Genomic DNA, 72,089 nt, shown 5'->3' with positions numbered 1-72,089 from the left:
CCCCTGCTAAGAATATCATAGATATTTTCTAGTCATTACAAATGAGGGAAATCATGAAACCTATATTTCCTTGGGCTATATTACCCTAGTATTAATAATATAACCATGTTATATTCATTTTTACATATATATGTATATGCTATATGTATATGTTTATTAAGATTAGTAATGTAACATGTCAACTTAGTTCACACCAGTATAACTTCTCTATTTTGAACTTTACCATAGGAATTTTGGCTTACTTCAGCATGACTCAAGGTCCTTTCCACTGGTTTTTTTTTCCAATAGAAAAGCACTTCCTATTCTCACAAATGGTTTCAAGACTCCCACTTTAGCAGTACACAAAGCCTTTTCTCATGGAACCTCCAAAGATTTAGATAATTCCTAGGCAAGATTAAAAATTAAGGTCCTTGAATTTTTTTTCTTTATTTGCCAGGGGGTAGAAGAGAGGTATCTTTCTTTTTCATAAGCAAACACCAGAGATAAGTTTTGCAAGTCCTCTCCCACCCCCAAATATACTACAATGGAAAGAATGATGGAAAGGGTAACATTGACCAAGATGAATTGTATTTATAAAGTGATTCATTGGGGCTGGGAAGGTGGCTCAGTGGTAGAGCGCTTGCCTTGCATGCCTGAGGCCCTGGGTTCGATTCCTCAGCACCACATAAACAAGAAGAAAAAAGCCGGAAGTGGCGCTGTGGCTCAAGTGGTAGAGCACTAGCCTTGAGCTGAAGAGCTGAGGGACAGCGCCCAGGCCCAGAGCTCAGGCCCCACGACCGGACCAAAAAAAAACATAAAGTGATTCATTGGATTGAAATCCCTTTGTATGATTACCTAAAGAAATAATAAAACAATATTATATTGTATTAAGATTCTACTTTAGTAGAGAAATAAAAGATAGGCAAGTTTTATATATATATATATACAATATAACATATATATAAAATATATATGTATCCTATATATGTATATATATATCCATATGTATATGTACATATATGTATGTAGATAGATAGATAGATAGATAGATAGATAGATAGATAGATAGATGGATAACTGGGCACTGGTGGCTCAATTGTCACTTGTAAAAATGCCAAATCTCAAGCTGGGCGCTGGTGACTCATGCCTGTAATACTGGCTACTCAGAGATTTGAGGATTGCAGTTCAAAGCCAGCCTGAGAAAGAAAGTCTGTGAAACTTTTGTCTGCAATTAATCACCAAAAAAACAGAAGTAGAGCTATGGCTCAAAGTGGTAGAGCACTAAGCTTGACCAAGAAAGTTTGGGGACAGTGCCTAGGCACTAAGTTCAAGCCTTAGGACTAGCATAAAAAAGGATATTATTACACTTTTATCAACTTGCCAAATAGGTTTTTCTTTAGATCTAAGTCAACAATTAAACAATAGGATATTTAATATGTGGTAGAAACATCTTGTGTATACTCCTTTCTGATTAAAAAGTGTTTCCTTTCCCACTGGGAGTTAAGAATAAACTGTGTGTCTGAAAATAGTCCTAACTTCAAATCACTCAACACATAGAAAACTAAATATATATGCTCTTGTTTCACTTAAGCTTTTTTTGTCTTTCTTAAGATTATTACGATTTACCCATTGCTTCTTATTAGACGGATTTTTAAGGGAATGTAAAATTATACATTTCTAGAAAAATTTTATATAAGAATAAATTTTGATACAGAATTTCTATGAATATACAATCTCCCATTCATAAAACTTGATTAAGTATATTTTGTAATATTTCTTGAACACTAAATGTAATTGTAACCAATGGCTTTGTTCTCAGCCAAGAAGTGATCCCTTGCTGACCTTATCTATTTTGATATCAACTCTTTTTTTGCAGGGTAGGGGTCTAGTCGTGGGGCCTGAACTCTGGGCCTGGGCACTGTCCCTCAGCTCTTCAGCTCAAGGCTAGCGCTCTACCACTTGAGCCACAGCACCACTTCCGGCTTTATTCTTTTTTGCTCATGTGGTGCTGAGGAATCAAACCCAGGGCCTCATGCATGCAAGGCAAGTGCTCTACCACTGAGCCACCTTCCCAGCCCAACATCAGCTCTTTAATTTTAAATTCTTCACTGAAGTTTCCAAAGACTTATTTACGTGTTTGTTTCTTGAAAGACATTCCAAATGTGAAAAGTCAATCTTTTTCCTATTGATGCAGTTGGACTCCCAGGCAAAAGAGGAGTTCAGGATGAAAAAAGAAAAACCTTAAGGAGATAATACGAAAATATTCACAGATTGGAGAAACGTAAGCTGATGGATCCAGTAACCCCAATGCATCACAAAAATCAGACATACCTCCCCCCCATGCATCATAATAAAATTCTGGAAAGTCATGATGTAAACAAAATCTTAAAATTTCCACTCGTGGACATTATCTTCAAGATAACTGAGACATGGAAGCCATTTTGCTTTAAGAGGAAAGTGCTGACACTGGGCTGGTGGGAGGATACAATTGCTTGTTCTTAAGGATACTAAGAGAGCCCCAAAGTTTAGGCAACTGTGGAAAGCACTGTGAATCCCATTACTGGAAACCAGATAGAAAATCTGCTTCCAAGGACCAATGCCACAGTCCATACTAAAAGTAAGAGTAATTTAATATTGTGTGATCCAAGACATAAGAATTCCAAAAAAAATCCCAACCAAAGATACAAGTGGGGAATTAATCATATTGACTTAGGTTTCATTTAAATGTCTTCTAATGTCTTTTGAATTACTAAATCACAGGGAAAGGAAAAGTAAACTTGAATAGTTGGAATTAATATGACTAGTCTGAGAAATTCCTTTAGAATAAGAGCACATTTTTAGGTTGAGTTGCTAGTTCCTAACACACTGCCTAGTGTAATATATATCTCCATTGAATGAGAATATAGTAATAGTAGTCTAGATTCAGGGCTGATCAGAAGATCAAAGGATTGAAGCATTAGGTAATAGACTCAGTGCCACTTTCCAAGGCACTTTCCTGCTGAGCTGTGCTTTTACTGAAGTGCATAATGGATAGCATTGTATCTCCGAGGATCCTTACCAAATTAAGCTGTACTCCAGACAGTGAATATCAGAAAGCAGGAACCAATTTCCTGTCTAGGAATTTTTTTTAACATCTCTCCCAAAATCACCGGCAAGTGAGCAAACTGCCCCTGATACAAAATTATGACAAAGTCTTACTAAATGAACCAAAAAGTAAGCTCACCATTTGAACAAGAGATTGGTGAGGGTGATTTGTCTTAAAATCAAGCTAGCATTCCAGATACTAGTTTTAACAATAAAATTAATCCAAGATTTAATTTATTTCTGAATGTAGGGTTCTTGCACATTTAGGCAAGATTAGCTCAGGAGTGAGTGACAAAGCACAAACTCTAGATTGGAGTTCTACAAACCTTGCATAGAATAGTAGAGTCTAAGATTTTGGTAGAACAGAACTAGAAAGGATAGAGATTGTCACAATCTGTGATAGCCAGTAAACTCTCTCTCTATTTATGTGTGTGTGTTTCATATCTCACCTAAAGTTCGTATCATTTGTGAATGGGAGAGAATACTACTGCAATTTGAACTTAGGGTCTTCTACTTGGCGAGGCATATCCCATTTGACTCATTCATCCCTTCTGTCCTTTATTGCTTTAGGTATGTTTCAGAAATGAGATCTAAGGATCATGATTCAAAGCCAGCCTGGGCAGGAAAGCCCATGAGACTCTTTAATGAACCACCATAAAATGGGAAGTGGTATTGTGGCTCAATTGGCGTTTGCCTTGAGCTGAAGAGCTCATGTACAGTGCCCAGGCCCAGAGTTCAAGCTCCAAGGCCAACAAAAGAAATAAAGAAAGAAAGAAAGAAAGAAAGAAAGAAAGAAAGAAAGAAAGAAGGAAGGAAGGAAGGAAAGAAAGAAAAAAGAAAGAAATAAAAGGGTTCATATATTTTAGCCTGGGGAAATTGCTTCAGAAAGAAATTCTCTAGGTACAGTCTCCTGTTTTTGTCCATAGATAGCTTCAAACCATAGTCCTCTTACTTGAATAGCTAAAATAATAGATTCATACCACTCAATTTGTTGGTTGGGACATGGTCACATTAGCTTTTTGCCCAGGCGGTCCTTAAACCATGATCTTCCTGATCCCTGCCTCCGGAATAGCTGAGGTTATATATATTTTTATTGCAAATTTTATTATGAAGACAAACGCAAATCTCTGAATAATGGGCAAAGTTGAATCTGTAACTTCTCTGGGAAGAAAATTCAGTAAGAAAACTCAGTTTTCTGTTTATATTTTCTTTTCAAAATTTTTTCAAATTATTTTTTAAATTTTATTTTAATGTAAAGATGCTATACAGAGGGGTTACAGTTACATGAGTGAGGTAATGAGTACATTTCTTGTTGAACATTGTTACTTCTCCTTTGTTTTTCTCCTGCTATCACCTCCCTCCCCCACCTCCCCCACTCCTCTCCCCATACAAGTTGTAAAGTTCATTTCCAACATAGTGTCTCATAAGTGAAGTAAGCCAGACCCAAAGAAATATAGGTCCCATGGTTTCCATTATTTACAATGATTAGTATATGTCTTGGATAATCTTATCAGATGAGCAGAAAACCTCAAAATCTATGTACATATGAACATATAAGATGATGCGAAGTGAAATGAACCCCAAGATATGGACATGAGAGGTTTTTCTTTTTTGGGGGGGGTCTGGACATGGGGCCTGAACTCTGGGCCTGGGCTGTCCCTCAGCTCTTCAGCTCAAGGCTAGCGCTCTACCACTTGAGCCACAGCGCCACTTCCGGCTTTTCTCTGCTTATGTGGTGCTGAGGAATCTAACCCAGGGCCTCATGCATGCAAGGCAAGCACTCTACCACTGAACCACCTTCCCAGCCCCAAGAGAGAGAGAGAGAGGTTCTTCTTTGTCATTGTTGTTTTTAATGTACTATGTGATTTTGTTTGTTTCTTTGTATGTTCTTCCCCCTATGGTACATCCCCTGTTGTTACTGTATTTGATTTTGGTACCCTGCAACTTGTATCTAATTTGGGGAAGGGAAAAGGTAACAAAATGCTGAAACAAGGACACAGGATGACCCATTGCAACAATGATACTCATAAAACACTCTGTTGAGATTTTTCTTTTCAGTCGTGGGGCCTGAACTCTGGGCCTGGGCACTGTCTTTCAGCTCTTCAGCTCAAAGCTAGTGCTCTACCACTTGACCCACAGCACCACTTCCGGCTTTTTCTGCCTATGTGGTGCTGAGGAATCGAACCCAGGGTCTCATGCATGCAAGGCACGCATTCTATCACTAAGCCACCTTCCCAGGCCCTGAGATTATATTTTTATAAAACATGATCTGCAGCAAATTTTTTCATTAATTGCTCTTATGAAATCATGGACTGTGCATTGGATTTCTGTTCAACACAAAAGGATTCCTTATAATCTCTCCCTAACCAGCTTTCCCTTCCCTCTTTGAAATTATGACACATTTGACTTCTGACTGTTCTTGAATAAATAATTTATCTTTTGATAATTGCTTTAAATGATTCAAGCTATCAAACTTTTCTGGTTAGCCTCAATAGACAAAGCTTATTTTCCCCAATATGCAAATAACTAGAGTGTTATTTCAATCTTTGAAAGTCTCATAAGCTCAGAGGATATATTTTTTCTGAGATATGTATATGTATAATCACCATAGCATACTTTCTTTCTTTTCTTGTATAGGATATTCATATCATGTTATGATTTTTATAATTTTGTATATCAGAAACTACATCCATTCAGCTTCCTCTCAGCACAGTCTGTTCTAATGCATTTTAAATTGTAACCAAGTATAATGGATTATAAATTATACCATGCACAATTAATCCCATGGTCTTCCTCTTTTTTTGCAAAAAGGTTTTATAGCTTTAATAGATTTTCTTGTTAGGAAATCTCTTTCCTTCTTTATTACCATGCTAAATGAAGTAGAAGGGCTTTTTTTGTCTGTTTGTATATATTTAGTGATAAGTACAGAAGAGAGAGAAATGAAGTACAGCCCTAGATGCAGATATTGTTTAAATTACAAAGTCTATTTTTGCCATAAGAGTAAATTTATGCAATTTTAAATTTTCGTGCACCTTGCCAACAACTGTGTGTGGTTTTTTTACTATAGAGGAAAATACCCATGGTGATGAGATTTAGTCATCTTGAAGTTTTATGAGATACATAACTGTCTTACCTTTTTGCGGGTATATTAAAGTGATTCAGTACAATCTCAATCTATGTATTATTCCAACTCAGCTTTTTCTGGCATTTCAGAATGATAGTTGAGAATTATTTGTCCCACTGAGCTCAGTTCTCAAGAGATATTTTAATTTCAATATGAGAATTCAATGTGAATAGGAGACATAATGTTTAACATTCTGTACATGTGTTTGCATTAGCTTATGAATTTATAAGCTCCCTTTTGAAACTCAAAATTGTCTATGCAGGCAACCAGATATTCTCTTATCTTCATACATTTTAAATACAATGACAGTAAAATTAGTAGTAGTATAAATAAATAATTATAAATGGATTATTTATAATACTCCCTTTTCAAGATCAAAGCACATCTTATGAGGTATTCTTATAATCTATGAAGTGGTATTTTGATGACCATTGCTAGTTTTTAAGTAAACAGTACTTGAAGTAATTTTTTCAGTTCATACAATTAATTAATTCTTATTTTACTATTCCAGACAAAATTTTGAGATTCTGATCCTGAATTCCATAAAAGATCGTTTTGTAATATACTAAGAAGATTCAACATGAGTTTTGCTTTTTTTTAATTTAAATTTTATTGTAAAGATGATGTACAGAGGTGTTACAGTTATATAAGTCAGTAATGAGTAAATTTCTTTTTTAAAAATACATTTTATTGTAAAAATGTAAATTTCTTTTTGAAGAGTTTCACCTCCTCCTTCATTTTCTCCCAGTTTCCCCCCACCCAAACATGTTGTGTAGTTCATTGCCAACATAGTGTCTTGTGAGTATCACTACTGAATTGGTTCACCCTTTATCCCCTTCCCCTCCCCAAATCAGATAAACTTATATACAAGACAACGGGTACAGAAATCAAAACCAGTGACAAAAGGGAATAAACTGAAGGAAATAAAAATAACTGCAAACAGTATAATAAAAAAAACATCTTGTTTCTATTCTTGAAGTTCATTTTGGTAAGCATCATTTTATATGATCATATGTACATAGCTAGTTCTGGGGTTAGAACTCAGGGCCTGGGCACTGTCCCTGACCGCTTTGAACCACTACTCCATTTTCAGCTTTTAGGTAGTTAATTGTAGATAAGAGTCTCGGAGACTTCCCTGCCCATTTTGTCTTTGTACCACAAGCCTTAGATCTCAGGATTACAGGCATGAGTTACTGGGACTGAGTGAGATTTGTTTTCTTAATAATTTTTATGTGTACAGTATTGTCTACTATAGAACTGATACTATGCCTAGATCTCTAGAACTTTTTCATCTTGGATAATTAAAACTGTATACATATTGAATATCAATCTCTCATTTCCTCCCCTCCCCAGATGCTAGTGGCTGTCAGTATTATATACTTTGCTTTTGGATATTAGGCTATTTTATATGTCCAAAAATGTATTATTGGATTATTTCACTCAGTATAATATTCTCTAGGTTCATCTAAATTGCTTCATATGGTGGTCCTACTTTTAATTTTTGTGAGTTGAATCCTTTTCTGACACATAATATTTGTACATATTTATGAGGTTCAGGGTGGTAGTTTGGTTGAGTAGAGATCAGCAGCAGGATAATTACTATATCTGGCTCTATAAACTTTTTTCATTTCTTCATGGCAAGTTCACTGATATTTTTTACTTCTAACTATATTGAGAAACATAATGGGCTGTTAATTATATTCACTTTTATTTCTGATAAAAAAAACACTAGAACTTAATTCTGTTGCTTGACTTTTCTCCTGTCCTCTCCTTTCTCTGGTAACTACTATTCTACTTTAACTGCTATGACATAAATGTTGATAGAGTCTACTTATGAGTAAGATGGTGCAGTATTTGTCTTTCTGGGCCTGATTTGTCTCACTTAACATTGTATTCACCAGATTCACCTATGTTGTTGCAAATGATAGGATCTTGTGCTTTATATAGCCAAATATTATGCTGCTAAAAAAGACTATTGCTTTCCAATTGTGGGTTCTTGCTTGCCTTGGTGAAAGTTAGGTTGATATATAGTTTGATGCATAGTTCTGTTTCTAGACTTTTCCTTCTGGTGTATTGGTCTCTATACCAGAACCTTAGTAATTTAATTACTGTAGCTTTGTAATATATATATATAGATAGATAGAGATACCTATCTATCTATCTGTATATATATATAGGGAGAGAGAGAGAGAGAGAGAGAGTCAAGGAGTGTGACATAGTCAGCTTTATTCTTCTTTCTCAAGATGTTTTGGCTATTAAACTTCCTTTCTTTAGTATATTCATTATTATTATTTTATAAATCTGAAGAATATAAGCATAATGGAGATATGAACAATATTTTAACATTAAAATTTAACTTAATCATACTAATTAAAATAGGCAACATTTACATCAGCTACTTAACAAAGGTTCTTTGTACCTTGGTAATTGCCAAGTGAATTATATAAAATATTGTTTATGAAGAAATTCAGCCTAAAATTTGATTTATTTATAATTAATAAATTTTTAAAGATTATTTAAAACACCACTATTTCAAAACTACTTCAACCTAAATAGCAATTTGGAAATAATTGTGAATAAACTACTCTGGTTTTCACACTAAAATATAAACCCAGAAAAAGAATTGTTTCCTTTTCCAACCTCATGATAACAATAATAAAAAAGTCTTAGTTTTGGATAAATGTCAATCTGCAATAATAAGTTGCAATTATTACAAAGAAGTATTGAGAATTATGTGAATTGTATCTCTAATTGTAATTCTCAGCCACAGAGTTAATGATATGGATGTGGAAATCTTGGAGTAATAGGACACAATGTTTTAGATTTGGGAAGAGCAAAGAAGGATGAATCTGAGCATATTTAGATACAATTATACTTCAAGAACACTTCAAATTTTCAGAAAATATATTGCCACTACTGGATCTTGCAGCATAAAAATGTCTAAAGATGAATTGAAATGTGGCTTCAGGTACTGAGCATGACTCACCTTTTAGCTTTCAGTTTGCAATCAGTTGAGTATAATGTCAAAGCTACAAATTAACAACAACAACAACATTCCAGTCTCTGATGGCTCATGCCTGTAACCCTGGCTACTCAAGAGGTTGAGTGTGAAGCCAAACTAGGTAGGAATGTCCATGAAATTCTTATTTCCAATTAACCACCAAAAAGGCAGAAATAGAGCTGTGGTTTAAGTTCTAGAGTGAGCAAAAAATGCTAAGGGAAAATATCCCTAAATGTGAGCAGCAGGATTGGCACACACACACACACACACACACACACACACACACACACACACACACACATGAAAAAATTCCAAAAAAACCCCATCTAACACAGGATAAGGCTACCTTAGAACTTGAAAATCTTCATCACAAAAATAAAGGTTTTAAAAATTAGAGTATGGAAATTAAAATTTTTTATCTTTTTTTTGTTGGTCATGGGGTCTGAACTCTGGGCCTGGGTACTGTCCCTTAGCTCTTCAGCTCAAGGCTAGCGCTCTACCACTTGAGCCACAGCGCCACTTTTGGCTTTTTCTGCTTATGTGGTGCTGAGGAATCGAAACCAGGGCCTCATGCATGCAAGGCAAGCACTGTAGCACTGAGCCACCCTCCCAGCCGCTCTTTTGTCATTTGTTGTAATAAATGGTAAAAATATTTATTGCTCAGTATTAGATTAAGGGTGACTCAACTACATTTCCTTAGTGCCTATTATCTCAATACACATGAAGCTCAACTATCTGTGTAGAAAAAAACCAATGATTTAACTTAATATGTTCAGCCAAGCAACTATCTGTGTAGAAAGAACTAATGATTTAACTTAATATGTTCAGCCTGGAGTCAATGTGATAAAAAGCCAGTTAGTTGCCAGCACAGCTGCACAGTTTGAGGAGCCTAGGGTAAGGGTGTTGTTTATAGAGGAGAAAAGTTGCTTTAGGGCAGGCATCTAAGCCAGTAGCAAAGCAAAGATGGCAAAACTGGCATGTCTCCCCTCTCAGCCTCCCTTGGCTCTGCTACTGTCTTATTATGGCACTCCATTTCTTGCTTTCTCATGAAGGATGATCTTGCCTCCTTTATTTTTTAAGTGCAGGTACATTGTGTGAGAAAATGGTTCTGCAATGCCAGTGAGAATACTTGCCAATTGCTGTGACTGGAAGCAGAATCCATTTTCCAATTTTCAATGTTAGTGTTAAGAGTTAGGACACCTATTGCAAACTTAGAAATAAGCCATTTTGTAAAGGAATGAAAGAAATAAGCAGCAAGATCTTGGGTCTTTAATCATCCAGTACCTTTAGTTGGCTTGTGGTTTTGAATGTATAATTTCCCATTGTTCAGAATGATGTATTGTAGTTGCATGAACCAAAACAGAGGAGGGAAATATACACGAAATGGGGAAGCACAAAAAGGTAGTGAGTGAATCTGTGATGTGTTGTGGTTCCCCTAAAAGTAATTTCCTTGTTTTATGAGCTATAAAAGCATTAAATACTTCATTTTTTCACAAATTGCTCTTTAGATTTAAGTGTAAGCTCGTAACAATGAAATATTTAACAACAAGATGTCTTTTAATGGATCAACTCACTGAGGGGGTCTGAATGCTGTGCATACCTAATCAGAGGCTGGTACAAGAGAAAGGATGCACAGAGCAGAGGGCAGTCTGTTTGGGAACCTCTGCTGGTTCTCATCCAAAGGCAGTGAATTTCTTTTCAAGCTTCTCAAAGTTTAGCATGCTGAATGCTGAGTAGATAAGAAAAAAGAATTACTCTGTTTCCTAAACTGCTGTGTCAGTGTGGGGACAATTTTTATGGTATGTATTGGTTTAAATTGCTTTCTAATGTATTTCATGAGGAAAAAAACCTCCAATATTACAAAATAACTAAAATATTAAAGCATTGACCTTGATGCACTTTTATGCCACAGGTTTACACCCTAGTTAGCATAAGAAATATGGTGTAGGAAGTGGTGCTGTGGCTCAAGCAGTAGAGCGCTCACCTTGAGCTGAAGAGGGCAGGGAAAGCGCCCAGGCCCAGAGTTCAAGCCCCACGACTGACAAAAAAGAAAAAGAAAAAAAAAAAGAAATATGGTGTAGTGTACAAAACTTAAGGTTAAAAGACTAGATCTTAAGTATAGTTCTTAATGCTCAATTACATGTTTAAGAGGAGGTAAGTTACTCAATCTATTCATGACCTTTAAACAAGTGAAATTATAATTTGATTGACCTCTTCTATAGAAAAATAAATTCACAAAGTAAATAAAAAGTAATCAGTTAACTCTTACAACTTATATGCGTAAAATTCCTTGCAATTTATTAGCCAATTGACTTAATATTTTGCCCTTTTTTACAACCTGTATTTTTCCCTCAATTTCTCCCTGCATGTTTAAAAAACTGTTACCAATATCAAAATTTATAACTAATTTTGATTATTTAGAATAAATGTTAAAGAAAGTGATAATTAAATACTTGGAAAAGTCAACCTCAGAAGCAATGGAGGTCTCGTGTTTAATTTGTGGAAACAAGTTTTTCTCTCACTTCAAATTCATTATCAAGTTCTCCACTAATAATGAATTTGCTTCCTTAAATTCAACAAATTTCTAAAATTTATCATTAACAAGCAATGTTTCAAATATTTAATATAGAACTCACAAGTGTATTTTCTCATAATCTTTAAGATACATGTAATTTATATTTCTATTATTTTTTATTTTTCTATTTTATTCATTCTTTTTGTTCTTTTCTGTTCTTTTCTCTCCTCCCCTCCCCTCCCCTCTGAGAACTCCTCCCCTCCCCAACCCTCCCCTTCACTCCCTTTCCCTTCTCTCTCCTCTTCACTAACCCTCCCCTCCCCTCTGATCTCCCAGAATTCGAACTCATGCCTTGGTGCTTGCTAAACAAACACTTTCCCACTTGAATTACATTTTCAGCTCTTTTTTACATTAGCTATTTTTCAGGTAGGGATTCATGCTTTTGTCCAGGACCATAGTCAGACCTGTGTCCTCCATGTAGCTAGGATTATGGGTCCATACCACCATACCTGCCTTGTTGATTGAGATAGAGTAGTCTCACTAATTTTATCCAGATTGGTCTCAAACCATAATTCTCTGGATTGCCACCCCCTGAGTAGCCAGTACTCTTTATTAATCACTTAGTTCTAGTATTTGAAAGATAAGTATGCTATTGTTTCTTAATTTCTGTTGGATGGACAGAACATTAATATTTAGTTTGTCTTTTTGCTAACATGGTCATTTAAGGTTGTATCTAAAAACTATTTTATAATCATAAAATTCTGATCTGTATTATTAAATTTCATTTCTGGGTGGGCACTGGTGGTTCATGCCTGTAAACTTAACTACACAGGAAGCTAAAATCTGAGGATCCCAGTTTGAAGCTAGCCAACCTAGGCAGGAAAGCCCTTCAGACTCTTTAAAAAAAATTATCGTAAAGGTGATATACAGAGGGGTTGCACAAGTCAGGTAATGATTATATTTCTTTATAAACAGTGTCACCCCCTCCCTCATTTTCTCCCCCTGCAAGTTGTACAGTTAATTTCCAACATATTGTCTAGTGAGTATCACTGCTCAATTGGTTCACCCTTGAGACTCTTATTCCAATTAACCACCCAAAATCCAGAAATAAAGCTGTGGCTCAAGTGGTAGAACATGGTCCTTCAGGAAAAAACAAACAAACAAAAACACCTCAAGGACAGTGCCCAGTCCTTGAGTTCAAGTTCCAAGGGTAGCTATTTCCTCATACTTTTATTGTTTTTATTTGATCCATAGATTGTTTCCAAGTATAATTTAATTTTTCAATATTTATATATTTTATTTTATTAACATTATTTCATTTATACTTGTAAATTTATTAATAGAATTTTCATCAAGATTTGATATATGTATTCATAATAATGGATTGAGGCTAAGTAATACAATTTGCATTATGCAATTTCTTAAAATTTATTGAAACATGGTTTCATCACCTAGCGCATAATTAGTTTCCTTAAATATTCAATGTATTCTTGAAAACATTTTTATTAGAATACATTTTTATTATATTGCCCTATGTATGTCCAATTTGTAGACTGAGATTGTAATACACCTACATTCTTATTTTTACGATCAAAACCTATCATTTACTGAGAAAAGTGTAATTGTCAGTGTCCTCTGTAATGTCTGTAAATTTCTGTTAGCATTGTCTTGAAACCATGTGTTATATATACAAATGTCCAGAATTTGTAGTGTTCTTGGTAAACTGAAACCTCTATCATTATAACTTCTTTGTCACTGATTCTATTTTGTTATTAGTTACTGAAGTTACTTTTGGCTCGCAGTTGACTATAATGTGTGATTCTACCCTTTAATTTTCAAGCTTCTCTATCTTATTGTTTCAAGGACCCATTCATACACACATACACAACATATAACTAGATATGGTTAATTCAGTACTGAAGATCTTTTACTTCTAATTGAAAAAAATGACCATATATTTGTTATACTTATTGACTCATTTTAAATTCATTTCTACTCTTTCTTGTATTTAGATTTAAAAAAAACTTTTTATTGTCAAGGTGATTTACAGAGAGGTTACAGTTATATACATAAGGTAGTGAATACATTTCTTGTCGAACTTGTTACCCCTTCCCTTATTTTTCTCCCCCTTTACTTCCCTCCTGTTGTACAGATCATTTCCAACATATTATCTTGTTTATTTTACTGGTTCCCCCTTTGTCCTTTGTCTCACCATTTTGTTGTTCCCCTTCCCTTCCCTAATTCAGATAAAGGTATAGACAGTACCCAGGGTACCCAAATCGGATACAATGACAACAGGGGATACACCATAGTGGGGAAAACACAAAAGAAACAAGAAATCACATAGTACATTAAAAACAGCAACAACAAACATGTGTCCATGTCTTGGAGTTCATTTCACTTAGCATCATCTTATATGGTCATATGTATATAGCTACTGAGCTACTCTGCTCATCTGGTAGGATTATCCTAGACAGATACTAATTATTACAAATGAGGAAAACCATGGGACCTATGTTTCTTTGGGTCTGCCTTACTTCACTTAATATGTTTTTTCCAAGTCTTCCCATTTCCTTACAAATGGGGTGGTATCATCTTTTCTGATGGAAGCATAGAATTCATATATATATATATAATATTAATATATTAAATATTATATTACTATGCTATATTATATTAGGTATATTTATATAATATATACTATATAATAACAGAAATTATATAGTATATATTATATGTAATAAATATATAGCCCACATTTTCTTGATTCAATCATCTACTGAGGGGCATCTGGGTTGGTTCCAAATCTTAGCTATGGCAAATAATGCTTCGGTGTGGTTTTACTCCCCTGCTTAACAAAAAACCTTTTCCTGGGCTGAGAAGTTGGCTCAGTGGTAGAGTGATTGCTTTGCATGCATGAGGCCCTGGGTTCAATTCCTCAGCACCACAGAAGCAGAAAAAAGCTGGAAGTGGCGCTGTGGCTCACCTGGTAGGGTGCTAGCCTTGAGCTGAAGGGCTGAAGGACAGCGCCCAGTCCCAGGTGCCCAGGCCCATGCCCCAAGACCGACAAAAAAAAAGAAAAAAATATTTTTCTTTCTACCCTGTTTGTATTTTTTTTATTGTGAAAATACAGTACAGAGGGGTTACAATTACATGGGCAAGGTAATGAGTACATTTCTTATCAAGCATTGTGGCCTCCTCCTTTGTTTCCCCTTCCCATCCCTTCCATCTCCCCCCACCCCGCGCCAAAGTTGTAAAGTTCGTTTTTCGACATAACGATTTGTACATCTCATTGTATTTGATGTTGGTATAATTTGTGGAGGGGAAGGGCAAAAACAAATCGTTTAAATAGGGATACAGGTGGACCCATTGTGACCCTGTTTGTATTGATTCAGGAATTTTCCAATTGATTGCTTATTTCCTTTTACTAAATTCCAGGTTCTGTTCTTTGTATATATGTTATTGTTTATCATATGTTTTAAGCATCAAAGTCAAGCTCTTTATCCTCTTGTGTGCTACAAACGTATTGCTTATTTAACATTGTATTGAAGATGTATGTAGCCTTCTCATTAGATATTCTTTCTTGGACATGGCTTTTTCTCCTGTCTCCTAAACCTGATAATTCAACAGAAATAAAGCTCATCTTCCAATTTTACCACTTTCACTTTGTTTAGAAGTTGCACTCTTTTTTTTAATCTTGCTAGTTCAAGAATGTATTCAATGATCATGTATTTTCTTTAGATACTCTTGTTGTTCTCAATTGTTCATGGTATCTAGTCTATTATACCACTAGAAATGGAAATTCCTCTAAATATTTTTTTCTTAATGTTGTGTTTGTAAGAATGGGATTGACAGATTTAAAATTTCAGTCATAATCTCTACAATAGATCTCTAATTCTCTTTTTTTCTACTTTGAAGTGCTAACATTTACAAACTAAAATTATTTAAAATAATTACAACTATGAGATTAGAATTATTTAAATAATTACAAGATTAAAATTATTTAAGATAATTTTAGTTTATAAATGTTGGTTCAGGCATAAGTAAGGTAATGTAGTTTTTAATTCTTCAGGAAATAGAATCTTCTGTTCAAGAGTTTATCTGCAAATCATCTTTCTCATTCCAGGGTGAGTCAGAAAAGTTAAATGCATATTAATGAAAGTTACAACACAGAAAGTAGAAGTTGATAATGTAAGAAATAGCAGCATTGGGGGCATTGCGAAGTGGGCTTAGTGGTAGAGTGCCTGCCTCGCATGCATGAGGCCCTGGGTTCAATTCCTCAGTACCACATAAACAGAAGAAAAAAGCTAGAAGTGGTACTGTGGCTCAAGTGGTAGAGCACTAGCCTTGAGCTGAAGTGCTGAGGGACAGCTCCCAGACTCAGAGTTCAGGCCCCATGAACAACAACAAAAAAAAAAAAAAGAAAGAAAAAGAAATAGCAGCACTGCAAGAACCAGAATTACCACAAAATAGCCTTCCTCAGTATAATTGAAAATCAACCATGTGGACTGGGAAGACTGTAATAGTACCTTTAAGACTGTTATTTGTTCTGAATTTGAGTAGCTTTCGTAGATCTTCTCAATCTTGTGATTTAAGGTCACATCATTCCTGATGGCCATCTACTGAATACGTAATAAGGAATTAGAAACTTTGTACTAGAATGATGGGAGGGTGACACTTTGTTCTAATTAGTATTAGATGATACAAAATATATTCCTTCAGCAACCTGTATTAATTAAAATGACTATTTCACCCTGGAGATTTCAAGTTCAATATATTATATTCTAAACGAAATATATTCTGTATTGCAGAAAATTTTGCAAGTAAGATCTGGTGAAATTCCAGAAGTCAATTCTAATGGACAGGTAGTTGGTCCTGAAACCTAGCTGCTCCATGATTAATAAAACTCATTGGCAACAAAAAAAGGAAGTGCCAGAAATTTCTATGTTCCGTAAAAACTGTTCATTAAATAAAGCATTGTTCAAAATTGATTTTGACAAAAAAGTTTTCTTTGCAGTTATTTTGACACTTTCTGATGAGAGAGTATCACAAGTATGAAAGCACACACATATCTAGCTTCCTGTCCTGTGTAATGAAGACAGGCATTTAAATGGAAGGTTAATTTTCCTGAGGTTTAGTCAGTTCCATTACACTATACAGTGAAAACTCAGAATGGGAACTTCTCATTTAATTTAGGATATAAAAGAATATGCAGAATCCTTTCCATATACCTCAAAAACATTTTAAATAATTTCATTATAGAACATTTAAAATTTTCTATTAGCAGTAAACCTAAACAATTTTTAAATAACTAAAAGACAAGCAACACCAAAGTAAACATTCATAGAAATGAGGTGTTAAAAATCTTTGTTACATAAAGATATACCTTTTAAAAATATTAGTCAATTAGCTAAGAAATTTTTCATTAAAATTACCCAGGTACATATTACTAATCCAATATAACAAGTCCAAAGTGAGGTAGGACTATAATCTCATTTTTCTATATATCTCATTTCTCCTTTTATATGATTGTGTTCAAACATATCTATAATTTTTTAATCTCGGAAGTTTCTTGAAGTTGTGAACAGATACTTTTTCATGTTCTATCAAGGTAAAAAGCCTCCCTATTATGTAATTTAGTTGATTGCAAAAGCTTGGTCGAATACAATGCAGGAACAATGAAGCAAACATTGGCATTCCCCAAGTAGATCATGATTCAAATTTTTGATTAATTAAATATTTAGGCAAGAGAGGTAAATGACTAAGAAAGCAGTTCATGTCAGGACATTTTCTTCATTATTAAATTTTGTTTTTCCTAGAGTTGAATCATATTCCATCGAAATCTTTTGTATACTCTTATATCATTCCCTAAGCCTTTAGTACTTGTTTATGAGGTGACTATATAAGTGTAAGTCAATCTTGTTTTGTATACTAATTTTAAGATTTGGTATGAAGAGTTGTCAATTAGGATTTTATTAAAAAGAACAAAGTAGCAGAGACAGAGTTTTTAAACTACAAGAATGTTGTAAGAAAGAAAAAATAAAAATGAATGAAACACCAGTACTTATTCATAGAATATTCACCTTCACAAGCAAGTTTTATTGCCTGGCATTTTTCTGTTCATGTACTTGCTGTATGCTTGTGTATCTAGACAAATAAACAATATAGAGGAAGTACCTCTATTAACCTGTCAGAGTGATTCACACATACTTGTGTGGTTTTTTTTTTATTCTACAGGCTCTACTACTAATGTTTTTAGTATTTTGATTTTGCTGATTTTTAAATTTTTATTTTAAAGGTGATATACTGAGGAGTTATAGTTACATGATTCAGGTAATGAGTACATTTCCTTTTGAACAGTGTCACCCCCTTCCTCATTCTCTCCCAGTTTTTTACTGATAGAAAATATTCCAGATGGAAAGGAGAAAGATATTCAGAAAACCCCAACTTAAGCATTACCTCTTTTATAAAACTGATACCCATTCTCACTCAGGTTGATCATGCTGTCCTTTTATTACACATAATAAATAGGATGTAGTACATACTTTTGTTTAGGATTTTCTTGTTGATAGTACTATTTATAAAATGAGGAGACTTTGCCAGAGAAGGAAGGACAGAGACACAATAAATTGAGAAATAAGTTTCTCTTTTTTTTAAATTGTCTACTTCATAAGTAGTTTTAACTTGCTAATCTTACTTATTTCTTAGGAGTGGCCTCCATTCACTAAAATATTTAATTATATGATACTCATAATTTACATTGCTGAGAAATAAGACACTATCTCTACATACAAATACATACCAGATAATAAGAAGTACATTAATAAAACTAATTCTGTGTGGGCATGCATTGTGCTAACCAAATTAATATTTTAGACACTTCAATCGATTTATATAAAAATGCATATGTTTTTCCTCAAAGAAAACATGTTAGAACTAGAAAAATAGTCCAATAGATTTTTCTATTTAGTCTGAATAATTAGTGACTTTGAAATTAGGACAAATTTTTAGGTGAATGGGAGAAAAATTGCCAAAAGAAAACCTGTTTTGATTCTGGCTGGTTTCTTAAAAGGTGAAGTCCAGAAACGGTGAATGTATTCTACCAACATGATCTATATGGGGGAAAAGGTTTTATGATGGTCATAAATCTCACAGCATCTGAAAAAACAGTCAGGAGCAGGCACATGATGCCATCCAACTGACATATATAAATGATGCATTTTCTGCTGGAGCTACAGCTCATCTCCATAATCCACACAACTGCTGAGAAGACAAAGTGAGTAACACAGTCTATCTGATGCCATACCTAAAAAAATAAGCTGCAGTTAATCATTTACTGACTAGGCCAAGTAATAAGTTTAGTAAGTAAATACCAAAAGTAGACTTTGATGATCCAGGGAATTTTGTAGAAATCTTACATTTATTAATAAAAACATGAGGGGCAAGGGAGGATGGGAAGGGATGGGAAGGGTAAACAAAGGAGGAGGCTACAATGCTTGATAAGAAATGTACTCACTATCTTGCCCATGTAATTGTAACCCCTCTGTACAGTATTTTCACAATAAAAAAATTAAAAAAAAAACAAATAAAAACATGAACAACAACCAGTATCCTCATCAATGTGAAATTATCAGCATTGTACATACAGTTTTTATTACATTGCAATTCCATAGTAGAGTAGACCATTTATAGAGCATGTGCCAAAGATACTACAAGAGCGTTTGGGGCCTGTGAATATGTCAGTGTCATGTTATCATGTGCAAAAACATTGTATGTCCCCCTCTATCTTCTCTCTCTCCTTTCTTTCAATGTTTAAACCTACTATACTTAAGTCATAAGATAATTATTCAAGAAACCAGTAGTTGACTATACATGGAAGTTCATATTTTCTTCCTAGGGAGATCAGGGTTTTTTTTTCAGTAGTCCTACTCCCCCTTCTACTTCTGACATACTATTACTTCAACCTAATTTTCCTCTTATTACATACTGTTCAGGAAATCAATGAAAGCTGAGAATATAGGAAAAAATCCTTAAATATAAATTCAGATGGAGTAACTATATAAAATGGCTGTTTTACCAGTCCCCATAACTTTTAATTATGGTTTCCATATTCAAAAACATTTTATTATTTCATAGAACATGAATAGTTATGGTTCTCAGTCTCTCATACTTATCACAGGAATGCATATGTGATATAATAGAAAATACATTATATAGATGCATGCATATATAATATATGCACATATTCATAATATAGATATACATAAATGAGTAATTATTTTTACTCACATTTATAAAGGTGATATTCTGGTATCTGAGAATCTTATGTGATGGGAATTAAAACTCACATTTGACCAGTTCAAGTCAATTATTTTGGCTTTGGACATAGGATTCTTCCCTTTATTCATGTTGTATATGGTCTGCTGAGGGCTTTCATATTTTATTATTCTGCTCGAAGACGAAACCAATTAAATATATAATTGAAAATAATGTATAGGAAGTACCAAGTTCGTTTTTGCTATTATCTAATATTATGTGTAGAACAGCATTTTATAGAGAAGGGGAAGAATAGACACATATCTTATACATTTATAAGATTTGATTATAAGCAAAATCAGTGATAAGTCTAGATCCCAGAAGTTAATGAGTTGTTTGTCCTAATTTTTATTATTTTTCCTTTAGTTATCAAATTAGTACTTATGAATAGATCTTAAATTTTGTATAGGTTTTTAAATCTATCCAATGCAAGAAATAGGTCTGCTATTGTCTTCTAATGTGTGCAGACTGAAAGGTTGTTTGAAAAGCAAAGGTTTAGACCTAAATCCATTATTTCCTTGTCACATCCTGACAGCAGTGGGATCAAGCTTCCTCTTATTAGCATAATCATGTTTCCTTACTCCTGCTGGCTCTGCAGGGGCACAAAGATGTCCCCCCATACTGCCATGCCAAACACTCCCACACATTCTCACCCCTACTGCAAGCCACCTGCCAGAGTCACACCCGACATTCCACATGCCCCCAAGAACTTTTCTTGCTCAGCCAAACAGCACCTCCCAAACGCCTGAACTTGGACTTTTGGTGCATCTAACAGGATTCTGGGATATAATGATAGAACAAGTGGTTTTTTTCTTTCTTGCTATTGTTCCTAACTTATTTATAATGTACCGTGTGATTTTTTTTTTGTTTCTTTGTATGTTCCTCCCCCCACAGTATAACTCCTGTTTTCACTGTGTGATGTCGGTGCCCTGCATCTTGTATATACACTTCTCTAGCTTGGGGAGGGGAAGAGAAAAAACAAAATGCTTAAATAGGGATACAGGCTGACCCATTGTTAACAATGAGATGTACAAGACACTATGTTGAAAAAGGAACTTTACAATTTAGGGGGGGAGTGAGAGGGGGAAGTGTAGTTGTGGAGGTGGGAGGGAAGGGATGGTAGGGGAAAAACAAAGGAGGAGGTAACAATGCTTGATAGGAAATGTACTCATTACCTTGTTCATGTAACTGTAACCCCTCTGTACAGTATTTTTACAATAAAAAGTATTTAAAAATAAATAATTAAAAAATAAATAAATCAGAAAAAAATAAAATGAAGAGTTTGTGTGGAAAAAAAACAATAACAATAACACTATTATAAGATGAGGCCTGGACCAAAGAGTAAATTTCTTGTGAAGCAAATCCTAAACCTTAGTTAACAAATACACCATGAAATCAAACCTTTAAGGTATAATACATGAAAACCTGTTGAAAGGCTAATATAGATGGCCAATATGAATGATATTTTTAAAGTAAGAAATGATTTTTTCTTTAATTCTACATTGTTTTAAATCATAAGAGAGAAAATCAATCAATAACCAGAAGAGAATATAAGGGACACATATGTCCCATCACTGCAGATTGAACATTTGATGCAGGTGATGCCATAATGGTATATGCTTCAAATATTTAAAGAATAGGAAGAATGAGTATTTTTGTTTATATAAATAATTGATGTTGATTTTTATAAAAATTGGAAAAATTCTTATTTGGAAAAAGTTCATATACATATATACACATACTAATATATACATATATCAGCTTTCAATATATATACCAACTTTAAAATAAATATAACATATATGTGTATAATTTTTATATTTGTTTTTAAAGTTAAGATCATATGAATATCTCTTCTAAGGTACAGATAGTATTTTAGATTCAGATTTTCAGATTTTTTTTCAGATTCTGTCAACTATTACAAGCCTATCATTGAATAATTAGGTAGTTTGTATTTTTCATTTTTTTATCTTTTCAATATGATGAAATTTATTGAATCACCAGCACATAGATATATCACAATATCTATGTGATATCCCTTAACCATCTGTTTTTGGAGTAAATATGGAAAACAATTGACTGAAGCATTTGGTAATGTTGTCTTCAATATGAGAACAATTCAGTTTTCTTCTCACCTCCTCCCTCAGTTTCCCTCTCCCTGCCCGTCCTCTTTCCTCTTCTATACTTTTTTTCTTTTTTAAAAATATTTTTATTGTAAAAATAGTGTACAGAGGGGTTACATTTACATGAGTAAGGTAATGAGTACATTTCCTATAGAGCATTGTTACCTCCTCCTTTGGTTTTCCCTTACCATCCCTTCCTTCCCTACCTCCCCAACTCCTCCGTCCCTGGAGGGGAAGGAAAAAAAACAAAATGTTTAAATAGGGATACCAGTAACAGTGAGATGCACAAGATACTATGTTGAAAACGGACTTTACTTTATTTTTTTTTACTTTATTTTACTTTATTTTTTATTTTGTGCTGGTCCTTAGGCTTGAACCCAGGGCCTGGGTGTTGTCTCTGAGATAATTTTGCTCAAGGCTAGCACTCTACAGCTTGAACTACAGATTCACTTTGGCATCCCGGTGATTAATTGGAGTTAAGAGTCCATGGAGATAAGAGTCCAGGTCTGGCCTGACTTTGGACCTCAGTACTCAGATCTCAGACTAGTGTGTAGCTAGAATTATAGGTGTGAGCCACCAACACCCAGATGTTTGTTTATATATATATATATATATATATATATATATAAATGTATATGTGTAATTAAATATCTATTATCTTTAAGTACTTGAAATGAGTTGCCATTTAACAAAACAATTTATGAATACAATATATATTTATCAGTGACAACTTTTAACCTTCTCACTCATTCCTCCCCTATCTACTACTTCCCTCGCTCTTCTTAATTTTATGGGATATACATTGGATTCTTGAGTGCATTATAAATAACTCCACTTGTCCTAACTGATTCATTTCTTTCTCTTACACCCTATGTTTAATTGCTCAATGTTATCTACTGACCATACCTCCAAATGTGAATACAAATGTTATTCTTCCTGATGTTAAAGGTATCATCTAGACTTGAACCTTGGTCCTCAAAGGGTGGCATTTATGGACAGTATTATCCTTATCACCTGAGTGCTTATTAAAAATGGGAAATCTCAAGCCCTGATTCGACTCTATGAAATTAGAATCTGTAGTACAATAAACTTGAAGATTAAATCAATAGAAAAATAACTACAGTGAAAATCAACATATCTCATCTAATTGGCCTCCTAGCTAGTTTCTTTACTACTTCCTCTATGCTTATACTCTACATTACTCACATGTGATTTTTCTAATAGATATTATGATTTCCCTGCTTAAGATTCTTCAGTGATTCTCATTGGGCTTAGTATAAAATACAAATTACTTTGAAAAGTTTAGAAATCTCCCTGCATATCTATTTTCTCCATCTCTTCTTCTTCTCACTATGCTCAGACTAGTTTTTATACCTTTTCTTCTGTTATCCAAACATTCCAGTTTCATTTCCCATTTGCCCTTGCTAACTGCTCTCCTAGAAAATGATTCTTTCTTCATTCTCTCCATAATGTGCCCATTATATTGGGGCTCTGGATTGTCATTTTAGTGAACTCTGCTTCCTCTTTCTGCTTACTACCTTATCATCTTTTTTATTTTCATGGACTTTTCATAATTATCATTTTTGTTATTTGTCTTCTGTTTTGAAAGATAATTTCCAGGCAGGTGCTGGTGGCTCATGCTTGTAATCCTAGCTACTCAGGAGACTGAGAGATCAAGATCATGATTTGAAAACAATCCTGGTAGGAAAGTCCATGAGACTCTTATCTCCAATTAACCACCAAAACATATGAAAGTGAGTCTGTGTGACTCAAATGGTAGAATGCTACCCTTGTGCACAAAAGCTCAGGGACAGCACACAGTCCCTGAGTTCAAACTTTAAAACTGGCATTCAAATAATAATAATAATTTCCATTCCAAATGCGGTGGTATGCAACTGTAGTCCTAATTCTAAGATGAGAAAACTGGTTGAGCCCAGTAATTCAAGGCCAAGTTGGAAATTATAGACATCTGTCTCACAAAAAATGTTCCATGAGATATTTTGAAGTAGGGCCCAGGAAAACCATTTTTATATTGATCATCTCTAAGAGGTATTTGTTAAATGAGTGGATACTAGGATAAACATCTTTCACATTAGATGTTAAACGCTTCAGTGAAGATTTTCTAAACATAATACTCCTGAATGTTTTTCAATGACTTTCCTGTTTCAGTATTTGGAATCATATTGCCAAATTGAATCCAGACATTGCTTCTCAAATACAAGATACACACACACACACACACACACACACACACACAAATGCATGCACACATGCACACACACCCCCACATACACCAAATATACATATTCTATGCGATAATTCAAATCAAAGGTGTGATATAAGAATGTGCTTCTTTGGCTAGTAAGCAAGAATAACTTTTTATAAGTTTTGGTATTTATATTAACCTTTTCTCTTTTAATGGAGTAAACATCTCCTTTTCCCACATATCTATTGACATGCTAATAATTATCAATTGATTTTAAAGGTTTGTTGAAGACTTTAGAGATTTCTGTTAAAAATATTTTGGCATCTGGAGACAAGCAGATTTTCTTCTTCTTCTTTCATAACTTGGATGACTCACTGTTTTTTCTTGTCTGATTGCTCATTTTATGATGTCCTATAATATTTTTGAATAGAAGTGGTAAAAAAATGCCCTCCTTGTATTATTTGTGGTTTTAGAGAAAACACTCTCAACTTTTCACCATCCATAGTGATGTTAACCTTAGACTTGGTATGTATAGAGTTTGTTATGTTGAAATCAGTACCATCCATATCTACCTGATAAAGATTATAAGCCTTTATTTACATTATCACAAGCCATTTGATTTCATCTTAATTTGACAAATCGTATAACTGAATCATAGAATAAATGTACCTTATTAAGTCATACAGACTTGTACCGAATTCTTGATCCTTAAATGCTTAAGTCATTATGCTATTGTTTCTTCTGACAGAGTGAAATAAAGCAAGTCTCTGATAAACAAGGCCTAGTAAACTATTAGAGAAGCTGGGTATGGTCACTCACACATGTAAATCCTTGCAACTCAGGAGATCAGCAGGATTGTGATTCTAGGGCATCCTGAATAAAATGTTCATGAGACCCCATCCCAACAGAAAAAGCTGAGCTTGGTGGCATGTGCCAACAGCAATAAATGCAAAGCGAAGACCATGGCCTAGTCTATCCCAAGAAAAATGTGAATCCCTGCCTCAAAAAAACTATAGCAAAAAGGGTTAGAGATGCAGTTCAAGCAATAGAGCACCTATCCAGTAAGTGTGAAGGCCTCTGTTCAAACCCTAGTACTGGTTAGAAACTTCTAATTGCAGGAATTAGAAGCTTCTAATAATTGCAAGAATGTTTAACTTTACTAGGGAAATGGTAGTGAAAAGAATTCTATTTAATGATGCATAGAAAGTGATGATGAAGGGAAAGAGAGGCATACATTAGGTCTACTTATAAAGTATAGCTTGCCAGTTGCCACTGGCTCACTACAGTAGCTACTCAGTAGGCTGAGATCAGAGGATCATGGTTTGAAGTCAGCTGGGACAGTAAAGTCTACAAGACTATTCTCTCCAATGAACCACCAATAAAAGCCAGAAATGGCCAGGCACCAATGGCTCATGCCTGTAATCCTAGCTACTTAGGAGGCTAAGATCTGAGGATCATGGTTCAAAGCCAGCCTGGGAAGGAAATCCTGAGACTCTTATCTCCAATTACCACCAGAAACCTAGTGGTACTGTGGCTCAACTGATAGAGTACTAGCCTTGAGCTGAAGAGCTGAGGGACAGCACCCAGGCCTAGAGTTCAAGACCCACGACCGACAAAAAAAAGTCAGAAATGGAGCTTTTGCTCAAGTGGTAAATCACTAGGCTTGAGTACAAAAAGCTTAGGCCCCTGAGTTCAAGCACCAGGACCAGCACACAAAAATGTATAGCTAAACAGTCTGTTATGCTGTTAAATGGGGTAAACTACATTAAGATTGTATAAATATAGGGTCACTGGAAATACATTCTGCCTCTAACTCAGTCTTGTGACATGATCAGTGAAGGAGGAGATGTCAAAGTTTAGCAGTGAAGAGTTCAGATGTTGCTGTCTGTATTCCCCCAGATCCTGTACATATTTGAACTACATTGTGCAACTAAGTGGTTCATCTTTTAAATAGCACTTAACATATAGAACTTAATAATATCGAGCATAGCTATCCATTCCGCTCTCCTTCTGTTTTAACTTTCTCCACTGACATTATATACACTAGACCACATTATAGATGGAAGCAAAATGCTTGTCACATACTGATAGTGATATACATATATATATGGCAAAAATTCAGAAACCTTTAAGCACATGTCAAGGTGTCATGGAAGAGACATCTACTAGTCTATTCCTGCAATAAAATATGAGAACATTTATCATTTATTTATGGAGATATTACTCCACATTGGTAAAAGTAGGTTCTTGTCAATGAAGTTTGTACCCAGATAATATACTTAAGTCTGAGTTTTCCTGCTCTATAAGAAGTCCTAGTGCCAGCGCAGAAACCCAAAGAACAGTCTTACACATATAAAGAGAGAAATAGGATATTTATCCCTATGCAATAAATTTAAGCCATGAGCAACACTGGAACAAAGCATCTTTCAAAATGCATTATCGGTCAGTTCCAAGTAACATTTATTATACCATATGGTAGACTGAATAATGGTCCCCAAAGGTTTCCTAAAATATGCTCCCTAATACCAAGAACCCATGAGTATGTTATATTGCATAATTTTTAAAAAGGTCTGAAGAAGGATCTGGAGATAAAGAAATGATCCTGAATCATTCTGGTCTCAGTTGAACCAAAAGCATCCTTAAAAGAGTGACGCAGGGCACTGGAATCAAATACAGTGACAACTAGGGTTACACCATGGGGGAAGAACATACAAAAGAACCAAAAAACCACATAGTATATTAAAACAACAGGGACAAAGGAGAAAAACCTTCTTCTGTCCCTATCTTGGAGTTCATTTCACTTTGCATCATCTTATATGATCATATGTACATAGCTTTTGACCTTTTCTGCTTGTCTGGTAAAATTATCCTAGACATATACTAGTTATTGCAAATAAGGGAAACCATGGGACCTATGTTTCTTTGGTTTTCTGACTTACTTTACTTAATATAATGAGATGTACATGACAATATGTTGAAAGCAAACTTTGGGGAGGTGGGGAAGAAAGTGATAGTAGGGGAAAAACAAAGGAGGGGGTAACTGCTCAACAGGAAATGTACTCATTCCCTTACTCATGTAACTGTAACTCCTCTGTACTGTATCTTTGCAATAAAAAAATTGCAAAGCAGGGGAAAATCAGAATTAGAAGGATGAAATATGAGGGTAGAAACAGAAGACCTGAGAAGAGACATAATTGCTCATTTTGAAGATGAGGAAAGGGTGATGATTTCACAGTTGTTGTGGCCCTTTGTAGCTAGAAAAGACAAACAAATAAATTTCCCCATAGGGCTCCAAAAGAAGTGAATCTGATTTCAGATTTCTGACCTCCAAAACTATAGGAGAATTAATCTGTTTAGGACACTAAAATTTTAGTAATTTGTTACAGCAACAGTAGAAAACTTTTATAACTAGTAATCAGCTCTATTATGTATGGCAAACAGTGATAACATTCAGTTGTTTTATAGAAACTCTACCTAACATCATCCTAATAATGGAATATAATCAACCAAATATTAGCAACTATCTTTAATGCATGTAGTTTTTCATATTTTCAATTTTTGTCTTAGATGAAGGAACAAAGTAACAGAATAAAGAACCCGGTAAACTATCTTCAATCCTAACATCTGTGTTGTTCAGTCTGATAACCACATGTGCCTATATATATATACATATATATCTGTGTGTGTGTGTGTGTTAATTAAATGAATTAAATTTAAACACAAGCTCCTCAATTGCAGTAGTTCTGTATCAGGAGTTTAGTGAACCTATGCAGCTTGTGACTACCACACTAGAAAGCAGAATTACAGAATATTTTTGTTATGCTTCACTCTCTGTCTCACTAATACACACATATGCACACACACACATACTTCTCTCCTTCCTTGAGAAAGAGCGGGCAGGGTAATACTGGAAAGCAATTAAACAGTTGTTAATTCTTCAAAGAAAAATTAGTACAACTTTCTCTAGTTTATAGAAAAATTGGTCTATAAATGAATTAATGGTGAGTTTTTAAATTATACTCTCAGATCTTAAATATTAGGCCTCTTACTTTTGTTTATATACCCAGAACTAGTGCTCAAATTACATTCAGAGGACTCTCTGAGAAGTAGGCAGAGCTAATATTCTGCTTATAGCCAAGACTTTTTTCATCATAGTAATATCGATATTAAGAAAATATTTGCAATTGCAATAGTATAGAAAACTTATTACAAGTTTAGATTAAATAAAGGAGACATATAATACTGCTTCTGAGTCTCAGAAAAGCTAGATTATGCTTGGCGCTGCTGGCTCACGCCTGTAATCCTAGCTAGTCAGGAGGCTGAGATCTGAGGATCGCAGTTCAAAGCCAGCCCAGTCAGAAACGTCCATGAGATTCTGATCTCCAATTAACCACCAGAAAACCGGAAGTAGTGCTGTATCTCAAGTGGTAGTGCACTCACCTTGAGCTGAGGAGCTTAGGGACAGCCCTCAGGCCCAGAGTTCTAGCCCCACGAGCCACCAAAAACAAAAAAGACAAAATTAAAGCTAGATTGCTATAGATATTGAACATGGCTGCTCAAACTGATGACTACAGTGTCTTGAGCAGGAAATGGGATTTCAGGCATGGGGAGAAAAACCATAAAGTTTTGCTGAGGTGGAGGAGGTAAAGAAATCTTATAAAGGAAAAAATGCAGACAAAAGAGATGACAATGCTCGATAGGAAATGTACTCATTACCTTACGCATGTAACTGTAACCCCTCTGTACAGTATTTTTACAGTAAATAATGTATTTAAAAAATATGATGAATATTTAAAAAATAAGACGAGTTTGTTAACAACACTGTCATAATACAAAAGCAGCCTGTACCCAGACTCCTAAGGTCTTCTGAAAAAGTTATAAACAAGTAAACTGTTTCCATTGATGATCCACCTACATGCTTAAAGGAGAAGTATCCCAATTGGTGCAGGCTACCAGGCAACCAGAGTTTGACTCAAGAAGTGTAAAACAAAACAAAACAAAAAGCCAGACACTATTGACTCATGCCTGTAATCTTAGCTACTCAGGAGGCTGAAATCGGAGGATCATAGTTCAAAGCCATCCAGGGCAGGAAAATCTATGTGACACCTGTCTCCAATTTACCACCAAAACATCTAGAAGTGAGTCTGTGACTCAAGTAGTAGAGTGCTACCCTTGAGTGCAAAAGCTCAGGATAACTCCCAGGCCCTGAGCTCAAGGCCCACGACTGGCACAAATAAAAGGTGTAAAAATATTTGTGATCCTAAAGGTCCAGTAATTATTTTTCTCTTTCACATATTTTTTATTATTTTTATTTAAAATATCTGTTGGGATATAGAAAACCTTGTTTCTGAAATCAGATTTGTATTTGCTGTGTAACATATTGCCAAGTATTTTTATTTATTTATTTATTTTTGTGGTGTTTGTGCTAGTACTAAGGCTCTTCTGTATTAGAAATAGTGTCTTTATTCATTCATTCATTCATTTACTTAGTGTTAGTCCCAGGGCTTGAATTCAGGTCCTGGGTTGGGGTGTTTCTGTATTAGAAATTTGTGTATTTATTTATTGCTAATACAGGGCTTGAATTCAGGGCTTGGGTTCTGTCCTTAGCTTTTTCATGCAAGGCTCGCTAGTACTCTACCACTTGAGCCACAGCTCTACTTATGGCTTTTCTTGGTGGTTAACTAGAGGTAAGAGTCTCATGGACCTTCCTGCTTACTCTGGCTTCAAACCATTATCTGGATTTTTGTTTTTATACTTCTTAAGTCAGTCTCTGGTGCCAATTGGGATAATTTTCCTTTGTACTTATAGGTAGGTCGTCAACAGAAGCAGTTCACTTTTTTATGGCTTCTATAGAAGACCTTGGGAGTTTGAGTGTATGCTGATTTAGTAGTATATTTTAGTTTTCTCAGCCTCCTGAGTAGCTAGGATTATAGGCATAAGTCACCAGTGCCTGGCACAAAGCCTTTGTTTGAATGATTCTGTTAGCCTGGAAAATAAATCACTTAATTTATGACCTTCTGTCATCCATTTCAATTACAAACTATTTGAAAGTATTTGTAGGAAAATAAGACTAATCACAGTGCCTTAGCCAACAGCATGTGTGTCCTTTCCTCTTTGTCTAAGGGTACAGTTTTGAGAGTAACACATGGGAATAGTGAAGAAAAAGACTGGGAAACCCCTATAACATTAGGATTAACAAAATTAATCCTGTTACTAAACAGAACAACAGATTTGAATCTGTGTTTTATTTTTCATGTTATTATGTAGATAATTAACATGTCTGAGGGTTTACTGTGACAATAATTGTAAGTATAATGTGGGAACTAGATAAGCAGGCAAGATTTAATTTGACATGTAAATGCATATCATATTTAGATAATATTAATTTTAAATAGATGAATTATACATTTACTCCATGAATTATTATTGGTCATAATATTAAATTATTTATCAGCTTATGCTCTGGCGAATACCACAGACTACATATTAATTTTTGTAGTTTGTTGTTTAATTTTGTTCACAAAGATCAAGTTGTGTGTGTGTGTGCGTGTGTGTGTGCGTACCCTCTTGTGTGTGCATGTGCATGTGTGCATGCACACACATAAGCCATTCCTGGGGCTAGAATTCAGGGCCTAGCCACTGTCCCTTAGCTCTTCACTGAAGGCTAGCACTCTACCACTTGAGCCACAGGTCCACTATAGGTTTTAGTTGGTTTATTGGAGATAAATCGGGATCCTCAAATCTCAACCTCCTGAGCAGCTAGATTTCCAGGTGTGAGCTATGGCACCTGGCCATCAGTTACTCCTTTATCAACCTTCACTTAACATTGTCTTCCTAAGGATAAAGAATGTATTTCATTTTCAAAGCACTTTTATAAATAAAAATAATCCTGCACACTAAATTCTTGGGTTCAGAAAAAGTACTGAATAATTACTTCCTAGAATCTCATTGTAAACATGAGTGACATAAATTTATCCTCACTAAATATATAAACTAATTTTTCCAAATTTTTATATTCATTTTTATAAATGTCTTATTTCATATATATTTAAAATTATCTAAATAATTTTATATAAACCAAATCAGAGGTCATGCCTCATTCACCAAATTTTTCCCCCTTTTTTTGAGCAGCTAATGTGAAGAATGACCTAGAGTTCAAAAATCATCATTAATGAAGCCCATCATATCATTTTTCAGAATACATTCTTAAAGACAAATGAACTCTCAGGTCAAGGACATATATTTTCTCCCATAATTTATTATGTAAATAATTATTATGTTGATACTTACAATTATGTTTAATAAACATATTTAATTGCCTAGATCATATGTTAATAAAAATAAATCATTTTAGATCTGTGAGAAATTTAGTGTAATTCTAAGACAATGATTTCATGCAATTAGAACACTGAATTATAGAGCATATGTTCCAACACACACAACCTTTAAACTGACTGAAAATTTTCAAACAACAGAACAGGAAGAAATCAAAATAGTATTGTTAATTTTTGGTACCCTATATATGTATCCAGGTATCTGGTGTTTATCATGTACAGGAATTGTGTCCCTATTCAGTAAAAATTTTTGTCTTAGAGAACAGACTTAAGTGCAGCAACAATCCCGTTTCTTCTAGAGTTGATTTAATAAAACATTTCTACTAATAACTCAGTTCAAAATGCTTTTTGGCTTTTTTTTGAAATTAAAGATGAGCTTGAATACCATTGGAGAAGAGATATGAGCATAGTTTTGATGATATTTATTACAGATAAGTAAAATAGAGTCATAATGCCAGTCCTTAGTGTTGTTATAAAATTTTTGGTTCTTTTTTATTCTCTTTTGTCTGATCCAGAGACTCAAACTTGGTATCTGATGCTTATTGTTCATTGTTAGGTGCCCTACCACTGAGCTACACCTACAACCCCTAGGTTTATTTTTTGCCAGTCTTGTGGCTTGAACTCAGAGCCTGGTCCCTGTCCCTGAACTTTATTGCTTAAGACTAATGTTCTGTCATTTGAGCTACAGTTCCCCTTCTGGCTTGTTTTTAGTGCTTAATTGGAGATTAAGTCTTATGGACTTTCTTGCCTGGACTAGCTTTGAGCCATGATCCTTAGATCTCAGTCTCCTGAGTAGCTAGGGTTATAGGCATGAGCCACTAGCACCCAGCTAGTATTGTTATTTTAAAAAATGTATGCCATGGGTACATAATCTAAAATTGATTTTAGCAATAAATTTAAATCAATTTCAATAGAATGCAGTTTGAAACAAATGGGATAGTTATTTTATTGCAGTGATAAAAAACTAAGTGTTCACTAAGGGTGAGGTCAGCAGACCTTATATTGTCATTGCTGTTCATATTATAGATTTTTAAAATAACATATCAGTTTTGTTCAAAAATAAAATTTGATTCACATAATTTTTATACAATTAACTATCTAATAAGCCAGCGTATCAGGTGCATATTAAAACCTGGCACCAGAAAAAAGAACTAGTGTTTAGCACACACTTTGAAAAAGAAATTCTTCAAAGGAATTTTTAAACAAATGCTGACATGTTACCTAGGTTGAAAAAAATCTAAATCGGGAACAGGGACAAGCGGGCAAGTCAAATGGAGAAGATAATCCTCCAATCAACCTAGTTAAAGAGAACTTTACCTAAACATTGTTTCAGGTTGTCCATGATTGGTTTCTGTAACATTTTTAGAGCTCTGATGAAACCCAGATTGCATTTCTATCTCACAAATAAGATATCTCTTTTCTAGATGGTACCAAAGTCTTGCATACTTTTCTCTCCCTCCCTTACTTCATTTCCTTTTTTTTTTGTATGTCAGCATCTTGCAATGTAGTCCAGACTGGTATCAAACTTACATAGCTTAGCCTGGCCTCAAACTCATTATGTAGCCCAAATTAGACTCAAACTCATGCTCTCTTAGCCTCTCTCTTTAATCAAAACTCACATTTATTTTTGTATTTACACTGATTACTTTTTTGCCTTGTATTCCAAAACAGTATTTTGGAGTGTGAAGTATTGAACTTACCACCAGAAATACATACTGAAATAGTGGGCAGAAAATGGGTGGCATGAGGGCTGTCAGGTAGGAGTGTGACAGTGTAAACTCTAAAGGAATTCAGTAAGCATCTAATCCAGCTCTGCTGTTTACCTTGAGAAAATTGAAAGTTGTCTTCAGAGTGACTCTTATAAAACTCTTTACGTAGAATTTAGGTTTATAATCAATTTAAATCACTTGGCAGAGTGGTAGGCAAAGATTGAGTCTGTAATGAAGTTATTACTAATTTATTTGACCTAAGATTGTAACACCCTTCCTATACAAAATTTAACTTTAAAAATATCTTAAAGATTTCACGAAGTCTAAAAGATGTAGCACAAGTACAAGGCTGCTGAGCAAGTACAACTGAGTAGGGTTTCCCAATTACAGCATATTAAATCATGTCGGTATGGGGTTGTTCTCCAGCTCTTAACTCACAAGCTCCTGATTTGTGTCAAGGGCCAATGTCCTCCGTTCTAAGTACCTTTCCATTTCAATTATCCTTCTTCATTTATTCCATCATTATTGAAAATTGAGCCTTCCTTTAAGTTTTAGAAATTATCTACCAAGCCAACTAATTAGTGTCTTTTTTGTTTGCCAGTCCTGGGGCTTGAACTCAGGTTCTCAGTGCTGTCCCTGAGCATTTTTGCTCACAGCTAGCACTCTAGCACTTAAGCCATGGCTCCACTTCTGGCATTCTGTGGATTAATTGGAGATAAGTCTTCTAGACTGTCCTGCCCAGGCTATTTTTTTGTCAGTTGTGGGGCTTGAACTCTGGACCTGGGTGCTGTCCCTCAGCTCTTCAGCTCAGCTCTTCAGCTCAAGGCTAGCACTCTACCACTTGAGCCAGAGTGCCACTTCCAGTTTTCTGGTGGTTAATTGGAATAAGAGTCTCACAGACTTTCCTACCTGGGCTGTCTTTGAACCACAATCCTCAGAGCTCAGCCTCCTGAATAGTTAGGATTATAGGCGTGAACCACTTGTGCCAGGCCCAGGCTGGTTTTGAATCTCAGATCTCAACCTTCTTAGTTGCTAGGATTACAGGTGAGAACCACTAGTACCCAGCTTAAAATGTCCTTTAAATTGATCAGAATATGACTAAACCACTCCATAATAAATGTGACAGGTCAGAAGTTTCTTGGTAGCTGAAGGGACTATCACCTCTATCTCTCAGGAACTTCCTGAACAATATGTGCATGGTTTGTGCAAGTGTATTTACGTGCACTGGCACAAGTGCAGAGACTCCTTACATTTCTACCTCAGATGAGTATTGCAGTTCCAAAGGAACTGTTAAGATTTGCTTCCTATTAGGCACTAAGACCCTTAGTCAGTGGCACAAGAGGATCTAGCCCTTGCTCACCATGCCTAGAGTGCAATCTAGCCCACCTCAAAACCTCACTTAAATTATTTCACATAGACAGAATTGTAATCTCTGAATGTTCCATATTACCTTGATCAATTTACACTTGGCTTCCATCTGAAACCTCTTTTCCTCATCCCTCCTTCTTGTCCTTTCTCCTTTAGACACTACCTCATCATCTTGCTTATAAAATAGCAGCCATTTGACTCTAAAAGCCTATGGGCAGATGTACTGTTGGGGGCTTCAAGTAAGGCTTGGAGAAAACTACTAAAATAATAAAAAAAGTAAGAGATTTAATTCTTATAACTTAATTTTCTTTTTTAACAACTTTGTCTCTTATAACTTGACTAACCAAATTCAAATCCATTACATTTACTATTACTAGAAATGAGCAGAAAGAATACAGTCAATTATCAGTTAACCAATTTATTTTTGTCTCAACATTTTGTAATATCAGCTGTTTTCCAATGTTTTTTTTCACTTGTATGGAAAAAATTCCTCTTCAAATGTTACTTTATGTTATAATAAAAGGACAAGTTGCCCATTTAAGACTAACAAAACTATTAAGCTTGATAAATAACAATAAACATGTCATACATTATGTTAACAAGCTATAACAAATTAACCTTCAAATGAACACTTACAAGTTACACAACTTATTCATATATAATAGGGAAAAAGACAAGTTTTAGTTTCCCCCGCCCACATAGGTTTTTATATAAACAATAAAACTGTAACTTTTGAAACATTTTGAAAAAGAAGTGGATAAGAATAACATAAAGATTATAATCTGAAGTAAAATAAATCTTCAAATGAGTGCACAAACCTTGAGAAAAAAAAAGAACTGAGACATAGCATTAAAACAATGTTATCCAAAGGAAAACATGAAAGGGGACATACATTTTGTTCCCTCTAATTCTGTTCTTCGAACAGGTGAAAACTCACAGACCTAACTAAATTTGGGAGGATGCATGGGACCTAGCATGGGAAGGAACCCTGGCCTGCCCATCAGTGCTATTTTCAGCTTCAGCTCTCTCTTTTCTTTCTTCCTCTTCTCTCAAAGCTTGCTCATACAGGCTAGGGAAAGAACTAGGTTCACTATCAGTGATCTTGGCCAAGACCTCCAAAACTTTCATCTTGGTAGTTTCAACATAGGCTCTGAAACCCCAAATATACTCATAGCGGGGAGGATTACTGCCAGGTACCCGGTAGTATTCCAGGTACCCATCCCGCACCAAATCTTTGGTGATGAGCTTTCGAGGCTCCCCAAAAATTAAATGCTTCCTCCCAGCATATATCCCCAGAGAATTAAGGAATTCCCAGATTTCTTCCTCACTGGCACTATTGCCCCTCATAAAGATCACACCAAGGAGTATCATCACCAGGCCTGTTTTGGGAAATTTGCATTTGCCACTCAGACTGCTGTCACTGGAGAGGCGTAACTTATTGATCAGGGTATAGGTTTCACTATTGGGATTTATTTCTCTCACCTCAATGCCAAAAATCAACTCCAAGTGCTCAGATGCTTTCTTAAAGATCTCAGGTAAGTTCTGTTTCAACTTCCCTTTCATGACCTTTTGCATCTCTGCCTGTGTAAACCGCTCATTCTTTTTAAACTTCTCTAGCATGTACTGCATCAATCTATTTGTTTTCCAATCAAAAGAGTCTCTACATAGGATCTGAGTGGGGCAGACTTCCTGAGAGGTCGTGGGACTTTCCTCATCTGCACCTTTATCAATACCCTCTGCACCCACATTAAAACCACTGCAGCAAGCCCCTGCATCAAAAGATTCATAGGATATTTCTCCCTGAGACTCCTGGGGATTACAGACAGAAGGGGAGCTGAAGGGACCGCCCTCACCAACAGTAGGAAAGGAGGGTGGGGACTCTGCCTCCTCTGCAATGTACTGTGCATTCTCAAGAATCTGTCTTTCAATACGAGCCAGTTGACGCTTGGCACGAGAGCGATGCTTACTCTTCTGTCCTCGTGGCATGATGACTCCAGTGAGCTCCTGAGGAGACCTGAAAAAAAAAAAACAACCTAGAGTAGAGAAATGACAGCTTGTGACTACCATCATCAGTGGGAGGGTAATTTGGCTTTACCTTGGCCCCTTCTTCAGTTTTCTGCAATCACACTGCTTTAGGAACTCACCAGACTCCTCTTCTGTTCTGTCCCTGTGTCCTGAGAATCCTGTGGAGGAAGTTAAGAAAATCTTAGGTCACTGCATGACACTAGGCTTACTTGTTGGCCTATAGTGGCTGGCAATGGGGCTTTGTTGTTCTGGATTTAGAACAGTGTTGATTTATATTTATCTATTTTTGGCAAGAAGTATATCTAGCCCCCTTCTCTCTGTTTCTCTGAAAATAACATTACCAACTTTACGTCCAACTCCCAGTAAAGAAGCACATTGATACAACAACATCTTTCAGGGATATTCTGGATTCCTAGACAAGAGGTAAAATATTTAAGGACCCTCATTGCCACCTGCCCACAGTGTAGTCCCCATAATGAGTAGAGTCATCATCTTGAATTTTTGCATGATTTGAGAATTTTGCAATGTTTACCAGTTTCCATTTTCTTAGAGGAAATCCCCTAATGCTCTAATTCTGCAGAAGGCCAAGTAAAGAAGCACACATATTTTTCGATCTGCCTGGATCAGTTGGAGAACTGTCATAGTTGGAATTCCTTATGTCCCCCTCCAAACTACTTTTGAGTCAGTTATCACGGTTGGTCTCTCTCTCTCTCTCTCTCTTTTGTTTTTGTTGGTCCTGGGGCTTGAACTCTGGACCTGGGCGCTGTCTCTGAGCTCTTTAGCTCAAGGCGAGCACTCTACCACTTCAGCCGAGCGCCACTTTCTGGTTTCCTGGTGGTTAATTTCAGATAAGAGTCTCACGGACTTTCCTGCCTAGGCTGGTTTTGAACCTCAATCCCCAAATAACAGCTTCCTGAGTAGCTAGATTACAGGTGTGCACCACCACTGGCGACCAGCCGATTGGTCTCTTTTAAGCTCCACGGTATATGATATTTACTCATCTGATGACCTTATTCTACAAGCCACAAACCAAGACCTTTATTTCTTGAGCCTTCCGGGGGAAGTAAATGGCCTTTAGTCCTAAATAAAATATTCCCGGACTTTTCAGACTTAATATAAGGAGGAGGAGCCCAAGATGGCCGTACTTTCAAGGAATCGGCACCATGCAATTTTCATAGATTACACAGGATTCATTCAGCTTTAACTCAGATTACTCACAAAGGCCCCCGAAAACACTTGAGAAGTCTCTCACTTGACTTGAAGTCACAATGCAACAGCAAGGCACCACACCTTAATATCTGGAGAAGCAGCAGTCACGATCTTTCACATCTGACCTTCCATCGCCTGTCTCTTCCCACACCAGTCCTCTACTTCCGGCCCCCACTTCCGGTCCTCCTACTTCCTCTGCTCTTTTTGTTCCCCCGCTTTCTGTCCCCCCTCTTTTGGTGTACCCCTCCTGGTATTCCCCTTCCGGTGTTGTCCTCCAGGTTTTCCCCACCCAGTCTTCCCCTTCCTTGGAGAATTTCATGATAGGAATAGAACCTCACGCATGGAACTGTCCCAGGAGAGTTCCGAGAAAAATGGCAAAAATTATTTTTCTGGCTTTGCTTCTAGTGAGGACAGCTCTTTCCTGGATGAGAACAAAGAATTTCTTTTTCTGGAGAATAGTGAATCTAAAGTAAGATGGATCCTTAGCATAGCTGTTATGCAGTCCTTCCAAAGGTTTGCGCCTAAGAGCCTAGGTGTTTGGAGAAATGTGTGAAGAAGGTGCTTCAAAACGAACCCAGGCAGGAAAGTCTGTGAGACTCCAAAAAGCCAGATCTAGAGATGTGGCTCAAATGGTAGAGAGGAATAAAGCTCAGGGACAGTACCCAAGCCCTGAGTTCAAGCCGCAGAATGGATACATACATATACAGATGAGCAAACACGCAAAAATGTTCCACTAGAGTTGTATTTGGTTTCTCCTCTTTTGTGAATGGCACCCTCAAGTCTGTTGTCTTGACTTTTTTTTTGGTGCCAATACTGGGGCTTAAATTAAGGCTTGAACATTGTCCCTGAGCCCACTAGTCTGACAACTTTGGTTTTCAGTACTGAGGGTTGGGGTTTGTTTGTTTTGGGGGTTTTTTCTTTGCATTTTTTATTGTTATTGTGAAGGTGATATGCAGAAGGGTTACAGTTACACAAATCAAATAAAGAATACATTTCTTTTTGAACAATGTCACCCTTTCCCTGGCTCTCTCCGTTTTATCCCTCCAGGCTCCACCCACAAGTTTTATAATTAATTGTCAACATAGTGTTTAGTGAGTACCACTGCTACATTTGTACACCCTTTGTCCCTCCATTTCTGTGCTGGCCTTACCCTCCCCAAGACAGATAATGGAACAAACAAGACAAAGGGAAAAGAATTTAAAAAGTAGCAAATAAAAAAAGCTCCTGATAGTTCATTTCAATTAATATTATTGTATGTGATCAGATGCACATAGGTATTGAATCTCTCTGTTACACTTAGTTTCTAAGATTATCCTCCTTTAGTCTTACTCTGTGTGAATACCTAGAGACATGTATAATATATCTTAGTGTATTTTTCTTTATTTTACCCTCCAGTGACATTACTGAGTTTTGAATTTAGGATCACTCACTTTTTATGCAAATATTCTACTAATGTCACTTCATGGTGCCTTTTGCAATTACTTTTCAAATAAGGCTTCTTGTGTTTATTTTTCCATTTTGTTATTTTACCAACTCATTTAGTGATCCTGCTACCCCTGTTTGCAGAGTAGTTAGGGTCACAATTATGAATCACTATGCCTTGCTCTTCCTTGATATAATTAGTGTTTATCTTTAATTTTTCCACAGTTGATTTCTGTCATGCTATAGTGTGTAAATCTCAAAGGAATGAAAATGTGATGTTTTCACAGTATTTTTTCTCCGTGGTAAATACTATGCAATTCTATTTGAGGCTTTTTTCTTTCAATTGTGTTCTTAAGGTGTAATAGTTGTCTCTGTGAGGAACTTGTGCATTTATTAGGTATATTTTGAATACTGTTGCTTTTCTGAAAACTATATTTTTCATTACATGTTCCAATTACTGATTTTGACTAGGCCTGATTCTTCTGTAGAGTTTTTCACACCAAGTTTCTTACACATTTAAATCTTTTCTGTATAAGTTTACTTTTTTCTAAGCATGAACATTTTCGTTATTATTAGTATATACTATTCGTACAAAGCAATGGGTTTCATTGTAACTCCCTGCTCGCAATACTGGGAATTGAACTGAGTTTCCCATATGCATATAAAGTATTTTTACCATATTCACCCACCTTCTATATTTGTCAATCCTGTACTTTTTTATTTTTTGTTCCATTCCTGAGACTTGAAATCAGGGCCTGGGTGCTGTCCCTGAGCTTCTTTTGCTCAAGGGTAATGGTCTAGCACTTGAGCCACAGCTCCACTTCCAGCTTGTGTTAGTAGTTTATGGAAGATAAAAGTCTCGTGACTTACCACACTGGCTTCGAACTGTGATCCTTAGGTCTCAGCCTTCTAAGTAGCTAAGATTACATATATGGGCCACTACTGCCCAGCTCAATCTTTTACTTTTAATATGCTTATAGATTTATACTTAAAGTGGTTTTGTTGTAAACTAGTGCACTTGCATTGAAATATGTTTTGAGTAAGTAAGTAAATTTAGATAACCTTATTAGTGTGGGCCTCGGTATTGGAGTAGTGTTCCTACAACATGCAGAAGAGAGACTAGAACTCTTATTCTTCCCCCTTTTTCCAAGCCCATTTGTTCACTGTTTTTTATCCCTCTCCTATCGTTATCCCCAATGTAAGTGAGCTCAGAGTTAAATAAACAAACCAGGAAGGTAACCTGCTTAGGAACTGAATCTGCTGGCATCTTGATTTGGGACTTCCCAGCTTCCAGAACTATGAGAATTAAGAATCTATTAGATCTACATTTGTCCTTATCCTCTATCACTGGCAATTCCACCTTCAGTCTCCAACAATTTTTAAGACAAAAACAGACCTTTAGGATTTTATTGCTCAGCTATGAGACACCTTCTTGGGACAAGGTAATTATTCAACATCTCCTCCACCCAGGTTACATAAAAATTCCATTGCAATCCTGACTCACAATTATGCAAATCCCAAAAGCCTCATACTGTTCATTTCCACTTAATTGTTTTCATACAAAACACCCTCTTATAGATGATAGTTGAACATTTTCCCCCTTTTGGGGGGGGCAGGTATTGATCCTGGGGCTTGAACTTGGGGCCTGGGTGCTATCCCCTCTGAGTTTTTGTGCACAATGCTAGGAGGCACAGCTCCACTTTTGGGGTTTTTTTTGGTAGTTTATTGGAGATAAGAGTCTCACTGACTTTATTACCTGGGCTGTCTTTGAACTATGATCCTCAAATCTCAGCCTCCTTAGCAACTAGGATTGCAAACATGAGCCACCACTGCCAAGCGAACACTTTCCTTTCAAAATTACATCTCTTTGGCTCAAAATGTCTATAAACAGGGCCCAGGTTGTTACCTTAACATCCAGGTAATCTACATGCTCTTACAAAGAGAATATTCTCAATAAATATTTGACGAATAAGCATTTAGAAACAATTAACTATGCACAATTCTCTTTTTATTTTTAATTCATTCCAAGAAAAACTTTGAAACATTAAATTTTACCAAACAACAGTGCGAGCAACACAAAACTACAAAAATTAAACATGTTTAACTTTTTCCCTCAACTGTATTCCACATTCTTATATTTTCAACAAAATCCCTATGATGATTGTTATATTTTCTTATTTGGACAGTCTTTCAGGTTCAGATTCAACCAGGGAAGAAATAACTTCGGAAGGAGAGAGACCAGGAACTGCAGATGCTTGAGCAGTGGTGCTAGGCTGGCGTACTTCTATGCTCACGGTTTCATCTTTCTCACTTTTCACAACCTCTTCATAGAGGGTGGCAAAAAATGTAGGGGCGGTTTCATTGATCTTAGACAAGAAGTGCAAGACTTCATCCTTGCTGGTTTCAGCATGAGCTTGGGGACCCCACCGGAACTCATAGCATTGAGGATCACTGTTGGGCACCTGCCGGGACTCCAGGTACTTCAACCTCACCAAATCTTGGGTGATGAGCTTCTTGGGTTCTCCGAATACATAGTGCTTCTTCCCATGATACACACGCATCAACTTCAGGAATTTCCAGATATCTTCCTCAGTGGCAGAGTTTCCTTTCAATAATATCATAGCCAGCACATTCATCACAAGACCAGTCTTGGGGAAGCCTTTGCCAGCACGAACTCTCCCATTGTTTGGGAGTCTCAGCTTGCTGATAAGGTTGTATGTGTCAGAGTTCACTTCTCTTACTTCAACTGCAAAGACAGCAGAGAGGTGATCAGAGGCTCTCTTGAAGATCTCATCAAAGTCCTTTGTATAGTTTTGGCTGATGATACTCAACATATCTTCCTTAGTAGTAAACTGCTTCATATTGTACTTGTGGAGTAGTAGCTGTTCTACCATTAGAACTTCTTTGGATACATGATCTAGATGTGTAAACTTATTAGAGTAATCTTCATCAGAAAGGCTTGTACCTTCTTCACCTACAGATGTAGATTCTGTAAGAGACTTAGTGTCAAACACATCCAAACAAGTGGTACCAACAGATTCAGTATCAGAAACATCTTCATCAGTAGAGGCAATAGATGGAACACCAGAACAACCTTCATCAGAAGGAGCCATAACTGGTGGTGTAGAAGCATGCAACTCGGTAGAGGCAGCAGATGTTGAAACAGAAACAGCCATATCAGTAGGGGCAATAGATTTTGCTGCAGAAATACCCACATCAGTAGGTGCAGTAGATGATGGTGTAGAACCAACATCACGTCTACGTCTACCTCTACGAACTGTGGTAGATGGTGCTTCAAGCCCCTGGGGAATGTTACATGACTCAGCAGCACTTGTGGAGGGTGAAGTGGGCTCTGCTGCTGCCACTGCTGTTTGCTGAGCACCCTTAGAACCCTGAGCATGGCCTCGGTTCTGGCGGCGTTTCTCACGAGCATGGAGCTTACTCTTCTGACCGCGAGGCATGATGACCTTTGTTAGGGACAACAGGAAGTGCTATGAGCAGAATAATTGGATTTGCAGGCACCTGTAGAATAAAAAAAATACTGGAAGCATGTTCCACAGGTAGATAGTGAATTAGCTTTAACCAAAAACTCCTCTAGAACTTCCCATAAGCTCATTGCTTTGGTAATTCACATAGCCGCTGTTCTAATCAGACAGGCTGCCTTAAGCCATATCATACCATTCCTGCATGGAGTGGGATGGGGTGTTACTAAATAGGTATTGGTAGGAAAAGACCTCTATTTTGAGACTTCAGGATCCTCCAACGTCATATTCAGAATCATCACATCAAGTATGAGCAAGTTCTGGCTTTTTCTCTTATGCTGCTCTGAAGTTGACCTCTTCAACAAAACTCTAACATGTCTGCCAGGCACCAGTGGCTCATGCTTGTAATCCTAGAAGCTCAGAAGGCTGAGATCTAAGAAACATGATTTGAAGTCAGCCCGAGCATGAAAGTCCATGACCTTTATCTCTAATAAAATAACAACAAAATTAAACAAAACAAAACTGCTGGAAGTGGAACTGTGGTTCAAGTGATAGAGTACTAGCATTCAGCAAAAAAGTAAATGACAGCACCCATGCCCTAAATTGTAGCCCTAGGATGGGCACAAAAAATATCTAACACATCCAAGATCATACCAGAGGAAGTGAAGAAACTTGCCAGCCTGCCGGCTTGTCATGCCTGTTAAAGAAAGCCTCTTGGAGTTATGTGGAGCCCTCTTCATTTTCAGTTACTTGGGTATGTCAGATGCTTTCTGGGAACTTACCTCAACTCTAGTTGGTACCCGCTTCACCTTGTCAATGTATGTCTGTCCCGTCTGTCAGTTTTTGTATCTGTTGGATTAAATGTAAATAAGTGATTAGATATAAATTTTAGCCTCAGGATGACAGTCCTGTTGTGGAAGTTCCAGGATTGAGTAGATGGATGGGCTCTTGATTATCTATTCAATGGTGAAAGGTCCCCTTAAATGTTCTCTTAACTTCTAAATCCTTCACTTAGCATTCTTTCTTTCTCCTACCCATCTCTTGATACTCCTTCACAGAATATAATGGCCACCTTAGCATCTAATAACTGTACAAGGCTTTGAGTAAGGAACTAATTGTTTACTCCCTTCTTAAAGCTGGTGTAAAATAATGGTCCTCACTTTAGTACTGATCAAAGGCTATAATGCTTTAGACCATCTTCTTTACTTTTCCCACCCTTCCCCTAATGGTGCAGGAGAAAAGGCTTACAAGCTGCTTTATGTGAAGCTTCCCTATGCTGATCTGAAGATCCTTCACTGTGACTGAGGCCCTGAGTTTACTGAGACCATTCTTGTATACGTTAGCCCAATAGACTGCTTGGGATCTCCCAGGACTGATAGCAGGGGCTGGCTGTGGGCTGCCTAACTCTTCTGAAAACCCATTCCCTCAAAACCTAAACAAGGTGGTTCTGCCCTTGAATCCCTGTGAACATGGTACTCCTCTTTTCTCCCCCCCCCTCTTTTTCCCTTTGGAGATACAGGGTATTCACTCAAGACCAACTGAGCCAGCCTCCAATCTTAGTTACTATTTCTATTTCTGACTTTAACCTCCACCCCGTTTCCTCCGAACTGTCCTTTAGGCCAAAGTCCTCCATTCTCCATACCATCAAGTTGGGAAAAAAACAAACAAAAAGTTAACATAGACCTACCTCTATGGCCAGGAATAATGAGAGCCACCAAGAGTCTCCATGCAAAAAAAAAAAAAACAACAACAAAACCAACATTTTTTTGCCTTTATTATATTGTTATTTTTTTGAATATTGCTGACTGCGTCTAAACGGAGCCATGTTCTTTTTTTACCTCATGTTCCCGAAACACTAGAAGCGGAATTGGGCAAGGACCCTAATGGGACCGTCTCCTTATGCCCTTTACGCCCTATGAACAAGGACACAGTTTTGGGGGAGAGACAGTGATCCTCTATTTAGGTAAGAAGTTTCTCTCTGTATCTTTTAAGTTCCATACCTTCACTTCTCATAAAAATTGAGCTTTCTCTCAGTCTAACCGGCAACCGCAGTCGGAGCTCCTCACCTTCCTGAAATGGCTTCTCCGCAGGCAGGAAGTGAGGCACCACCAAAGAAAGGGTCCTAGGGAGAGACTGACGCACATGAGCAGCAACTCTATCGCCCCCTCTGTTCTGGTGGATGTGACTGGCCATCTCAGAACATTAAGACTTGATTGGTCCTAGAGTTTAGATTCTTCCCTCTACCCCTCCCTCTGCCACTCCCCCTTAAAGTGAGATCCTAGCATTTCTAGATCCTCCTTCTGAAGTTACCCTAGCCCCCCAGGTATGGCCCAAGATAGAGCCGCTTGACAAGAAAGTATAAGGTCTACAAAACCACAAAAAGGAGAGCGTACAGAAAAAGGATAGGGGAGAGAGTGATGTATTAAAAAAAAAAAAGGCCAGGCACTAACAGAGAAGGAAGAGAGCGATATATTAAAAAAGAAATTAAAATCCAAACGACAGTAGCTAATACCTGTAGTACTAGCTATGCAGGAGCCTGAGATCTAAGGATCATGGCTCGAAGGCAATCCGTGCAGGAAAGTCTAATTAATTACAATAAAATCTGAAGCAAAACTGTGAATCAAATGGAAGAAGACCATCCTTGAGGGGGGAAAAAAACAACCACCCCAATGGAAACCGTCTGTCAGTCATCCATGTATAATAGCAATTTATGGGAAATCTATGACTGGACCCTTGTAGGACTGCATATTCTGAGCATTAAACCAGGCTCTCATCTGGTTTATGGATCACTACTGAAAAATTTACTGTTAAATGCTACATGCATGCAAACTCGAGTTGTATTTTTTACATGGCACAAAGAAACCATGTACGTATGTCTATTGAGTAGTGTGATATGGGCAAGCTAAAGAACAGAGTACACAGAGAAGAGGGGCTTGTAACAGGTGGTGGCCGTAAGATATCTTTACACACAAACTCAGTTCTTTACTGAAAGGATCCTTCAGGACCCTCCCAGGCAACCATGCGGAAGTCAATCAGGCACAGGGAAACATTGTAAGGTTTATTAGAGGGGCTATATCTCCCCGGGAGAGGAAGCACATGGTGTCTACCCCAATCTAAGTCATGGGTGGGTCTGGAGGAAGTGAGGGCGGAAGTGAGGTAAAACGTGTGCGCCGTGGGTCTGGCTGGAGAGAGGAAGTGGCCAGCTGTAGGGCAGAAACTCCTGGACAGGGAGGAGTTCAGGTCTGGATGGAGCTGAGGACCAGAGGTGGGTATAATACTATTTACTTCCTTTTGTTCTAGGGAATATACTAATTATGGAAAATGGGCCGAGATAAATGATTGCATGACATCTCATTCTCTTAAAGTTAACTAACGATGTGTAGCTATGACTATTCTTACCAAATATTACTTTCTTCATTATGATTTTTCAACTCCCTCATTAATTCTGAAAGTCGTATTTCTCTGGCTCTGGATTCATATCCAATACTTTGAGCATATGATCTTTTCAATAAAATTGACTCAGATATAATTTTGCAGTAGTGACGTATAAAGTGAGTAGAGGTAAACAAGGTCAGGTTCTCCATGAGAGTAGGAACAGCCTGGGCTCTTACATTAATTCAGACAAAAAGTCTTTTTAGACCTCTGATCTTCCGGTCATTTACTGCCTTACACATATGTGAGTATTGCTGATTCTTTTTTTTAATCTTTTTAAAATTTTATTTTTACTTCAAAATTCGACTTCAGTACTTGTTTTGCCATTTACCAAAGTTGTATATGAATACAGTGCTTGCTGATTCTTTATTAGTCATTTGAGTTTGATAAACCTTTTTATGCTTATAATACTTGCGTTCTTGCAAAATTCAGAGGCTGAAATTTCAAACTCCTTTGCAGTGATTTGGAAAATGGAGTCTTGAGCAGATAATTCATTTAAATGAAATCATTAGGATGTGATCTTAGGATTGAATTGATGCTTTTCTAAGAAAGGACCAGAATGTTTGAGCACTCTTTCCTCTCCCTCCACAACGTGATCAAGCAAAAAGACTATGTCTACAAGAAAATCATCACCAGAAATGAAATTTGCCTCTAACTCGCTCATAAACTTTTCAGCCACCAGAACACTGGGAAATTAACATTTGTTTTCGAAGCCACCCCATCTGTGGTATTGATATGGACACATGATCTTAGTCAAACCAATTTTGTGAACCACTGGAATATAAATAGTGGGTAGACAACCCCTGTCATGGTGACTGACCACAAGATTTAATGAGCAATAGTTTATATCAACATAATGATACCTTCCCCTATGGACATTTAGTTCTCAAATCCAGAATAGGTTAGAAATTAGGAAGATATGGTACTGAATTTATTAAATAAATTAGATTTTCCCTATTCATCTATTGCAAAGGTTCTTTTTCCACCTGGATGCAGTTTAGAACTCCTAGAATTTTCTTAAGGGTCGACTCTTTGGTGCATTCCATCTACCTTTACCTCTAAACTAGTTCTATTTACATTTATTATTTCCCTTCAAAATCTAGCATTCCTTAGAATTTCAAGATTAAACTCAATTATAATTTCCTTTGCAAGCAATAGGATTTTCAGGTAAACACTGGAAAATACAGTGGCTTCTGTGCATCTCATCTGTGCATAACACATTGTTGCTAGTGCATTGAGACAATGGGAAAGATGCCAGCCATTCTTTCCTATCATGGGCTGGTTGTATACTCTCACATGTTAAAAGTTTTAGAATTTGTAACTCAGAATATGACTATATTTGGAAACAAGAGCTTTCAAAAGGTGATGAGTTTAAAATGAAGCTACTTGGGTAGGCCCTAATGCAGTCTGACAGGGTTGTCACCTAAAGATGTATACATACACTTATAATGTACTATGTGATTTTTTTGTTTCTTTGTATGTTCTTTCCCTATGGTACAACCCCGTTTGTCACTGTATTTGATTCCAGTACCCTGCATCTTGTATATACATTTTTTCTAATTTGGGGAGGGGAAGGGAAATAACAAAATGCTGAAATAAAGATACAGGCTGACCCCTTGTAACAATGAGATGTACAAGACAGTATGTTGAAAACGAACTTTACAACTTTGCAGGGGGGAGGGGGGAGGGAGGAGTTGGGGAGGTGGGGAAGAAAAGGATGGTAGGGGAAAAATAAAGGAGGGGGTAAGAATGCTCGATAGGAAATGAACTCATTACCTTGTTCATATAACTGTAACCCCGCTGTACAGTATCTTTACAATAATATATATATATATATATATATATATATATTAAGAACAAAAAAGATGTATACATACACAGAGGCTTCCTTGTGAAGTGGCAGCAAGAATCCAGCATCTTGCAAAAAAACAAGCCTCTGGAAAAACTAAGGAAGCAGAACCTTAATCTTAGTATTCCACCTGCCAGAACTATGAATAAACAAATAACCAAGCTAGGTGCTAGTGGCTCACATCTATAATCCTATTTACTCAGGAGATTGAGTTATGGAGGACCTTGGTACAAAGGTAACCTGGGCAGAAAAGTCCATGAAATTCCATCTCCAAAATTCTCAGTAAAAAGCCAGGGTGGAAGTGTGTGTCAAGTGGTGAAAGCTAAGCCAAAGACACAGGGGAGCATATGGCCCTGAATTCAAACCCTAGTACTGCCAAAAATATTAAAATGGAAAGGTATGTCTCCCATTGAAGCCTCTTAGACTATGGTATTTTTATGATAGCCCAAACAAGCCGATACATTGTCCTAAACAGAAATTTATTCTTGGTTATATATGTTCCCAGAACAATTCTCGTTTTTTTTTTTAACTTTCTTCTTGTTCTTCCCTTTTCTTCTCTTCTCTTTCTTTTTTCTAAGTTAGGAGAGAGGCTGGTCCAGGCCCTAGAGCTCAGGGCCCTATGTGCTTTTTCTGAGCTTTTACTCAAGGCTAGCATTTTACCACTTAAGCCACAACTCTACTTCCTGCATTTAGGTGGCTAATTGGAGATAAAAGTGTCATAGGCTTTCCTCCCTGTACTGGCTTTGAACAGCAATCCTTAAGTCTCACTCTTGTAAGTAGCTAGAATTACAGACATGAGTCACAAGGACCCAGCCCCAGCCAGATTTTGAAGATCATTATCAAGATGCACTCTATTCATAAACTGACATATTGAATTAGAACCCCTTCATACAAATTAAAGATAATAAAATTATAATACTAACAATAGTATATATAAAAAAGCATGTTTTGCCAGGTGCCATTGCTCAAACTTATACTCTAAGGCTGAGATCTGAGGATGAGGGTTCAGAGCCAGACTGTCAGGAAAGGTATGATGCTCTTATCTCCAATTCATCACTTGAACCTGGAAGTGGAACTGTGGCTTAATTTATAAAGCACTAGCCTTAAGAAAGATAGCTTAGGGATAGCCCCCAGGCCCTAAATTCAAGACCCAGGACCAGCACATGCAAACAAAAAACATGCTACATGGCCTAAAAGTCCATTTGTAGATGAGGAATCTCTGCAGTATACTTGTTTTTTTTTAGTTTTATTTTATTGTAAAGGAGTCATTACAGTACATAAGTAAGGTTATGAGTATATTTTTTGAAGTGTTAACCCCTCCCTGGTTTTCTCCCATTTTCCCTCCCCCTTGACTCCCCTTCCCCCAAGTTGTATAGTTCATTTCCCCAAAATAGTGTCTAGTGAGTATCACTGTCACATTGTCCCACCATTTCTGTGATTCCCCTTCCCTTCCCCAAATCAGATAAACATATACAAGACAAAAGGTACCAAAATCAGAAACAGTGACTACAGGTAGTAACCCAGAGGAGAAAAAATAAGTGAGACAAAAGCAATAACTGTAAACAGTACACTAAAAAAGAAGAAAAGAAAAACAACAACCAAAAAAAACTCTTGTTTCTATGTCAGAGTTCGTTTCAATTTAGTATTTTATATGGTCTTGTATACATAGCTATTGGGACATCATGATCCTCTGCTAGGACTATCCTAAGCATATACAAATTATTACAATTGAGGGAAACCATGGATCCTATTTTTCTTTGGGTGTGGCTTACTTCACTTAATATGATTTTTTCCAAATCTTTCCTTTTCCTCACAAATGGGGCAATGCCACTCTTTTTGATGGAAGCATAGAATTTCATTGTGTATATATATACCACATTTTTTTCATTCATTCACTTACTGAGGGGCATCTTGGTTGATTCTATAGCTTAGCTATGGTAAATAATGCTGCAGTGATTATAGTTGTGCTGGGAGCTTGTTTGTGTTTATTTGGGTAAATGCCCAGGAGTAGGGAAGTTCTATATTTAGTCTTTTGAAGTATCTCCAGACTGGTTTCCGGAGTGGTTGAACCAATTTACAATCTCACCAACAGTGTAGTAGACTTCCATTTTGTCCACATCCCCACCAGCATCTACTATTATTTGTTTTCTTGATAATGGCCATTCTAACTGGGGTGAGGTGGAATCTCAGTATGGTTTTGACTTGCCCTTCTTTTATGACCAGAGATGCTGACCATTTTCTTCATGTGTCTGTTAGCTATTTTTATTTCCTCTCCAGAGAAGCCTCTTTTTAATTCTTTAGCCCACTTATTAATGGGGTGGGTGGTTGAGGATTTTTATTGGGGGGGTTAATTTTTTGAGTTCTAAGTATACTTTAGGTATGAAGCCCTTGTCTGTTGTATATCTAGTGAAGATCTCCCAATCTGTGGGCTTTCTATTGATCTTCTGCAGTATAATTTTGTGGATAACTAAGCAGGCGATACTAGATATGTTAAAGATAAAGTCAATACTACCAATAATTATTTATATGTACTCCTATTTCCACAGTTGGAATGGAAAAATTATTTCAAGCTATTGAGGGTGACAAGCCTTCAAGGGCCATAGGAAATAAGGAGAATCTTCTGGGTGGAAGGCTTGTTCATCAAGGGAAAGCAACCTGTATTGCCCTGGAGAGGATGTAATTTGCTTGCTTGAATAATTCAGAATGTTGGAAGAGATTGAAACCTGATACTTGGGAATATGGCAGATCTTAGCCTGGTCCATTTGATACAGATGGTTCTGAGAGAAGTAGATCTGGAAATACAGTCTAGCGGGAAACTTACAGGCAGAACATTTGAGTTTCTCCAAATATCATGACACTTCATAATTTTGTATCTTAAGTTTTGTCATACCAGTACATTGCAGTTTTCCACTTAAGTTTCTTCTCTTCAATAATGACCTCTATCATCAGATAGAGGCCCTTTCCTTGTTCCACAGCCTTTATAGCCAACCATGATGTTTATTTATATAATTATATCACATTGCTGGAATTGCAGTTTTCAGAATTTCAAACTAACTTGATTTTGGTGCTTTAGGCATTTTACCCTCTGCAACCTGTTATGTCATAGCACATGTATTAACCTATTCTTCATATGGTTGTACCAGGCAGCCAGTTTCTAATCATTTGTGTGTGTGTCTGTGTGTGTGTGTGTGTGTGTGTGTGTGTGTGTGTGTGTGTGTGTGTGTGTGTGTGTGTGTGTGTTTCTGTGCGTGTATTGGTTCTGGGTGTTGAACTAAGGCCTTGGTGCTGTCCCTGAACGTTTTGTTTGTTGGTTTGGCTAAAGGCTGTAGCACTTGAGCCACATTCTACTTTTTGGTGTGTATTTGGAAAGTCCATAAGAGTCTTATGAGCTTTTTGCTCAGGTTAGCTTTTTAACTGGAATCCTCAGATATCAGTCTCCCAAGTAGCTAAGATTATAAGCCTGAATCCCTAGTGCCCATCTTGAGTTTCAACGTATTTATAAGATATTTCTTCATTGCTTTGTATGTCCCTCCCCCACGGTATAACCCCTTTTCACTGTATTTGATGTTGGTATAATTTGTGGAGGGGACGGGAAAAAACAAATTGTTTAAATAGGGATACAGGTGGACCCATTCCAACCATGAAATGTACAAGATGTTATGTCGAAAAATGAACATTACAACTTTGGCACGGGGGTGGGGGGAAAGATGGGAAGGGATGGGAAGGGGAAACAAAGGAAGAGGCAACAATGCTTGATAAGAAATGCACTCATTACCTTGTCCATGTAGTTGTAACCCCTCTGTATGGTATTTTCACAATAAAAATTTTTTTTAAAAAATCTGTGGGACTTTTCATCAGAAGTTTTAAATCATAGATAGGTATTCCCCTATCTAAATACTCTTTCACATTTGTTTGTGGAGGGGACATGGTTAATTAAACAAGACTCTAAACATTCACAAAATAAGACCAAAGGAGGATTTTCTTAGGAGAAGATCACAAAGGCTTAATAGTTATGTTCATATGATCATATAAAACGATAATTATCAAAATGAGCTCCAAGAAATGGAAAAAAGAGGTTTTGGGGGGGCGATTTTGGTCAGTCATGGGGCTTGAACTCTGGGCCTGGGCACTGTCCCTGAGCACTTTAGCTCAAGGCGAGCCCTCTACCACTTAAGCGACAGTACTACTTCTGAGTTTCTGGTGGCTAATTGGAGATAAAAGTCTCTTGGACTTTCCTGCCTGGGCAGGCTTTGAATCGTGATCCTCAGATCTCAGCCTTCTGAGTAGCTAGGATTACAAGCATAAGCCACCTGCTCCCTGTTCACAGTTCTTTTTCCCTTCTATTTTTGTCCTTTTGTCACTGCTTTTGATTTTTGTACCCCTTGTCTTGTATGTAAATTCATTTGATTTGGGGAGGGGAAGGAGAAGCACAGAAATGGTAGGACAAAATGAATTAATTTGGTAGTGATACTCACTAAACACCATGTTGGAAATGGGACTATGTTGGAAATGGAACTGTACAACTTGGTGGGAGGGTATGAAGGAGGGGAAAATCTGGGGAAAAAAACAAGGGAGGAGGTGACACTGTTCAAAAAGAAATGCACCTAACTTACGTGACTGTAACCCCTCTGTACAGCAACTTCACAATATTTTTTTTAAAAAAATCTATGGGAAGAATTTGGAAATATATCTATCATCTCCAGAATTTGATCCTTACAAAGATGAGGTTCTTATATGATGTCTGGGAGAATGGGGCTCAGTTAGCAAGTCTTCAAATTGTAAAGATATAATAATTAGTGATATAATCTTTAAATTACAAAGATTTACTTTTATCCTTTTTCATAATCAAAGCTATACAAAGTACACATATTTTCACAATACTTTAGAATTAACAGAAAGAAATGATCAAAACTAAGACTTAAGAGTTTTTAAGTTTATTTGTATTATTGCATGATCCTAACTATTATTGTGAGATGTTAAGCATTTTCAAGAATACCTTTTTAATGATGCTACATGTTATCATCTAGAGAAAACACTTAAGACAATAGGAGTGGCAGAGAGGCTGCTGGACATGGTCAAGTAACAAAGTTGTCCATAGCATCACTCTTCGTCCTGGCTTTTCTTATTTGCTTTGGCTCTCTCTTCTATGTCTTTTAAAGCTTCTTCATAATGAGTTGAAAATTTTCTAGGATCATTTTTACTAACCTTGGCTAAAAATTCTAGCACTTCCATCTTGTTAGTTTCCCTATAAGCCTTTGGTCCCCACAAAAATTCATAGCACGGAGGATCACTGTTAGGTATTTGTCGGTACTCCAGGTACTGTAAGGTCACCAAATCTTCGCTAACAAGCTTGTGGGGCTCCCCAAACACATAGTGTCTCTTTCCTGGGCGTACATGCATTTGTTTTAAAAATTTCCAAAGATCTTCCTCAGTCACATGGTTACCCATCATGAAAATTACACCTAGTATTGTCATCACAAAGCCAGTCTTGGGTAAACCGTTACCTGCATGGATCCTTCCATTATTGGGGAGTTTTAGCTTGCTCACTAGTTCATACTGGATATTGTCTGTATCTACTCCTTGCACAGTAACCCCAAAGAAAATCTCGATATTTTCAGAAGTTCTCTGTAGGATCTCAGCAAATTCTTCTTCATCCATAGCATCAACAAATCTTATCAGGTCTTCCTTGAAAATAGGCAGTTGCCTTTCAAACCTGTAGAGAATATAATGTTCCATTAAATCTACCTTGTCATCTAAAAAATCATTAAAGTTTGCAGTGCAGGCTGTGGCTGTTGAGGTACTTGGACCCTCATTGTCTTGTTGGCTCTTTTTACGCCTATTAGATCGGCTGCTAAGGAACTCTACAACACTTCTGCTGGGGCTTGGAATAGTATAAGGCTCTTGGGGGATGTTACTTGGCTCAGGAACAGATGAATTCTGGAGATCTTCCTCTGGAGCCACAGAGCAAGGGTAAGGAGGTTCTTCTTCTGTTGCTTCACTTGCCTGTGCTACACTGTGGTCAGAGGAGGTTTGCAGGGTCTCTTGATGTTCTTCCTCAATGCGAAGGTTATTCTCCTCTAGAGACATGACAGCTGTAGTGAGGGACAGATGGTTAACGGAGCCACTCAGAAAGATAGATGTTGATACAGCGAGTGAACCTTCAGCGTGAAGTGTTGGTCATGGCTATCTTCGCAGTATTACAGGAGGGATCTCCAGAAGGTTCTGTGGAGTTTCTGATGTCTTGACTACCACATCCTTTCTGAGAGCTAGGGAAGAAGTTACAGTAAGCCTGAGCCTGCTATCTCTGAGCAGCCTGCAAACCCCGCCTTGTGCATGCCCTGGTGACAGTCATGGCCTCTGTTGCACTGAAGTTGACATCACAGACCTCCCTGGGGCCCATGAGAAGGGGAAAAAGGAGGATCTTTCTTGTCACCCCTAGATGTATTTGGTGCTGAGTGTTAGCAGCAGATGTTCCATCTAGGCATTTTGAGAGGATCATCAGACCTTACACAGACAATACAGTGGCACATAGGTCTTTGATCTTCATCCCTATCATTTGAACATGGTTATACATTCAGACTATCTCATTCCAAGCCTCAGCTTGAGAAACCTTCCCATATTCTTCAAAGACTGAAACCAAAGAAGGGCCTGAGTATTTGCCATCCCTTCAGTTTGTGGTAAACATTCCCCTTTATGCTTGCTTCTATGTCTAGTATGAATTAAATCCTCTGTCTGTTTTTTGTCCTGATATTTTTGCTCTCATAGTCATTACCAAATTATCCTTTAACACTACTAGGGGTCAAAGATGGTCCTCTGCTCTGACTCTGCCTATCCTCCGTCTTACATGGCTGAGAGGATCAAATAGCCTGATATGCCCACATTATTTGATGTGTATTTCCATTAGTTTTCTGAGTACTTACAGGTCTGAATTATCCCAGAAATCACCCTGCTTACCTGACCCAGACACTGCTTTACAAGTCTCTCACTCCTTGATAACATCATAAAAGGAATTATGTCACATGTTGTTACTAGTAACCAGGTATCCAAGGTCTGTCATCAAGGGCAACTTCTTAGCTCTAAGGTTTTAATGCTACAAACTCTTCACTCAGGATTCCCCTTGAGTCCAACCTAGACTAGGACTCTCTTGTTACTACTTCCTCCAGAGCTAGGGGCACAATTGTGTGGCACCCTATCCAGGTTTTTTTATTTTTTATTTTTGGTTGTGGGGCTTGAACCCTAGGCCTGGGCACTGTCCCTTAGCTCTTCAGCTGAAGGCGAGTGCTCTACCATTTGAGCCACAGTGCCACTTCCAGCTTTTGCTGTTTATGTGGTGCTGAGGAATCAAACCCAGGGCCTCATGCATGCAAGGCAAGCACTCTACCACTGAGCCACCTTCCCAGCCCACTCAGGTAATTTTTTTTGACATGTGGTATTACTAATGTTTGTATGGGACTGGCCTCTAAACAGAATGTTCTTCATTTCTTCCTCCTGAGTAGCTGAGGATTTGGGATTATAGATAAGCCAGCATACAAGGCCCTTTCTTTATGTTATCATTAATATTGCTTTTTTTAATTGTTTATTTTTCCCTGTGGTTGATTTTAGTTGTGACATACAGAGTTCTTAGTTTAAGTGTCACCTTTATGGTCATGTAAAAAATAGGAAGTTTCTAAAATGTGTCAATTATGGATACTTAAATCTATATGCAACTCTGTTTGAGATGAGGTATTATGGTCATTTCCAGAAGGAACTTTTGCAATTGGATTTTTTCCCCATAGGTATATTTTGGATCTTTTTCCTTCATTAAAGTTATATTTTCATTAGTTACTGATTTTGTTTGTACAGGTTCCTTTCCTTATTTTCATTTACTGGTCTTACAGAATAAGTATATAGTTTTATGCACCAATTACACCCTTGTAAGCATTTTTCATATGTTTGGGTTTCATTATGATATTTTCATACTTGCATGTAACATGATTATATTCACCCCTTTTATTTTCTTGTCTTGCTTTCTCCTATACCACCTTCCACATCCATAACAGTGTTTCTTTTAGACTCAGATTCCTTTTTCCTTTCTAAATTCCACATGAGAGTAAGCTTGTGGTATTTGTCCAAGTCTCCATTGTTTCACTTAATTTATGATCTCTCCTCACATCTACTTTTTTGTAAATGATACAATTTCATATTTCTTTATGGCTGACTAAACTCTATTAAGTATACTTGTCTTCACTAATTCATCTACTGGTAATAACCTGGACTGATTCCCTAAATTGGCTAATGTGAATGATCCATGGTAAATAAGGGAATGTCAATGTCTCTATTAAACGATCCTTTTTCTTTCTTATGTAAATTTTCATTGTTTATATTAGTTATACAAATATGGTCATGTTTATATTTCTAAATGTGAATGCTTATTATAGTTCTAATTCAGCCTTTTTGTTTGTCTTTCACTTTTCCTTCTCTTCCTTTAAAAAATTATAAATTTAAAATGAGATATTCTGTAAATCATCTTCATTTCTACAGCAAAAATTTAGGGGAGCTAATTCTAATAGTTTATAAAAATCAAACAAAATGAGTAATTCTCATTTTAGACCTGTGGGTCATTGAGAAACACAGAGCATTAAAATGTTATATAACCTAACAATCTAATTGAACTCCTCAAAATGGGATGTGAGTTATATCACAGTGGTATCAGAAAATAGGATAAAGTTTTCCAAAAATTAAAAAAATGTTTTATACTGTTTGCTGGTGGCTTATATCGGCATTCCTATCTATTCAAATAGCTGATATAGAGAGATCATGGTTCAAACCCAGCCCAGGCAACAAGTATCCATTTAAGGATCCAAAAGCTGGAAGTGAAAATGTGGCTCAAGTGGTAATATGCTAGTTTCAAGCACAAAAACTAAGGGAAAGGGTCCAGGCCTTGAGTTCTAACCCCTGGACCAGCACAGAAAAAATGAACAGGTTTCATTATTCTATTTTAATAGATGTATACTAAGTATTTTGCCATATTTAGCCCCCTACACATGCCCTTTCCATTCTCAAACATTATTCTCCCTGCTTCCCATCTGATCTTTTCCTCTATCAGTCCCATCAAGATTTATAGTTTCATTTTCATCGTATACATTGAATCTTTTGACTGTATTTGCCATCTATTCCCCTTTCCATTCATCTAACATAATCCCCAAGAGCATTAGTTTCCACCCTCCACACCCTGCTCCCAGTCAAGACCTATCGTAGCTTCCTGATACTTACTTTGTTAAACTATCAATTTTTCATAAGGGGATACACCACGAGATCTCATGCCTGTATATACTACAACTTTCATCAGGTTTTTGTGTGTGTTTGAGGGTCCTGGGGCTTGAACTGAATGTTGTCCCTGAGCTTTTGTGTTCACGACTATTGCTTTATTACTTTGAGCCATAGTTCCATTTCCAGCTTTTGGGTGGTTAATTGGTGATGTGGCTCAAGGACTTTCCTGCCCAGGCTGGCTTTTGAACAGCAATCCTCAGATCTCAAACTCCTTAGTAGCTGGGATTACAGGCCACTGGTACCCAGCTGTGTTAATTTGTTTTGCAAAAATATATAAAGTGCATAGAAATGAGTTGAGACATTTTATATGTACATAATCAGAATGAAAACGATCTAATAATAAGAGTTAGAGGATGAACAGACCCAGATGAACAGTTCTGGCTTTTCCTCTAACACACTAATGATCCTGGTCAGTAAGTCTTACCTTTCTAAGCTCCTATGCTTTAACATAAAGCAAGATGCTATTATACATTTATAAAGGCTATACAAGGATCAAAGAATTCATTTTTCTTTCTTTAAAAAAAAGAAAAGTTGTAAAGTTCGTTTTTCGACATAATGACTTGTACATCTCATTGTTGCAATGAGTCCACCTGTATCCCTAGTTAAATGGTTTGTTTTTTCCCCTCCCTGCCACAAATTATACCAACATCAAATACAGTGAAAGCAGGGGTTATACGTGGGGGAGGGACATTCAAAGCAACAAAGAAATCATCTTATAAATATGTTAGAACAATTGCATGAAAGGAAAAAAAACAAAAAAATATTTGAATACTTATCTTGAACTTTGGTAGGGGGTGGGAGGAGGATCGGGTGGGGAGGGAGTATGGGAAGGGATGGGAAGGGGAAACAAAGAGGAGGTAACAATGCTCGATAAGAAATGTACTCGTTGTCTTGCTCATGTAATTGTAACTCCTTTGTACAGTATTCTCACAATAAAAAAGAAAGAAAAAAGAAGGATCAAAATTAGAATAAATGATTTTAGTCAGTTTTATTGATTACATATGCACATGACCCTGTATGTGTTTACATAAATGTTTTTGTTTTCAGATTAAGATCCATATATGAGATAAAAATGCACTTTGTCTTTCTTAACCTGGTTTACTCCACTTTATATGGTTTGTCCCCAAATCTATTAATTTCTCTGCAGATGACATGATTTCATTCTTCCCAATGGATGAATAAAATTCTATTGTGTATATATACCATATTCTCTTGATCCATTCCTCCATATGGAACATCTGGACATTTTTTATAACTTATAGTGAATATTGAGTATTTAGGTTCCATTATTAAATTGTTATCTTTCAGATAAATGCCTATGAGTGGAATCACTGCATCATAGAGCAGTTCTATTTTTAATGTTTTGAGAACCCTCCATGACTCCCATGGCAGTTTCACTAAGCTACATTTATAATGTGATACTGACCCTGTTTCCCAGGAGGCACCTACTTTTCATTCATTTATAGGTATATTGGATGTGTTAGGAATTTATTTAAGATAGTTTGTCTTTATATGTATAAGATATCCTGACTAATATTTTATTAGTGTATACTCATCTGTTCTTATACTAGGAATGATCACCTATTAAAATGGTTAATAGTTACCATTTTCTTTTTATATTTTTCAAGAGTTATATGAGGTAGCACATTTTTTTGTCTTCAAATATGATGTAATGGGCCTCCATTCTTGGGTGGATGTCCATAGTATATTTACATGGTGTTTTGTATTTGGACTAGACCTTCATTTTCTACTATACATTTGAACACTGTTGTTTCTTTGCTAAAAGTTCTCCATATTGTTTTGGATTTTATATTTAAAGATGTGATATAAAATTTTCTTAGTGTAAAACTTCTCAGATATTTGCAGTAGTACAGAAAAATTAAATAATAAAACCAATTACCTTTAGATAAAATCTTTTCCTGTCCACCATTTATTATCTTGACATGTTGGTAATACTCCTAGTGGTATTAAATCCTTTTTTCCTTTAAGATATACATAGTTTCATTTGCTTTATATCATCTATTTCAGCTTCTTCTCATTTGTAATTAATAATACTTATAAAACCCTTCAAAGAACTGGCTTTCACTACTTGACTTCACAATTCTATAATTCATCAATTTTGCATTTATCTTCCTATCTATACCTCTGCTTCTTTGTGTTTTATGATATTCATTCTCTAGTTTCTCAAATTGTTTGATATTTTAAGCAGTTTTGTTATGAATATCTATATTTATTGGTAGTTATAGTGGTTGAACTGAGAGCCTATCAATTGTTAGTCTGTCTTTGTGCCACAATCCAGCCCTTCATGCTATTTGGGATAGTGCTATTTGGGATAGCACTATTTGGGATACCTTTATGCCCAGGTAGGCCTATTGCTAGATCCTCATATTTATCCTATCTGCTTTGCTGGGATGACAGACATGTGTAACTATGCCCAGTTATTGTTTGAGATAGGGGATCTTGCTACTATATATTTACCGAGCTGGGCTAGAAAAGTAATCCTCCCAGTTTCTACCTGGCAAGTAGCTGGGTACTGGGGCTTACACTCTTGCTGGGCCTTTTGCTCAAGGCTGGCACTGTACCACTTGAGCCACTCCTCCACTTATGGCTTTTTGATGGTTAATGGGATAAAAGACTCTCATGATCATTTCTGCCTGGGCTAGCTTTGAATGATGATTCTCAAATCTGAGAATTCTCAGAATTCTAAGTATCTGGGATTACAAGTATGAGCCAGTAGTGCCTGACACATAAATATTTTCTTTATTATCTGTAAGTAGATATACAAAGGAGTTACCATTCAACAAATCAGTATATAAATAACAGTACATCTCTATTTAAGTTATTCCTTTTATTATTCCTTATTCCTTCTAACCTTACCCCTCCCATCAATTAAATTTTGTTGGATATGCATTGAATTTTATGACTGTATTCTACCCCAACGCCTTCCTACATAAATATTTTTTGTATATACCAATCCTAGGGCTTAAACTCAGGGTGTAGACACTGTCCCTGTGTTTTTTTTGCTCAAGACTACTGCTTAACCACTGGAACCACAGCTCCACTTCTGCTTTTTTTGGTGATTAATTGGAAATAAGCTTCTCACAGACTTTCCTGCGAGGATAGCTTTGAATCATGATCCTCGGATCTTAGCCTCCTGAATAACTAGGATTACAAGTGTGAGCCACCAACACCTGGCTCTCCATATGTTTTTAATGAAATAAATATTTCTGTCATGAGTACTCTAAGTCAATTAGCATTCCCAAAGTCTGTCATATAAGAAAGAACAGATTTGTTAACTAATTTTTTAAGGTGATGTACAGAGGGGTTACCGTTACATAAGTAAGGTAATAAGTATATTGCAGTGTTACCTCCTACATTGTTTTCTCCCATTCCCCCCCCAGCTCCCATGTCCCCCCAAGTTGTAAAGTTAATTTCCAACATAGTTTTTAGTGAGTATTGCTGTTGCATTGGTTCACCCTTTGTCCTACCAGTTCTGTGATTCTCCTTCCTTCCCCAAGTCCCTTCCCAAAGTCTGATAAACTTATATACAAGACATCAGGTACCTAAATCAAAAACAGTGACCACAGAGAATAAACAAGAAAACAAACAAATAAAATACAAAAGAAATAACTGCAAATAGTACACTAAAACAATGAAATAAAGAAAAACAAAGCAACCACCCACGAAAACCTCTTGTTTTCATATCAGGGAGATCATTTTTATTAGCATCATATTATGTGGTCATATGTACTTACCTATAAGGCTATTGTGAACTATTTATTAAGAAGTCAATTAGGGACTTGGCACAGGTGACTCACACCTGTATTCCTAGGTACTCAGGAATCTGAGATTTGAAGATCATGGTTCAAAACCAGCCCAGGCAGGAAAATCCACGAGACTCTTATCTTCATTAACCACCAAAAAAACGTAAGTGAAGCTGTAGTTCAGTGTTACTGTGCTAGCCTTGAGGACAAAAACTCAGGGTCAGTGTCCAGGACTGTCATACACACAAACAGAAAGAAGTCTATTTTGTTAAATATCATAAATGTTTGAATTTCCGATCTGATCTCTTCCATTACCCATTGGTGTCAAGAATGTGTTGTTGAGTCTCCGTGTGTTACAGTTTTCTATTGTGGCTTTTGGTGTTGAGCTCTAATTTTATTCCATAGTGGTGTAAGAGAATGCATGGAATAATTTCAATATTTCTGACTTTGCATAGACTTGCTTTGTGCCCTAAAATGTGATCTATTTTAGAGAATGATCCATGTGCTGCCAAGAAGAATGTAAATTCTGGTGTTGCTGGGTAGAATATTCTGTAGATGTCTTTTAAGTCTAGTTGTTCTATGCAATTGTTTAGTTTTCAGTTTTCTCTGTTGAGTTTTTGCCATGTAGATCTGTCCAGAGGCGATAGCAGTATATGTAAACCAGGCCTAAAGAAACATAGATCCCACGTTTTCCCTTATTTTCAATAACTAGTATGTGTCTGAGACAAGTAGAAATAGTCAGATAAGTTGATGTTAGGGAAATGAACCCTTAGATATGTATTCAAATGTTTTTTCTTTCTTGCTATTGATGATTTCTTTGTTGCTTTGTATGTCCCTCCCCCATGGTATAACCCATTTTCACTGTATTTGATGTTGGTATACTTTGTGGAGGGGAAGGGAAAAAACAAATTGTTTAAATGGGGATACAGATGGACCCATTGCAGCAATGAGATGTACAAGACATTATGTCGAAAAACGAACTTTAAAACTTTGGCCGGGGTAGGGGGAAATGGGGGGGGGCATGAGGGGGATGGGGAGATGGGAAGGGCTGGGAAGGGGAAACAATGCTTGATAAGAAATGTACTGATTACCTTGCCCATGTAATTGTAACCCCTCTGTACGGTATTTTCACACACACACAAAAAAGTCACCAGCAGTCACTATGTTGGGGTCTATGTGTGTTTTTAGATTAAGTAGTGAGCCGGGCGCTGGTGGCTCACGCCTGTAATCCTAGCTACTCAGGAGGCTGAGATCTGAGGATTGCGGTTCAAAGCCAGCCCGGGCAAGAAAGACCGTGAGACTCTTATCTCCAATAAACCACCAGAAAGCCGGAAGTGGTGCTGTAGCTCAAGTGGTAGAGTGCTGGCCTTGAGCTGAAGAGCTGAGGGACAGCGCCCAGGCCCAGAGTTCAAGCCCCACGACCGACAAAAAAAAAATAGATTAAGTAGTGTTTGTTTGATGAAAGTGGGTGCTCCAGTGTTTGGTGTATAGATATTGAGTATTGTTATATCCTCCTGTAAGAACATTCCCTTTATTCATATGTAATGCCCTTGTCTCTTTTGACCAGTGTTAATTTGAAGGATATTTTATCTGATATAGGTTTGCAACTCGTGCCTGCTGTACCACTAAATGTTATATCTGTTCAAAGTATGCTTTTTTTATTTGATAATATATAGACATATATGGATTTTATAGAATAAAACCATTCATTATTTTTCTATTTGTATGGCATCTTGAAATCAGAACTCTTAAAAGTATTAATCTACAATATTAAAAGTATATAATAATCAATGCTTGCTTGATACTGAGTAAATAGATGGAAATTAGTCTTACTCTTTTAATGACAGCATACATGTTGTTAATTAAAGGAAAAGTAAAAACCTCTATCAGTTATTTTGTACTTCAAATAAATATTATAGCATGGATAATATACTGGCCCAAATAATATTTGTTATACTTGAATGACTTGATATAATGTAGTTACAAGTCAATAGTGATCAGGGACTACAGCATATGTCCATTGATTTCTGTTTCAAGATTACTATCAATGACTTACTCATTGAAACTGAAAGTGTATACCAAGAAGTTTTACTGTTTGTGGGAGGTAAGTAGTAGATTTAAACTTAGAGTTTCATGCTTCCTAGACTGGGGCTCTACCACTGAACCCATGCTTCCAGCTCTGTTTTTACTGGTTGTTTTTGAGATAAGATCTAACTTTTCACTCAGGTGCATGCTTAAGCAGTGATCATCTTACATTATTATTTCTTTCGTTGCTCATATCACAGGCATATGCCACCATTTCCATCTTCACTTCATGGAGATGAAATATCCCAGCCTTTTCTGCCTGGGTTAGCATCCCAATCTCAGCCTTGTGCATATCTTAGAATGATAGATTTGTGCCACTGTGCCCAGATACAGGTAGAGAAGAGGTCCTGCAGACTTTTCTGCTCTATTGACCTTGAACTTCGATCCTTCCATTCTCAGCTTCCCAAGTAGTTAGGATTTCAAATGTGAGCCAACAGCATCTGGTTCTCATACTAAAAAATTTTGAAGCAGTGAGTAAAGGAAGAAAAGAAACATCTAAAATCATCAAGCAAAAAATAAATTTAAAAGCTTAGAGTTTATCCCATTTTGAAAACCATTTCTAACCCAAATATGTGTCATGATAGGAAGAATTCATATCAATAGAAAATGTGAAATGTTTTATAATAACTAAAAGCAAATGTTCATAATTTCGTGAGCTATCTTCCTTTTTGCTCATTTCACTCAAATTCCTCATATGAAAGAGCTGGAAAGTAAATTTTATCAGTGTGTCATTATTTTTGGTATTATTTTCTGACAAATAATGCCCCATAATTGAAAATACCGTCTATCATTCAGAAGAACCCCAGAAGGATATGCATTTGAATCCTGCTTCTGCTGCTTAACTAGCTGTGGGAACACAAGAACATTTATTTATTTCACTAAATCTTGTTACTGGTTTTCTGGAAATGAAAAGTAAATAAGGTCAGTTTTATAGCAATAAGATGAGAATTAAATGTATTATTTTATATTGAGTTTAGTAAATATTAGTTAGCAGTATTTTTCTTTTGCTATTGTTGTTTCTCACCTTTATGCTTGTATCTTCAATGCAACCATGGGCAAGTTACTCTCTTAATGCATGTGTTTCCCACTATGTAAAAGGGGGATAGTAACAATATATATTCACTAGGTCATTTGAAGATGAAATTAGTCAATATATGTAAAGCACAAGTAGAATACTCCTCTGTACACTATAAGATATAAATGCTAAACATTGTCATTTAGTGTTAAATTACATTTTAAAGCATCAGTGAGCAGATACAGGAAATTTTGGAAGAAAAAACTCTTACCATATACTACAAAATCTATTCTGCTTCAACCTATGATTGATATCAGACAACAGTTTTGAATGGTTTTATTTCAATTTTCTGTTTTAAATTTCTGAATGAATTTAAATAAATATGCCCTGGTAGGTGGACTGTATAGAGATAGTAAAACAATGGCTAACAGGGACTCTGGTGGGGTGAGGTATGGGAGAAATAAGCTGGTGTCAGTCAACATGGATTAAGTGTAAGCCAGGCCCAAAGAAACATAGGCCCCATGGTTTCCCTTATTTGCAATATCTAGTATATGTATGAGTCAAGCAGAAAAGGTCAGATAATGTGATGTTAGGAAAAATGAACCCTTAGATATGTATTTTAATGTTTTTTTCTTTCATGCATGTGTTTCTAACGCATTTATAAGATTATTTCTTTGTTGCTTTGCATGTCCCTCCCCCACAGTATAACCCCTGCTTTCACTATATTTGATGTCAGTATAACTTGTGGAGGAGATGGGGAAAAACAAGTCGTTTAAGGATACAGGTGGACCTGTTGCAACAATGCGAAGTACAAGTTGTCATGTCGAAAACGAGCTTTACAATGTTGGTGCGGGGCGGAGGGGGGGGGAAGGATTGGGACTGGGGGGGGGGGGGCTGGGAAGGGATGTGAAGGATAAACAAAGGAGGAGGCTGCAATGCTTGGTAAGAAATGTACGCATTATCCTGCCCATGTAATTGTAACCCCTCTGTACAGAAAAAAAACATGGATTAATTCTCATCCCCAGAGGATTTTCATATTCAAATTACTTAACAGTGACTTATACATGACTCTTTTGAGAATAGTAGCATTGTGTAATAGTGAATAAAGTCTAGAGATCTAATACATAACAGAAGCTAAAGTTAATACCTAATATTATTGTTCTGTTGTTTGCTTTGTGTGTGTGTGTGTGTGTGTGTGTGTGTGTCTCAGTTGGTTGGTTGTGGGGCCTGAACTCTGGGCCTGGGCACTGTAACTCAGCTCTTCAGCTCAAGGCTAGTGCTCTACCACTTGAGCCATAACACCACTTCCGACATTTTCTGCTTATGTGGTGCTGAAGAATCAAACCCAGGGCCTCATGCATGCAAGGCAAGCACTCTACCACTGAGCCACCTTCCCAGCCCCTGTGGTTTGCTTTTAAATAAGTATCACTTTTAGGTTCTCTTAAGACAAAAAAAGAGAAAATAACTACATGGAGATGATAGGTATGTTAATTTGCTTTACTCTAGTAACCTCTCTCTATGCAATATATTATTTTGTAATTACTATATATGTTGCTACATATATGGTATATGTGCTACAGTAAATACTATATATACTAGATTCCTTACATACTAAATTAGTTATATTGAAAGATCATGTTGCACACCACAAGCATATAATGGAACATTTAAAAACGAAATAACAATACAAGCCAAATGCCAGTGACTCATGCCTTTAATTCTAGCTACTCAGGAGGCTGATATATGAAGATTCTGGTTTGAAGCCAGCCTAGGCAGAAATGTCCATGAGATGGGTATCTCCGGTTAACAACCAAAAAGCTGAAAGTGGAACTGTACCTCAAGTGGTAGAGCATCATCCTTGAGTGAAAAAGAAAAGAGACAGCATCCAGGGCATGAGTTCAAGCTCTATTGAACCACAATCCTCAGATCTCAGTTTCCTTGAGTAGTTGAGTATCACTGGTGCCCGGCATGAAGTAATGATTAAAGAAATCATTTAAGATTTAAAGTAATAGTTTTATAACTTTAATATTTGGAAGAAGCTTTCTTCTATTATTGCTTATTAATATCTGTTTACCTAGTGGTCATGTTTATGTCATTGTTAAGTCACTTAAAGATGAAAATTGTGTGTAGTTGAATTAATCTGATTTGTTTACAGCTGACGTTTGTTTCAGAGTTTAGAGAGGCTTTTTGCTCATTAGAATTTACAATACTTTCTTTGTGGTGGCTTCAAAATTAAAGATTTCATAATTAACATCAAAAGGAGATTCTAAGCAAAATGCTTGTTGTGCATGCCTATAATCCTAACTATTCAGGAAGCTGAGATCTGTGAATCACAGTTCTAAACCAGCCCTGGCAAGGAAGTCTGTGAGGCACTTATCTCCAATTAACCACCAGAAAATCTGAAGTGGAGCTATAGCTCAAAGTGATAGAGCACTAGCCTTGAGCAAAAGAGCTCAGGGATAGTGCCCAGGCCCTGACTTCAAGCCCCACAGCTAACAACAAAATAAGAAGGGCGGGGCAGGAGGGTCCTACTTAATACAGTTGTTGTTGTTGATTGGGGTTTTTGTTACCAGTCTTGGGGTTTGAACTCAGGGTCAGGCATGCCCTTGAGATTCTTTTTTGCTTAAGGCTAGCACCTCACCACCTGAGCCAGAGCTCCACTTTTGGCATTTTGTATGTGTATGTGAGGGGAGTAGTTCATTGGAAATAAGAGTCTCACATAATTTCCTGCCCAAGCTGGCTTCAAACTACAATCCGTAGGTCTCATCTTCCTGAGTTGCTAGCATTACAGACATGAGCCACTAGTGCCCAGTGAATAGTCAAAAATATTGGTTGCTAATCCATTTACATTTCCCATATTAACAGAAATTACTTTCTTGGTAACTTTCTATGAAATCTAAATGGGGTATGTGGATTCATAGAATATGTATTAGGCTTTTTGATGTATATTTTCTTGGAGGAAATTAATATTACTGATGGTCTTAAAGGAAAGTGACTTGCACAGATTTCCTATAGAAAGGTTGTCATAGATCAATTCCTTCTTTGGAAATAATTTCAGGGCTTCTAAGCTCTTATGTATTTTAAATATATAAGAAATGAATTCAAAAGCATAATATATACATACTATCTGTGGTCACTAAAATCAATAGGAAACTTAAAAATGCATGACATGCTAACAGTTTGTATGATAGAATACACAGAATATATTATTCTTTCTTTTATATAGTGCCTCAAATATTTTTATGAATTGTACAACTTAAAATATTTAGAACATTGTTCAAGAGAACAACATGGAAATAATCACAAATTATACAGAGAGGAAGAAATTTGAGTCCACCCCCCCACACACACACCCCTCCTAATTTATGCATTATTATCATTTAAAGTTGTCACTAAAAGAAAATTCCTGAAAAATAATAAGCAAATTTTAGAAAGGTAACAGGATACAAATATAACATACAAAAGCTAATCACTTTCTTATATATGACAGTGAATAGATGGAACAAAAACTTAAAAATATAAAGCCACTCAAAATTATCACCCAGCCAAAAATCTTAGGTATAAATCTAATGAAAATATGTATAATAATAGCACAAGAAAAACTATGGAATTCTGAATTAAATAAAAAAGAATTAAATAAATGAAGAGATATTCTGTATTCTTAGATAGGAATTCTCAACATTGTTAAGATGACAGATCTTCACAACTTGCTCTAGAGACCCATTGCAATCCCAATATATATTAGAAGGTGATTTCCTAGAAGTAAGTAGTGTCACTAGAAGAGTAATAGAGAGAAAGGATTATAGAGGGAGTTTAGAAAAGAGGTAGCAAAATAAAGTTGCACAAGAGGCATAAATTCTATTCTATATTACTATATTATAAAATAATTTATGATAATTCATTACATATTTTATAAACAGATTGAATTGAGGAATACAAAGCTTCTCAATGTAAAGAAATGATAAATGTCTGCCAAAAGGGAAAAGATAATTGCTTTGATCATTGCACATTTTATTCCTGTATTATCAGTTTACCATGCTATGTACCCCACAGGCATATACAATTAATATGTGTCTAGTAAAAATAAGCTGTTATAATTTTTATATGTTTTTATTGTAGAAATTCTATACAGATGGGTTACAGTTACATGAGTAATGAGTACATTTCCTATTGAACATTGGTACCTCCTCCTTTGCTTTTCCCTACCATTCCTTCCCTTCCCACCTCCCCAACTCCTCCCCACCCCCAAGTTGTAGTTTGTTTTCAACACAGTGTCTTGTACATCTCATTGTTACAATGGATCAACCTGTATCCTTATTTCAGCATTTTTATTTCTCTTCCCCTCCCCAAATTAGAAAAGTGTGTATACAAGATGCAGGGCACCAACATCAAATACAGTGAAAACAGCCCAGAAATTTATGTAGACACCAAAAACTTATTCAAAAGTTTATATGAGATATACAAGACACTATGTCAAAAAACGAACTTTCCAATTTAGGTGGGAGGGTGCGGGGTGGAGGTGGGAGGGGTGGGGGGTAGTGTAGTTGTAGAAATGGGAGGGAAGGGATGGTAGGGGAAAAACACAGGAGGAGGCAACAGTGCTCAATAGGGAATGTACTCATTACCTTGCTCAAGTAATTGTAACCCCTCTGTACAGCATTTTCACAATAAAAAACTTATTTTAAAAAAAGTTTATATGGATAAACAAAATATCCCAGACATTCAATGCAATAGTTTAAAAGAACAAACTTGAGAGATTGGCATCAACAGATTCAGGACTTACCATAAAGCCATACTCATCAAGAAAGTGTGATGTTTGGGAAAAAGTAGATACGTCAGTGGAACAGAATAGAGAGGCCAGAAATTGTTCCATATAAATATTCTCTAATAAATTTGACAAAAGGACAGAGCCAATGCTATGGCAATAAGATAAGCTATTCAACAAATGGTGGTAGGACAACTAGACATATATGTGCAAAAATTATAAAAATAACACAGTATCATACTTTCACAAAAATTAACTCAGGCTGAATTATAAACTTAAATGTAAAAAACAGAGAAAAACTATGAAAATCTCAGAAGACCTTGTGTTTGATGTTCAAATTTGGATATAACAACAAAGTCAGAACATGTGAAATAAATTATTGATAATTTCAACTTTGATAAACTTAAAAATGTCTGCTATAGTAAGGCTAAAGTCAGGAGAAAGAGAAGATAAGCCACAGTCTGGGAGAAAATATTTGCCAAAGTTATATCTGAGAAAGGCCTGTTATCTAAAGCTGTAAAAACTTTTAATAAGAAAACAAAAAATCAATTAAGCGTAGACCATAGTTGGCTGGAGGTATGGATCAAGAACTTCTACCATTCAAGTGCAATTTGAATGACATCTCCAGTTTTTACTAAAGAATATATATATATACTTGATACTTACTCAAAGGTGCTGAAAACTTATGAACACTTAAAAGCATTCCTTGGGTTGGGCTTACTTTGCTTAGTATATTTTTTCCCAAGTCTTTCTATCTTCTTACAAATGAGGCAATGCCATTCTTTCTGATGGAAGCATAGAATCCATCCATGATGGATTAGAATGTGCTTATAAATCTACAACTAAATCCAATGGATAGTAAAAGACAAATAATTACACTTGGACATGATTAATCAAAAAGCACTCCAATCATTCACACAGTGAGAACAAAGGAGGATATTCTTAGGAGAAGATCACAGGGGTTTAATAGCTATGTGTGCATATGATTATATAAAATGATGCTTATCAAAATGAACTCCAAGAAATAGAAACAAACGGTTTTTATTTTACTGTTTGAGGTCATTTTTTTCCTTTCCTTTATTTTGTTCCTTTTGTCACTGTTTTTGATTTCCATACCCTTTGTCTTGTATATAAGTTGGTCTGATTTGGGGAGAGGTAGGGGAAGCACACAAATGGTGGGACAGAAGGTGAACCAATTCAGCAGTGATACTCACTAGATACTATGTTGGAAATGAGCTATAGAACTTGAGAGGACATGGGACTTGGAGGGGAAAAACTGGAAGAAAATCAGGGAGGGGCCGACACTGTTCAAAAAGAAATGTACTCACTACATGACTTACGTAATTATAACCCCTCTGTACATCATCTTTACTACAAAATTTTTTTAAAAAATCACACAAATGTTTATATAGAAGCTTGTTTAAAAATAATGACAAAATCACCGAGGTATCTTTTGGTAGGTGAATAAGTAGATTAATTGTGGTGCCACCAAATAGTGGAATGTGTTTCACTGCCAGAAATAATGAGGTATTTGCACCATGAGAAGACACTGAGGACCTTTAAATATATATTCTCATAAAAAAAACAGTAAGAAAGGGTATACCACTGAGAAAAAGGCAAAACTATGGAGAGTAAAGGATTTAGGGGAAGAAGAAATACTACTTTGAATCATATCAAAGATGATATATGTTGTTATACATTTGTTCAAACTGATACAATGTACAGAACAAACAGTGATCTTTAATATTAGCTATGGACTTTGGGTGATTATGATATGTAATTATGGGTACACTGGTTGTAAAACATGTATTGTAAAAATGCAGTACATTAAAAAAGTAGGGAACTTATGCATGCATGGGGGTACAGAGCATAAAGAAAATCTTGTGATTTCCTCTTAATTTTACTGTGAACTTAAAACTACTCGAGGCCTTGAAATGTATCTGTCATATAGAACTTAGAGTAGTATTATCATTTCAATATCCCATCATAGGAAATGTTATTTTCTAAGTTATGGGCATAAGATCTCTAGATACTTCCAGAGATATTTCTTTTTTTGTTTTGTTTTGGTCCAGTCGTGGGGCTTGAACTCTGGGCCTGGGCACTGTCCCTCAACTCTTCAGCTCAAGGCTAGCGCTCTACCACTTGAGCCACAGCGCCACTTCCGGCTTTTTTCTTTTTGCTTATGTGGTGCTGAGGAATCGAACCCAGGGCCTCGAGCATGCAAGGCAAGCGCTCTACCACTGAGCCACCTTCCCAGCCCCTTCCAGAGATATTTCTATAGAAAACTGTTATTAGAATTATAGTCAGGGCCAGGAAATGTTACATTAGGGATATTTTCAAGAAAATAATGTAATGGCTCTGGCAAATTATCATGCATATGCTTTACAGAAGAAAATAATTACATAAATTATATCTTACCTCCATTTATCCCACTTACCTGAACATTTCACCATAACATGGACACATGCAGGGACATTAATGCATTTCAATTCGGATTTGATTTCTCAAGGCAAAAATAAATAACCCAACAGTAATTTTACTGGGATATCGTCTTTAAAGCAATTTCTCTCCCTATCAATCTAGATAAATTCTGAAAAAAGTAGCTGAAGATTATTAACTTCAGTAATACATTTCACTAGAAGAAAGAAAATGAGAATTCATCTTTGATGGAAAACAGGTTTTACTTTAAGTTTTTTTGCCTCAAAAGGAGAAGCCATTATGGGGTGTCTTCATGAGGGGGTGCCTCCTTTATGCAACATGGTACTGTATTGGATCTTACTCTATCAAGGGTAGATAAAATAATTATTTAGGAAGACATACTTAAGTGACAGTATTTTACGAGGGAAAAATGAAACAAAGAGTTGGGGCTGGACAATTGGTTCAGTTTGTAATGCACTTTAATGAACATATGTGCTATCTAAAACCATCCAGTTTCTAGGATGCATAACACTTCCCACAGAGGAAAGTAGGGAA

The 72,089-nt window shown here is 36.4% G+C and overlaps 3 protein-coding genes across 3 annotated transcripts; all 3 read right to left on the bottom strand.

Annotated features, from left to right (window-relative positions):
• Positions 1-35,704: 35,704 nt before the first annotated feature.
• On the bottom strand, positions 35,705-38,125 carry LOC105993267 (melanoma-associated antigen B4-like). The gene is made up of 3 exons (XM_013026472.1): positions 38,119-38,125; positions 36,855-36,942; positions 35,705-36,773 (listed from the first exon to the last, which is right to left on the bottom strand). The coding sequence occupies exons 1-3, from the start codon at positions 38,123-38,125 to the stop codon at positions 35,705-35,707; spliced, it is 1,164 nt and encodes a 387-aa protein (XP_012881926.1).
• Positions 38,126-41,589: 3,464 nt separating this feature from the next.
• LOC105993266 (melanoma-associated antigen B5-like) lies at positions 41,590-42,876 on the bottom strand. The gene has a single exon (XM_013026471.1). It carries the CDS (start codon positions 42,874-42,876, stop codon positions 41,590-41,592), a length of 1,287 nt encoding a protein of 428 aa, XP_012881925.1.
• Positions 42,877-53,278: 10,402 nt separating this feature from the next.
• LOC105993265 (melanoma-associated antigen B5-like) lies at positions 53,279-54,265 on the bottom strand. Its single transcript, XM_013026469.1, has one exon. The coding sequence runs from the start codon at positions 54,263-54,265 to the stop codon at positions 53,279-53,281; it is 987 nt and encodes a 328-aa protein (XP_012881923.1).
• Positions 54,266-72,089: the final 17,824 nt, after the last annotated feature.

Source organism: Dipodomys ordii, unplaced genomic scaffold (genome assembly GCF_000151885.1).
Source record: "Dipodomys ordii isolate 6190 unplaced genomic scaffold, Dord_2.0 Scaffold94, whole genome shotgun sequence".
In the NCBI taxonomy this organism is placed as follows: domain Eukaryota; kingdom Metazoa; phylum Chordata; class Mammalia; order Rodentia; family Heteromyidae; genus Dipodomys; species Dipodomys ordii.
The sequence above is the reverse complement of the archived record's forward strand: the minus strand, read 5'-3'. Positions and strand labels throughout refer to the sequence as shown.

Bases quoted from the DNA above. Each gene is read 5' to 3' on its own strand.
- LOC105993266 (XM_013026471.1), bottom strand. From the start codon at position 42,876: ATGCCTCGCGGTCAGAAGAGTAAGCTCCATGCTCGTGAGAAACGCCGC.
- LOC105993267 (XM_013026472.1), bottom strand. The intron at 36,774-36,854 runs GTAAAGCCAAAT...TTTTTTTTTCAG, and splicing joins AAACTGAAGAAGGGGCCAAG to GTCTCCTCAGGAGCTCACTG.
- LOC105993265 (XM_013026469.1), bottom strand. From the start codon at position 54,265: ATGTCTCTAGAGGAGAATAACCTTCGCATTGAGGAAGAACATCAAGAG.